Source organism: Globicephala melas, chromosome 7 (genome assembly GCF_963455315.2).
Source record: "Globicephala melas chromosome 7, mGloMel1.2, whole genome shotgun sequence".
In the NCBI taxonomy this organism is placed as follows: domain Eukaryota; kingdom Metazoa; phylum Chordata; class Mammalia; order Artiodactyla; family Delphinidae; genus Globicephala; species Globicephala melas.
The window spans coordinates 77,104,045-77,176,133 of record NC_083320.1 but is presented as its reverse complement, the minus strand read 5'-3'; positions in this window follow the sequence as shown (position 1 = coordinate 77,176,133).

The following is a 72,089-nucleotide window of genomic DNA, read 5'->3' as shown; positions in this document are numbered from 1 at the left end:
GGGCATTTAAGGTTGCTTCTATGACCTGGCTATTATAAGTAGTGCTGCAATGAGCATTGGGGTGCATGTGTCTTTTTGAAGTACGGTTTTCTCTGGGTATATGTCCAGTAGTGGGATTGCTGGGTCGTATGGTAGTTCTATTTTTAGTTTCTTAAGGAATATCCATACTGTTCTCCATAGTGGCTGTATCAATTTACATTCCCACCAGCAGTGCAAGAGGGTTCCCTTTTCTCCACACCCTCTCCAGCATTTGTTGTTTGTAGATTTTCTGATGATGCCCATTCTAACTGGTGTGAGGTGATACCTTATTGTAGTTTTGATTTGCATTTCTCTAATAATTAGTGATGTTGAGCAGCTTTTCATGTGCTTCTTGGCCGTCTGTATGTCTTCTTTGGAGAAATGTCTATTTAGGTCTTCTGCCCATTTTTAGTCGGGTTGTTTCTTTTTTTATATATATATATATATATATATATATATATATATATATATACACACACATATATATTTTCTTGCGATATGCGGGCCTCTCACTGTTGTGGTCTCTCCCGTTGCGGAGCACAGGCTCCGGACGTGCAGGCTCAGCAGCCATGGCTCACGGGCCCAGCCACTCTGCGGCATGTGGGATCCTCCCGGACCAGGACACGAACTCGTGTCCCCTGCGTCGGCAGGCAGACTCTCAACCGCTGCGCCACAAGGGAAGCCCTCTTTTTTTAATATTGAGCTGCATGAGCTGTTTATATATTTTAGAGATTAATCCTTTGTCTTATTATTGATTTGCAAATATTTTCTCCTAAGCGTTGCTTTTTCATCTTGTTTATGGTTTCCTTGGCTGTGCAAAAGCTTTGAAGTTTCATTAGGTCCCAATTGTTTATTTTTGTTTTTATTTCTATTGCTCTAGGAGGTGGATCAAAAAATATCTTGGGGGCTTCCCTTGTGGCGCAGGGAACTCCAATGGGAATTCCCTTGTATGTTATTTGTCGTTTTTCCCTTGCTGCTTTCAATAATTTTTCTTTGTCTTTAATTTTTGTCAATTTGATTACTATGTGTCTTGGCATGTTTCTCCTTGGCTTTATCCTGTCTGGGACTCGCTGGGCTTCCTGGACTTGGGTGGCTATTTCCTTTCCCATGTTAGGGAAGTTTTCGACTATAATCTCCTCAAATATTTTCTCTGGTCCTTTCTCTCTCTCTTCTTCTGGGACCCCTATAATGCGAATGTTGTTGTGTTTAATGTTGTCCCAGAGGTCTCTTAGGCTGTCTTCATTTCTTTTCATTTTTTTTTCTTTATTCTGTTCCACAGCAGTGAATTCCACCATTCTGTCTTCCAGGTCACTTACCTGTTCTCCTGCCTCAGTTATTCTGCTATTGATCCCTTCTAGTGTATTTTTCATTTCAGTTATTGTATTGTTCATCTCTGTTTGTTAGCTCTTTAATTCTTCTATGTCTTTGTTAAACATTTCTTGCATCTTCTCGATCTTTGCCTCCATTCTTTTTCCGAGGTCCTGGATCATCTTGACTATCATTATTCTGAATTCTTTTTCTAGAAGTTTGCCTGTCTCCACTTCATTTAGTTTTTTTTCTGGGGTTTTATCTTGTTCCTTCATCTGGTACATAGTCCTCTGTCTTTTCATCTTGTCTATCTTTCTGTGAATGTGGTTTTTGTTCCACAGGCTGCAGGATTGTAGTTCTTCTTGCTTCTTCTGTCTGCCCTCTGGTGGATGAGGCTGTCTAAGAGGCTTGTTCAAGTTTCCTGATAGGAGGGACTGGTTTTGCATAGAGCTGCCTGTTACTCTAGTAGGCAGAGCTCAGTAAAACTTTAATCTCATTTTCTGATGATGGGTGGGGGCTGAGTTCCCTCCCTGTTGGTTGTTTGGCCTGAGGCAACCCAATACTGGAGCCTATCTGGGCTCTTCCGTGGGCCTAATGGCGGACTCTGGGAGGGCTCACGGCAAGGAGTACTTCCCAGGACTTCTGCTGCTAATGTCCTTGTCCTCACGGTGAAACACAGCCACTCCCTGCCTCTGAAGGAGACCCTCCAACACTAGCAGGTGTGTCTGTTTCAGTCTCCTATGGGGTCACTGCTCCTTCCCCTGGGTCCCATTGCACACACTACTTTGTGTGTGCCCTCCAAGAGTGGAGTCTCTCTTTCCCCCAGTCCTGTCAAAGTCTTACAATCAAATCCTGTTAGCCTTCAAAGTCTGATTCTCTAGGAATTCCTCCTCATGTTGCCAGACCCCCGGGTTGGGAAGCCTGATGTGGGGTCAGAACCTTAACTCCAGTGGGTGGACTTCTGTGGTATAAGTTTTCTGCAGTTTGTGAGTCACCCACCCAGCAGTTATGGGATTTGATTTTATTGTGATTGCGCCCCTCCTACCTTCTTGTTGTGGCTTCTCCTTTGTCTTTGGATGTGGGGTATCTTTTGTTGTGAGTTCTCCTGTCTTCCTGCGATGATTGTTCAGCAGTTAGTTGTGTTCCCAGTGCTCTCGCAAGAGGGAGTGAGAGCATGTCCTTCTACTTGCCGTCTTGAGCCAATGTGACCAATGACATATTGAAAACATAAAAATACCTCGTAGATAGGGATTTTTAAAAGCCTTTTTTTAAAAAATTCTGGAAAGACTGTCTTCTAGGTAGAAATAAATCTCTTTGAAATTCTTTTGATACTTTATACTTTTAGAGGTCCTAAGACCAACTTGAGTAAAAACAAAATCTGGATATAGTGGTTAGCCCACTGACTCAAGAATTGTATATACCCTGAACAATTAACAATGCTCAAAATGCCTGAAGCAATTTAGGAGTAATAGTCCAAATGTTAACACTTTTCCCCTAATTCCTTTTTTTCTCTCAGTTTTATTGGGATATAATTGACATATGGCACTGTATAAGTTTAAGTTACGCAGCATAGTGGCTTGCATTTTATGTGTTGTGAAATGATTACTGCAGTAAGTTTAGTTAACATCCATCATTTCACAGAGATACAAAAAATGTTTTTTTCCTTGTTGTGAGAGCTTTTAGAATTTACTCTCTTGGCAACTTTCAAATCTACCATACAGCAATGTTAACTATAGTCATCATGTTGCACACCACATCCCCAGGACTTATTTATCTTATAACCAGAAGTTTGTACCTTCTGACTACCTTCATCCAACTCCCCCACCCCATACATACCCTACTGCTTGTAACCACAGATGTGATCTCTTTCTATGAGTTTGATTTTTTAAAAAATTCCACATATAAGTGCGAACACAGTATTTGTCTTTTTCTGTCTACCTTATTTCACTCAGCATAATGCCCTCAAGATCCACCCACATTTTCCCAAATGGCAGGATTTCCCTCTTTTTTTTTAAGTAACTGAATGATATATTGTTTTATATATATATATATATATATATATATACACACACATATATATGTATACACATATATATGCCACATTTTCTTTATCCATTCATCTGTTGGTGAACACTTAGATTGTTTCCATGTCTTGGCGATTGTAAATAATACTGCTGTGAACATGGGGGTGCAGATAGCCCTTTCACTTAGTGATTTCATTTCCTTTGGATATATACCCAGAATTGAAGTTGCTGGATCATATGGTAGTTCTACTTTTAATTTTTTTAGGCACGTACATAGTGTTTTTCATAGTGGTTGCACCAGTTTACAATCCCACCACCAGTGCACAAGGGTTCCTTTTTCTCCAAATCCTCAATAGCATTTATGTCTTATCTTTTTGATGATAGTCACTCTAACAGGCATGAGGTGATATCTCATTTTGATTTTGATATGCATTTCTCTAATGATTAGTGATGTTGAGCACTTCTTAATGTACCTGTTGGCCACTTACTGTCTTTTTTGGAAAAATGTGACTTTAGGTCCTTTGCCCATTTTAAAATTGGATTATTTGTTTATTTGCTATTGAGTTGTATGAGTTCTTTGTGTATGTTGGCTATTAACCCCTTATGAGATATATGATTTGCAAATATCTTCTCCTACTTGTAGGTTGCCTTTTCATTTTGTCATTCATTTCTATTGTTGTGCAGAAGCTTTTTAGTTTGATGTAGTCCCTTTTATTCATTTTGATTTTGTTGCTTGTGCTTTTGTTGTCATATCCAAAAAATCATTGCCCAGGGAAATATAGCCATTGTTTTGTAATAACTTTAAGTGGAGTATAATCTATAAAAATATTAAATCACTATGTTGTACATCTGAAACTAATAAAATGTTGTAAATCAATTATACACCAATAAAAAAATCATTGTCAAGACCCATGTCAAGGAGTTTTTCCTGTTCTAGGAGTGTTACGGTTTCAGGTGTTACAAGTCTTTAATCCATTTCAAGTTAATTTTTGTAAGTGGTGTGAGATAAGGGTCTAGTTTCATACTTTTACATGTGAATATCCAATTTTCCCAGCACCATTTATTAAAGGGACAGTCTTTTCTCCACTGAGGATTCTTGGCTGTCTTTTCAAATATTGGTTGATCACATATGCATGGGTTTATTTATAGGCTCTCAAAACTCATGCTTTTTGAATTGCAAGGGCTTTGTAATATAGTTTGAAATCAGGAAGTAGAATGCCTCCAGCTTTACTCTTCTTTCTCAAGATTGCTTTTGCTGTTTGGGGATCTTTTGTGGTTCCATATGAATTTTAGATTTTTTTTTTTCTGTTCTTGTAAAATATGCCACTGGAATCTTGACAGGGATTTCAATAAGTCTATAGATAGCTTTGGGTAGTATAGACATTTAAGAAATATTACTTCTTCCAATTCATGAACATGGGATACTTTTCCATTTATTTGTGTCTTCTTTGATTTTTTTATCAACGTAATTTTCAGTATAAAGATCTTTCATCTAATTGGTTAAATTTATTCCTAAGTACTTTATTGTTTTTGATGCTTTTGTAAATGGGATCCTTTTTAAAATTTATTTTTTATGTAATTTATTGTTAGTGTATAGAAATGCTACTGATTTTTGTATGTTAATTTTGTATCCACCTAGTGTTAACACTTTACCCAGGCAAAAACTCTCAGGTGAGTATTGACCTAAGAAAAAAGACCCTACAGTTTAGTAAAGCTTACTAATTTTGAAAGCTATGAAATCAGAAAAGAAACAAATATTTTTAAAAGGATTTAATATGTATAAAGACCTTTACATACATAATCTCATTTAATCCTTTCTACAGCCTTATATTATTGGTTTTAGTATCCCCATTTTACAGTCAAAGGAACTCAGGTTCAAAGGGGCTAAACATATTGTAAAAAATATCACCCAGCTAATAGATGACAGAGGCAAGGCTCAAAACAAAATTCTTCTTTCTTAAGTGTGCTCCTAATGCTTTCCAGCAACCTGTATTGTACTGGAGTATCAATTCTTCTATTTGTCACAAAAACTATTTCATATCTTCTCTGTTTAAAACTCTAACTGAAGATGTTGCCTCATATTTCTGTGACCCAGTTGTGACAGGGTTTCTCTCAGTCATCCTTTTTTTGACACGACGTCTGTGGCTCTCTCCCTCCTGGTAACCCATGTCCTCTGGCCTAGAGTAATCCACTTGGGTGAACCAGTGCTAGTTACTCCTCTAAATTCTTCCTTTCTCCCCTGTCTACTCCATATCAGACATTCACTGGAAGAATCTCAGAAAAGCCATATCATGTTGGAGGAACAGAAATCATTTTATGTGACTTAGTAAAGGGACTAGCACACTCAGACCTTCTAAGAGAAGCTGTCTCAAGTGAGTGTTCTCTCTCTCTAGGTCTCTAGTTCCCATTAATCCCCATTTTTCTTTCTTTCTTTCCCTTTCTTTCCCTTTCTTCTTTCTCTTTCCTTCTTTCCTTCCTTCCTTCCTTCCTTCCTTCCCTCTTTCCCTTCCTCCCTCCCTCCCTCACTCTCTCAAATCCTACTCAGGTCCACACACTGTGCTTCAGAGAACTCTACTGTAGAGGAGGCCATGTCAGTCCACCTCTTTCCTTCCCCTTTGCCTTATGTAACAAGACTGTTTCAGGCTTTGACTGATGCTACTGATACTCCTAACCTACTCAGTTGTGCTGACTCTGATGATGGAGGGTGCCCCTGAGTGAAGACCAGTGTGGGTATTCCACTTCCAGGTTATTCTTCCCTCTAGCCACAGTGGCTGATTTTCTCATTGTTTATTTAAGAAACAAGTATATACCTTACCAAGGCAAGCTCAGTGAAGATACAGTCTAATTCATATGAACAGAGACATTTCTCTTGTTAGTATGGCTTTAACCTTGATCTCTGTAAGCCATAAACTCTAATATAATTGTGCTCTGGACCTGGTTCACATCACAAGGGCCACCATGATAAAAGCCATTTTCTTTGCCTGCCAAAAATATGGTGCCATTTGTTAAATAGATTTCACAGGATTATTTTGGCTCTTTCTACCTTTGCTATCCATCACACATACCCCCAAAGGAAGTTTCTATTCACCTGATGGGAAGGCTTATACCTTCCCACTGGGGTGCCTGCAAATATTCTCTTTATATGCCTCTTCTTCTGCTATAATGGAGAAATTTCTCTCCTACCAAAGAACAAGGCTTCTACCTATATTCTGGATTCCATCCTTTCATACCATCTTGGTGTCCTTCTTAATTTACCACCTCTCTTTCTCTTGCATTTTAGATTTCTTTCTTTCTGTTTCTTTTTAACTGAACCAGTCTCACTGGCATTCAAATATTATCTAGTGCTCCCTTATTATAATCTGTAATTATATAATTATTTCTTTGTTGTCTTACTCCTCTCTGTTAGACTGTAAGCTGCATATGGGAAATGGCTATTTGTATTTAATTTCCAAGGCACCAAGCACAGTACTAGATACGTAGTAGGTTTTCAATAAATGTTTGTTATCTGAATAGTAGGCCCTAAATCCTATGTTGAAGAGTGATAGGCATAAGGAAATTGTGATATGTACCATTTGTTGACTCTTGGTCATCACCTGTTTCACTGCTTTTACTTAAAAAATAATAGAATTTATTTTTTTAGAGTATTTTTAGCTTCACAGGATAATTGAACAGAAAGTACAAAGAGTTCCTACACAGCTCCTCTCTACCATAGGCAAAGACTCTACACATGCAAAGACTTTCCCACCATTAACATCCCATACCAGTGCACCAGTGTGGCACATTTATTATTAATCGATGAACATCAGTCACACATCATTATCGATCAAAGTCCATGGTTAACATTAGGGTTTACTTTTTATGTTACACATTCTATGAGTTTTGACAAATGTGTGATGACATGTATATCATGATGACCATTATAGTACATTACAGAACAGTTTCACTGCCCTAAATATTTTCTATGCTCCACCTATTTATCCCTCTCTCCCACAAAACCCTTGTCAACCAGTGGTCTTTTTACTGTCTCTATAGTTTTGACTCTTCTAGTGTGTCAAATAATTGGATTTATACAGTATTTAGCTTCTTGAGACTGGTTTCTTTGGCTTAGCAATATGCATTTATGGTTCCTACATGTTTTTTAGTGGCTTTGTAGTTTGTTTCTTTTTAGCACTTAATAATATTTCATTGTCTGGATGTACCACAGTGATTTATCCATTTACGTATTGAAAGACATCTTGGTTGCTTCCAAATTTTGGCAATTATGAATAAGGCTGCTGTAAACATTCATGTGCAGATTTTTGTGTGTACATAAGTTTTCAGCTCATTTGAGTGAATATCAAGGAGAGCAATTGATGGTTTGCATGGTTAAAGTATGCTTGATTTTGTAAGAACTGCCAAACTGTCTTTCAAAGTGCCTGTGCTATTTTGTATTCCCACCAGCAATGAATGAGAGTTCCTCTTGCTCCACATCCTTGCCAGCATTTGGGTGTTGTTGGTGTTTTGGATTTTGGTTATTCTAATAGATGTGGAGTGATATGTCATTTTAATTTGCAAGTCCCGAATGACATATGACATTGAACTTTTCATATGCTTATTTGATGTCTGTATGTCTTCTTTGGTGTGGTGTCTGTTCCAATCTTTTGCCCATATTTTAATCAGGTTGTTTGGTTTTTTTACTGTCAAATTTTTTTTAACATCTTTATTGGAGTATAATTGCTTTACAATGGTGTGTTAGTTTCTGCTTTATAACAAAGCGAATCAGTTATACATATACATATGTTCCCATATCTCTTCCCTCTTGTGTCTCCCTCCCTCCCACCCTCCCTATCCCACCCCTCTAGGTGGTCACAAAGCACGGAGCTGATCTCCCTGTGCTATGCGGCTGCTTCCCACTAGCTATCTATTTTACATTTGGTATTTACTGTTAAATTTTAAGAGTTCTTTGTATATTTTGGATAACAGTCCTTTACCAGATATGTCTTTTGCAAGTATTTTCCTTCTGTGGCTTTTCTTCTCATTCTCTTGATCCTTTTACTTTCTACCTTCTTTTTGAAACTTTTTGGCACCTACTCTTTTCCTGTCATGGAGAAAAATTGTCTGAGTAATTCACACTAAGATGTAAGTGCCTCAATATTATTTATCCCTCATAAGAGGACTGCAGGGAAATGGTGAGGCTTAACATAAGGAAAGAACCTCTGGTGATAGAATTTAAGGTGTGTTTAAGGCCTTATGATAGTGAAATGAGGTAGTTTTTGGAAGAGATTTTTTTTTTCATTATCATTCTCCCCAACTATTGTTGACTATAGATATAGCCATGGGTGTGTGTACTCACAGAATTCCAATTTGCTACTGCTACTGGACATTTGAGATACTTTAAAGACAAATAAAAGGAAATATAACTTTTTACAACCGGTAGTAATCTCAAAGAGCTCACCTTTAAATCCTAGGTTCCTAAATGTAACTATATTCAAGAGGAAATTAAGTAACTCCATGACTGAGAGAATTGTATCTGTCAATTTTTTTGTTTGCAAATGAAACTCAGATCAAACTAGCTTAGGCAAAAAGGAAGTTTGTTGGCTCATGTAACTGTAAAGGGCAAATGAAGAGCTGACTCCACATGTCATTCTATCACTCAGCTCTGCTTCTGTTTATTGATTTCATTATCAGACAAGATGTCCCCAAATGGCAGAAAATACAGCTACTGTAAACCCAAGTTTATATCTGTACAGATCACAATCCAGAGGAGAGACTCCAAAGCTCTCTCTTATTGATTATGTAGTAAACGTCACTGAAAAGTATGATTAGACTTCTTGGATAATGTCTCCAATTGCTGTGGCCAAGGAGATGGAGAACTTTGTTCAATTAGGAGTTTTGTGCCCATCTCTGTGGTCTGGGATATGTTAAGTTCAACTCTGCTTGAAGGACAAGAAATGGTTTCCCCCAGGTAATAGGGGTTTTATTGCTAGAAAAAAGGTGTGAGGAGCTTCAGTCAGCAAAAGCAACAGATGTTCATTTTACATGTTCCTTATCTGGACTGTACGTTACTCATTTCATTTCTTATCCCCATAGTGTTTATCAGAAACAGGTCAGCAACAGAACAGTTTGGATGACTCATTGGTCAGATGCTATAAGGTATTTTTCTCACTGAAATTAAAGATATATTTATTACTTTTATACGTAGGAGTTTAGAAGACTCAACAAAGAATGAAGAAAGCATTAGTTTATATATTAAGTGGCTATTTTTAGGCATATAATATAGCTTTATTTGCTCTATTTTGTAATTCAACACAAGAGTAGAACAGAGAGATAAGAAATTAATTAGTATGGTTGTGATAATTCTTATGTAGTTGGTTTTCTCTGCCTCATGGTAACCAAGCAGCAGGAACTGCCACAGAATGAACCGTGAAGACTAAATTTTTATTAAATCTTTATTTTTTAATTTAACTTTATTTTTAAATAAATTTATTTTTGGCTGCATTGGGTCTTTGTTGCTGCCACCAGCTTTCTCTAGTTGCAGCGCGTGGGGGCTACTCTTAGTTTTGGTGCGCGGGCTTCTCATGGCAGTGGCTTCTCTTGTTGCGGAGCACGGGCTCTAGGCGTGCGGGTTTCAGTAGCTGTAGCACGTGGGCTCAGTAGTTGTGGCTCATGGGCTCTAGAGCACAGGCTCAGTAGTTGTGGTGTACGGGCTTAGTTGCTCCGCGGCATGTGGGATCTTCCCGGACCAGGGCTCGAACCTGTGTCCCCTGCATCGGCAGGGGGATTCTTAACCACTGCGCCACCAGGGAAGCCCTATTAAATCTTTAAAAACTACTTTCCCAGGGCTTCCCTGGTGGCGCAGTGGTTGAGAGTCCACCTGCCGATGCAGGGGACACGGGTTCGTGCCCCGGTCCGGGAGGATCCCACGTGCCGCGGCGTGGGCCATGGCCACTGAGGCTGCGCGTCCGGAGCCTGTGCTCCGCAGGGGGAGAGGCTGCGGCAGTGAGAGGCCCGCGTACCGCACAAAAAAAAAAAAAAAAAAAAAATTACTTTCCCGTAGTAAATATTTTCTCTCTCATCCAAATGATTTTTTATCTAAGTCTTCAAACATGAACTAAACTTCAAATAAAATGATGAAATATATTTTATTTGGCTATTATTTTATTTCGTTGTTATTTAGACATTTTCAGACAAACTTTTCTTTACCTGTTCTGTTTTTGCACTTTTTTTTTTGAAAAGTTGGGGAAATAATTTCTTATGATACTGATTCAATATAGCACTGACTGGAGCCAAAAATTCTGGCTTTGGATATTATTTTGTCAGTTCCTAGTTTTGTGTCCTTGGGTAGATTAACCTCTGTGATCTCCAGTTTTACTTAAAATGAACATAATAAGAGTACCAACCTTATAAGACTATTGGGAGGATTCAGTGATATAATACCTGTGAACCACTTGGCATATGCCTTGGTACTTAATAAGTATTTAGTCAATGTTAGTTTTTATTAGCTATATTAATACCTTTCTCTCAAGAGATGCAGAAAATTTCTGATTTCTGTGATTATTAATGTTCCCTCCCTCCATAAAGGGATCACAGCCTGAGGTCTAGAGCTGTCCTTTAGGGCATCTGATTTCAGAGTGAAGGTGAATATTTGGCACTCAGTTCTTCTTCAAGAACACAGGGTATGGAATGAATGAATAATATTTATTAGATGTTCCAAAAGTCATTGGTGCATATGATTCAGAATCATTTTGTACTTCAAAATATGTATTAAGGTTGGGTAAATGTATGCACTAGAGTAAAATTATGTGAAATTTCGATATGTTGCTATGGAATCCATTATAGTTTTATCTTTTTTCAATAGTTTTAATTTATTCTATTTTCTTTGTGAATTAATTTATATTTTATACCAACTGATCATGACAAGAATATACCAGTTCTTGTTTTAGCTTATAACTTTGATAGTTCAAAGGAGAGTTTCTGCCCATTAATTTGTTGGTGCATATGTAATACAACATGGATCAGAAACATACAAATTTAGAAATTTTTGTAATCCATTTGGAATTTTGTTGAAACTTAACTTTGCATCACACTGTAAGCCAATCAGCAGTATAAACAAGATTGCAACATGTATACTTATTTTAAGAGAATATATTGTTTTCAGATATTTCAGAACATATATATTTTATACAAATGAGTATATAATTTACAAGTGTAACTTTATATTGTCCTAAAAAATGCAAACATTTATTAAGTACTTTCTGTGTGTAATTAATTGCACAGTACCTTGTGATACTAAGGACTAAAGTACAAAACATTTGATGTTGAATAACATAATGGGCAATGGCCTCTGTAATATTTTTAAATTTTAAAGGCAGATTGTACATTCATATAGTTTAATGACCTTTGATAAAAACAAAAATCATAATATTCAGGGACAATTCAATGATGATGAGACTAGGAGACTAGGAGCCACCAGACTTCTGTTTTTAAGAAGATGGTCTTCCAAAGGTCTATCTTGATTCTAAACTTTTAAGCAGTTTTCCCACCATATGATTTATTTTGTCTGGGATTTGTTTTCCGATTGAATTTTGCTGAAAACAAACTGAATTTATAATCTAACAAATTTCAAGAACACTGACATTTTCTATTTTGAATTTCTTTCAAATTTGAATATATTATAAATTTACTCTTCTAATCTTTAGCTGGTTTGGACCAGTCTTATGCATGATTAGTCTGAATTCATGAAGGTTTATGATACAGCTTAAGTTTTTTCAGGTAGCTTTGTGGAAAGTTATTATCTTCTGTTTGAAAACATAAGCTGTGATATCAAGACATGAAATCTGACATTTACACATAACTGCTTCTGACATGGTTTTCATCATTTTCTTTCTTCTCTTCCACTTGCTCTAGTTGTACTTTCTTCATTACAGATGCACAGAAGATAAATATTCTGTTTATCTTTTATGACACATTGTAAACAATGGTGCTGCCAAGAGTGAACTTAGAATGTAGGTACAAGGATGCTTCAGATGATAACCAATTCTTGATTTGAAATTAGAAATCCTACCTCAAGTAAAGCAAGGATTGAGATTTCGATTTGATATTATGTAGGGCAATTTTCTCTCTCTTTTTTTCCCTGGGAAAATTAATTAATATTCTTATTGAGATATAATTGATAGATAACTGTGAAAGTTTAAGGTGCACAATGTGTTGATTTAATACGTTTATATATTGCAATATGATTAACACTGTAGCATTAGTTAACACCTCTGTCATGTTACATAATTATAATTCCTTTTTTGTGATGGAAAAATTAAGATTTAGTCTCAGCAACTTTGAAATTTATAATACAGTACTGTTGTCTATAATTACTATGCAGTGCATTAGATCCCCAGGACTTATTTATCTACTAGTTGTAAGTTTGTACCCTTAAACAATACCTCCCCAATTCCCCCACCCCTCAACCCCTAGAATGTGGTATATATACACATACACAATAGAATATTATTTAGCAATAAGAAAGAAGGAAATATGGCCATTTGTGACAAAATGGATGAACTCTGGATGTTATGCTGAGTGAGATAAGTCACACGGAGAAAGACAAATACTGTATAATACCACTTACATGTGGAATCTAAAAAAAGCCCTGCTCGTAAACACAGAGACTAGAATGATAGCAATTCTATTCTTTTTGTTCTTCTCCACAAAGGTTTCTTGATGTCAGAGGTTTCAAATTTACTGAAAAGCTGACCTTGGCTGATTTTTGTTTGTATTCTGTCCCCCAATACTCTTAGTATGCTGTCTTGAACATAACAGTGGTCAAAATTATTTCAAAGTGGACCAATATGGAATCACTATTTCAAACTACCAACCTAGTTACTTTGACTACCTGATAACCGTAAGAGGGTACCAAGAATATTTCTGACTATACCACATGGCAAAGGAAAACATCCTATGGGCCTGGGGATAGTAGAAACTGTATATAAATTTGACAGTCATATGTCTAAGTACTAAATGATTGCCAGTGCATGAAATTTCTAAGAGTTTTAAGACTATAGGTACTATAGAATTTTATTTCTGCCAAAAGTTTTGAAAGAAGATAGAGTTTGTTTCAAGCAATTGCTTATGTTTTTTGTTTTGTTTTTTGCGGTACGCGGGCCTCTCACTGCTGTGGCCTCTCCCATTGCGGAGCACGGGCTCCGGACACGCAGGCTCAGCGGCCATGGCTCACGGGCCTAGCCGCTCCGCGGCATGTGGGATCTTCCCCACCCGGGGCACGAACCCGTGTCCCCTGCATCGGCAGGCGGACTCTCAACCACTGCACCACCAGGGAAGCCCTGCTTATGTTTTTAATGGAGGGAGGGTATGTGTGTGTAGTTTATAAAAGACAAATTGGGTTCTGTGTTTCTGTAGGGATACATTTCATAGATTAATGCTAAACTGGCAGTGTATTCTTTAGTGCCGACGGGCATTTTCAGTGTGAGAATTCAGTTCTTTGTGTTTTGAAGTTTGTGTAAGAATTCATTTTCTTCAGGCTTGCCTTCCTAGTGAATATTCATTTTTGTTAGCAAAAATTCATTTCGTATGCAATGTCTCTCTTAGTTGTAATTTCCAGTAAGCAATTACCTGTTTGGATTTTGTTATTCTCGCTATTTAGAAGGATATACATATTCTTGAGGGAAATTAAGATGTTTTTCATTAAAATTGGAAGTAATTCTGCATACAGAAAAGTAGTTATGTTCTCAGTGAAGGTTTAAAGTTTTTATACAAATCCTCAAATCCCTCTAGAACTATGTGACATATGCAGCAGGGGTGCATGTACAGGGGAATATCTTCTATATCTCTGGATAGATTGCCACATAAGGGCCATAGTATGTCTTGTGAGTGCTTGTTTTTCTAGAAACATGTTAAACACTTTAATCATCTTGTAGTGGAAAGACAGCAAGTCTTGGACTTGGAAAGAAGAGGTCCACCCTCCAACACTGGACTGTCTGGGTGATCCTTTATAATTGTATCTATTTTCCACTAAATTCTTGTAGTATTATGGTATTATCAACATTTGAAATATGATGCTATGCCATTATTATTATTGAAATACAGACTTCTTGCACAGATTTAAGTTTTTTCCCTCAAGATACTTCTTTTTAAATAAAGTAACCTCAATCTTTCAACATTTTGTTAACCATCACCTAACTATCAAAGTTAAAAAAGAGATACTCATTAATTACCCATCCATAGTTGAGCCCCTTGGGCTACCTGATTCTCCTTTCTTTAAGGATCTTTTTTACTTTTGCTTAAAAAAATTTTAAGTATATATAAATACACAATTTCTGCCACAAACCCAGAAAGTTTCACTAAGTTAGTTTTTCTACAATGAGCTATAGATATCCTAGGGAAGCTGAAACATCCCATTATTCAGTCAGTATGTTAGAATGCCCCGAGAAACTGTTGCTTCAACCCTCCTCTCTCTCCTAGAGTCTGGGAAACTCATTCTGTTGTGTAGCCAAACTGATAAGAGGTCACATGACCTTGACCTCAGAGAACTGAGTGGTGGGGGGTGGTGGTTTATCAGTTATGGAAGATCGCCCACTGTCACTTCCTTCTGTTTAGTGTCTTGGGCTACAGTTAAGATGGAGCCCAGGAACTACTCACTGTGGGGAGAAGCCAGCCCTGGAGTAATTCTCTGTAGGTGTGTGTGCATATCTTCGTGTATGTAGAGAGAGATGTCTTGGAAGAATGAATCTTGAGCTGTGCAAGTTAGAAAACTGCCATTTTGGAGGGTTGTAAGCAGTTCCCCTCAACTGTGGTCAAAACTACACTTTGTATCTATGGAAAACTTCCTTTTTATGAATTGGGCCTATTTTATACATGTAGATATTAGATAAATTTTCAGATAAGGCTAGAGAGTGGTCCAAGTGCTGATGCTTGAATCTGAGATGGTAAATAACCTAGTAATATTAATACAGATTATTATTAACAGAATTGGGGTGCTATAGAATTAGATAATTTGTTTTTTCTACATATGCTGCCCTATGGCTGAAAATGCCGTTTGTTCTCAGGAGATCTTTTTGAAGGAGATCATGAGGCTTTACCAACCCTGTGGGGGAAGATTGTGCAATGAGTTGAGTCTGGACTAGTGGTATTTCATCTAGAATAGTACTTAAGCCTGAACAATCTATGCTTTGAGAAAATACTATAAAATATTGTCATGGCTCCTCTGGACCTTGGAGTTCAGGCCACTCCTTATAGATAGAGGTAAGAGGATTCTCCAAATAATTGACATCTCTGCCCAGCATACCTGATCTGGAATGGGTGGAGACATTTTCTTTTCTCAGGGTGAAAGGAGAGTTAGGGTCCTGTGTCGAGGTGTGGGGATGAGTGAGGATTCTCAATAGTGTGGGTTATTCTGATCCTTCACCTCCACCAGAAGGAGTCCTGAGATAGACTAGTTAGTCATTCAAAAAATATATACCAGACATTATGCTAGGTGTAGATGAAATGTAGAGGCAGAAAAAGCAGAAGTAGAAGCAGAAGAAAAAGAAGACGGGGAAGGGAGAGAAGAAGGAGGAGGAGAGTGACAACAGAGGAAAAGGAGCACAAAACAGACACAGCGCCTCTTTATTGATCAAGTCATATGATTAAAATGTAACTTTGTAACTGTGGTCAAGTGCTATAATGGAAAGATATATGAAGCTATTAGAATGTATACTGTTAGTAATTTACCAAGTCCATTAGCCTTGAGGAGCTTTCTCTGAGAAAATGACAATTAAACTGAGAACTAAAGCATGAAAAAGAATTAACTAGATGAAACAGTGGGGCAAAAACATTGTAGGAAGAGAATTAAATAGTAAATGAAAAGGCCCTGTGGCAGGAAGGAGCATGAAGAATATGAAAGACTGAGCGAAGACCCAGGTGGCTGAAATGGAAAGAGAGGCTGGTATGTGTTGAGGCTGGGGAGGCACACAGGAGAGTTTTTGGGCTTCTTAAGGAATTTTATCCTTGCCCTTAGAGTAATGGTAAGTCATAAGTTTTAAGAGAGATGAGGATGATCAGGTTTGGGTTTTGAAAAAATTATAGATTTCTATAGATTTTGCACTTGAGCTGACTGTATTAGAAGAGAGGAGGAGCCCGAATGTTAGTTATATTGGGGCATAGACCCACCTTTAGCACTCTGGACCAGCAGTTCATTTGTGGAGGAAGAAAGGGTTCCTTCAGGAGTCCTAGACCTTTCTGATGGGGCACCTGACAGAAGCATGGACATCTGCAGAATAAGGGCTCACATAAGTTGTCACCTGGCTCTTAAAAACAATGTGACTTCATATATGGAATCTAGAAAAACGGTACTGATGAACCTAGTGGTAGGGCAGGAATAAAGACGCACATATAGAGAACGGACTTGAGGACACGGCAGTGGGGGGGCGGGGGCGGGAAGGGGAAGCTGGGATGAAGTGAGAGAGTAGCACTGACATATATACACTACCAAATGTAAAATAGATAGCTAGTGGGAAGCAGCCGCATAGCACAGGGAGATCAGCTCAGTGCTTTGTGACCACCTAGAGGGGTGGGATAGGGAGGGTGGGAGAGAGGCCCAAGAGGGAGAGGATATGGGGATATATGTATACCTATAGCTGATTCACTTTGTTGTACAGCAGAAACTACCACAACATTGTAAAGCAATTATACTCCAATAAAGATATTGAAAAACAAAAAAAAGAAAAAAGCAATGTGACTATTTAGCAATCATGGGCAGGTCAGAACTGGGGAATTATAGATATCTATCCATATATAAAAAACTAAATTGAGATCATACTGAAATAACGGTGAAATATTAAGTAGATCACGCCCTTTTATTATTTAATATAGAGAACTTTTCAATTTTATTAAATGTTGCTCTACATTTTAGGTTGTTTTATGTTGTACTATTGCATGGATTTACTATAATTTCTTTAATCATGGCTTGCCAGTGGATATTTGTATTATTTCTTTTTATTATATAAACTTAAAAAAATTGTTGTGTTGTACATCAGTACAGTTATATCATTGCATATATGCTGGATATGTCCTTGAAATAAATTATTCTGGGAGTGGGAGAGGGAGATTCCTGAGAGTATGTGTTTTTCTATATAATGGCACAGGTTCACCTTGTTTTTCTTACGAATTTGATCTCTCATCTGTGTGTAAGAGGCCTTGCCAACAGTGAATAGTAGTGTTCTTTTCTTTTTTGCCAATTTGATAAGTAAAATTTGGATCTCATTTTAATTAGCATGTCATAAAATAAAAAAAATTAAATCTGGAAGAAACCCTAGAGAGCATCTAATTTAACCAACTCATTTTACAAAGCTCACAGAGGCTGTATCTTGGGTTGTGCCCAAGATCTCACAGCTAGTGAGCTGCAGAACAGGGATTATGATTCGGTTCTCTTGGATTTCAGCCCAGGGCTCTTCCCACTAAAACAAGCTCAGCAGGGGTCCTTGCTGCAGTTCTCTTTCTGGAGGCATTGGAGTACAAGACTCTTGGGGAAGAGAGTCGGGTTTTGTCCAAAGAAAGGCTATTAGCTGCTGATTGCAGCTTACAGAAGCAATTAGTGGACCCAGAATTCTGGACATGCTTCTGCCCAAGGGAAAAAATGTGAGGATGCTATAGCCTCCAGGAGGATCTGGTTTTTCCCAATACCGGAAACTCCTCGCGAGAGGACCTTGAACTAAGGAAGACTTACTTGGATGATATTGTGCTCTGGCCAACCCTAGTATGAGTCTTACTGAGGCCAGCCTTCTTGCCAGTGGGTCTTCAGATGGGGATAGAGGTGTTTAACCATTTTCTGGGTAGAAAGAATAACAATGGCTTATCGGGATATTGACAGGCTGGAGTCCTAAAAGTATGGGCGGAAATTTGAATCATAGCCAAAGACTCCCAAGTTGTAGTCTAACCTCCAGTTTTAGTTTGTGAGGAATGCTGCTGGGAGAAATGGTTATGTCTTCAGTTTCCTCTTGCCCCTTTCAATCCCTTTTGTGCACTGGCAGCAGGGTCCTCATCTTAAAGTCGTGTTTATATTTCATGCCCCATTTGCCTTACACCAAGTTCAAAGACAATTCTTTTTCTATACAATATAATGTTTCGTTACAACCAAAAGATGATGTAAATACAGGGATAGAGAATCACAGAATAGAACAGAGAGAAATAAAGATGGAAACCAGGTTAAAAATAAAAAACAACTAATAGCAGTGAATCTGATAAATAATGAGGATTTCTTCTCTGACTGCAGAATAAAGCTAGAAACAGTTCTGGCATTGGATACTGTGGTCTGTTTTCAGCCTTCCTTTTTAGACTCATTCACCCAATCCTCCCTTCACAGACCTTTTGCTCTGGTTAGATTGATCTGCCATTGTCTTCGAATGCCTGGTTATTCCTGACTCTGGGACTTTGCCATTTTCCCTCACTGGAGCACTGCATCATCATCATCATCTTGAAATCTATCCATCATGCCAATCCCATTAACCACTGCCTGCACTTCTCTTTACTTTTTCTGAAATCACTCATTTAATATTTATATATTGAATTTCTGTTACTTATCTTTTTTTTGTTTGTTTTTTTTTTTGCGGTACGCGGGCCTCTCACTGTTGTGGCCTCTCCTGCTGTGGAGCACAGGCTCCGGACGCGCAGGCTCAGCAGCCATGGCTCACAGGCCTAGCTGCTCCACGGCACATGGGATCTTCCCGGACCGGGGCACGAACCTGTGTCCCTTGCATCGGCAGGCGGACTCTCAACCACTGCGCCACCAGGGAAGCCCCTGATACTTATCTTTTAATGAACAAATGTTTTGCCTGTAACTATAACATAAGCTACTTTGGTAAAGAAACTGTGTTGTGCTTGTGGTGGCTTCATAATGTGCCAACTTGGCTCTTATGAACTACATTTCCCAGAATTCCCTTTCCTTCATGTGTCCAGTTAGAGTCAGACACAGAAAGATACTGGTATGAGATTTGGAGGGCAGAAATGAAGCAGCAGCTGTTTTGTAGCTCACACAGGCTGTTGGTGATCTGCTGCCTCACTTGGTGGCTGTGAGGTGCTGACTGGGCCTACAAGTGCTCTACCATCTCTTGGTTCTCCTTCAGGTGTGTGTATTTGTGTTAACCCCATGATGAAGGACTCAGCTTTTGCAGGACACCCATACCGCTAAGGTCAGAGGCTGACACAGGTTTAAGTTCAGCATGTGCTGTAAGTTCTCCCCTACCATCCATCCATCTTTGCTTCCTGCCTGCCTGCCTATAAACGTCAAACTCCAGCATCAGATGTGAAAGTGACAGTCTTACAGATATTGTCCAGTCAGCCTCCACAGCTGTGTGAGGTCAAATCATTATAGCACCTTCCTTTTAGAGGATAACTGGGGCACACGATTGGCTTTTCACACATACACCTAAACCAAACATATAAAACGTATTTCTAGGTGTGCACATAGAGCTTCCTAAAGCCAATTTTCTTTTCTTTACAATATAATATTTCAGTGCAGTAAATACACAGTGATCATGGTGGATTTTAGAAATCAATACAGAGAAGAGGAAAGAGAAATTATTATAGAAATCAGGAAAAAAGAATCAGAATCGATGGTAATGGATATATCATGATGAACAAAAAGAACAAACTAAAGGAAATCATAATAAGCAACAACTGGAGTGGGAATACGATTAAAAATAAAACAGGAAGGCAGGTCAGTCCACATAAAGAAAATTAACAATTGGCAAGGACAGTTTCATGAACTCTCTCAGTTCCTGTTGTGTCTCCGTAATTTTTTCACACAGCTTGTAGGCTCCAGGAAATACTTAGTAGTTCTTATTAAGTGATTAGGTAACCAACTTAAAGAGTACTTATGTCCTAAAAACTTAGTGCTATTGGGACACTGCACATCTTCTCGAAATGTGAGTCAAATTGGACACCTGTACTTAATTTTGTACCATGTGATACTTCTTTTTTATCACAGCTACTGTAAAGAGCTAGCTTCACGAAGATAAGACATTTTGGAAAGAAATGTAGTTATCTGATGTTGAAACTCTGAACTTCCTTGAGCTAGTAGATTTCGTGGTATATGATAGATGTTGCTATGCTTCCCTTGACAACTGAAAATATCTCATGGTGGCCCTGTGAGTTTTCTAAGACATTCTGAGGCACCTTGGCACACAGATTGGGAGACACAGGGCTAGGACTTTAAAAGAGTAATGGAAAGACTTATGGGGAAAAAAGGACATTTAATAGAAAGAATATTTTAAAAAATGAAAATGAAGACCCAAAACAAAATGTATTGATATTTTGACATTCATTCATTATTTATTCATTCAACAGATATTTATCGAGCACCCATCTTATGCCAGACATGTTATGCTAGGTACAGAGTATACAGTGGAAAGAGGTGAACACAGTCCCTGCCCTCAAGTAGCTGTTAGTCTAGCACAGACAACATGCATTAGAAAAAGGTGGAAATTATGACAGGAGATAAAGACAGAGCTAAGAAAGCATCTAGGAGTAAACTTCAATCTAGTCTGAAGACCACACCAGGCCTCATCCCTGAAATGTGTTCTGACTTGAGACATAAAAGACAACTAGACTTAGACAGTAGGAAGAAACAGTAGGAAGAGTGTTCCAAGATGAGGAGTCAACATCCATGAAGGACCAGAGACTAGGAAAGATATGGCATGAAAGGCACAGAAAGAATTTCAGGATGCCTGAAGTATTAAAATTTAAGAAGATGTTTTGTACAGGCTGAAGGTGGGGAGACTGACACCAGAACTTGAAAGACCTGTAAGAAAGTTGAAAGGTTGGATAGTATGTGAATGGTGAAGGGAAGACTTGACAGGTTTTCAGAAATAGAATGACATTAACAAATATATGACCCAAGAGGATCACTTCGGCTACAGGGTGGAGAATGGATAGCAGGAGAACAAGACTGAAGTAGGGAGATGAGTTAGGAGGCTGTTGAAATAACCAGGTGTTAGATGAGGTGGTTGCAGGTGGGCAAAGTTTGGTGCCATTGCTCCAACCTTCTGAGAATGTGATATTGGGAGGGATCAAGAACACAGACAGAAGGACTAGTCTAAGATAGTTGTTCTTAAACAAGCAAGCATCAGAGTCATCTGGAGGACTTGTTAAACCACAGATCATTGGATCCAGAGTTTCTAATTCAGTAGGTCTGAAGTGGGGTCAGAAAATTTGCATTTCTAGCAGCTTCCCTGATGTTGCTTATTTGGGAACTAAACTTTGAGAACCACTGCTCTAAAACATGTAATAACAAGAGGAAGGAAGGCAGAAGGGAAGGAGAAAAGATAAAGAGGACTACAGGCTGGACACTGAAGGATCTTCATTCTATTTGGCTTTTCTTACTTCAATGAAATTGAAAGAGGTCATCTGTTGAGAGCACACAGAGAGACAACAAAGCAACCTTTCTGCAGACAGTTATGGTTAGTGCTAAACAGGGCAGAGCCTTGATTAAGAGTGCATGATGGTATTTTGGGATAATGCTGAGCTTCCAGATGAGATTGATCATCTTAAATTTGTATGACACAAATCTACCAGTTTTTGTGATTTTATACAACAAAGCTCAATTGCCTATGTGCATCTACAGAGAAGGTAGACATTTGGGTTTCCCAAGGTTGGTGTTTTCCTGGCTTAGAATTTCAGAAGGATGGCAAAGTAAGGGAGATGATAGAGCCATTGAAATTTTGAGCCTTGACTCTAAGGAGTGGAAGGAAGGAGAAGAGAAAGATGCTGGCAAAGAAAATGTTGAGAAGCAGAGATCCTAACAAATTGAGCACACTGGTGTATTGGGGCTAAATAAACCAGCAAGCTAGAAGAGCAAGATATTTTAGTTAGAGAATAAAAGGTCTAAAATTATGATGTGAGGACCTTCATGATGGCAGAGGAGTAAGATGTGGAGATCAACTTCCTCCCCACAAATACATCAAAAATACATCTGCACGTGGAACAGCTCCTACAGAACACCTACTGAACACTGGCAGAAGACGTCAGACTTCCCAAAAGGCAAGAAACTCCCCACATACCTGAGTAGGGCAAAAGAAAAAAGAAAAAACAGAGACAAAAGAATAGGGATGGGACCTGTACCTCTGGGAGGGAGTTGTGAAGGAGGAAAGGTTTCCACACACTAGAAGCCCCTTCACGGGGGCAGACTGCAGGTGGCAGAGGAGGAAGCTTCAGAGCCACGGAGGAGAGCACAGCAACAGGGGTGCGGAGGGCAAAGCGGAGAGATTCCCTCACAGAGGATTGGTGCCGACCAGCACTCACCAGCCTGAGAGGCTTGTCTGCTCACCTGCCGGGGCGGGTGGGGGTTGGGAGCTGAGGCTCAGGCTTTGGAGGTCACACCCCAGGGAGAGGACTGGGGTTGGCTGTGTGAAGACAGCCTGAAGGGGACTAGTGCACCACAGGTAGCCTGCAGGGAGTCTGGGAAAAAGTCTGGAACTGCCTGAAAGTCAAGAGACCATTGTTTCGGGGTGTGTGAGGAGAGGGGATCCCTTCCCTGTCTGCCCACAGAAGGCAGAGCACCACCTAAATGAGCTCCAGAGACAGGCGTGAGCCGCGGCTATCAGCACAGACACCAGAGACAGGCATGAAATGCTACGGCTGCTACTGCAGCCACCAAGAAGCCTGTGTGCAAGCACAGGTCACTGCCCACACTTTCCCTCCCGGGAACCTCTGCAGCCCGCCACTGCCAGGGTTCTGTGATCCAGGGACAACTTCCTGGAAGAACAAACAGTGCACCTCAGGCTGGCGCAATGACATGGTGGCTTCTGCTGCCGCAGGCTCGCCCTGAATTCCATACCCCTCTCTCCCCCTGGCCTGAGTGAGCCAGAGCCCCCAGATCAGCTGCTCCTTTAACCCCCCAGCCATCTGCGCGAAGAGGAGATGCCAGAGGGCGAGCTACATGCAGAGGTGGGGCCAGATCCAAAGCTGAATCCCAGGAGCTGTGCGAACAAAGAAGAGAAAGGGTAATTTCTCCCAGCAGCCTCAGGAGCAGCGGATTAAATCTCCATAATCAACTTGAGATACCCTGCATCTGTGGAATACCTGAATAGACAACTAATCATCCCAAAATTGAGGCAGTGGACTTTGGGAGCAACTGTAGTCTTGGGGTTTGCTTTCTGCATCTAATTTGTTTCTGGTTTTATGTTTACCTTAGTTTAGTATTTAGAGTTTATTATCATTGATAGATTTGTTTATTGACTTGGTTGCTCTCTTCCTCCTTTTTTTATATATATAGATATGTGTTTTTTCCTTTTTCTCTTTTTGTGAGTATGTGTATGCTTCTTTGTGTGATTTTGTCTGTATAGCTTTGCTTTTAACATTTGTCTTAGGGTTCTGTCTTTCTAGTTTTAGTATAGTTTTTAGTGCTTGTTATAATTGGTGGATTTGTTTATTGGTTTGGTTGCCTCTTTTTTTTCTAATTACTTTTTAATTTTAATAATTTTTTAAAATTTCTTATTTTAATAACTTTATTTTATTATTTCTTTTTTTGTTGTTTTTTTTCCTTCCTTTTCTTCTGAGCTGTGTGGCTGACAGGGTCTCAATGCTCCGGCTGGGTGTCAGGCCTGAGCCTCTGAGATGGGAGAGCTAAATGCAGGACATTTGTCCAGCACAGACTTCCCGGTCTCACGTAATATCAGTTGGCGAGAGCTCTCCTAGAGATCTCCGTCTCCATGCTAAGACCCAACTCCACTCAACAACCAGCAAGCTCCAGTGCTGGACACCCCATGCCAAACAACTAGGAAGACAGGAACACAACCCCACCTATTAGTAGAGAGGCTGCCTAAAATCATAAAAAGTTCACAGACACCCCAAAACACACCACAGGATGTGGTCCTGCCCACCAGAAAGAAGAGATCCAGCCTCATCCACGAGAACACAGGCACCAGTCCCCTCCACCAGGAAGCCTACACAACCCACTGAACCAACCTTACCCACTGAGAGCAGACACCAAAAACAACAGGAACTATGAAACTGCAGCCTGATAAAAGGAGACCCCAAGCATAGTAAGTTAAGCAAAATGAGAACACAGAGAAATACACAGCAGATGAAGGAGCAAGGTAAAAAGCCACCAGACCAAACAAATGAAGAGGAAATAGGTAGTCTACCTGAAAAATAATTCAGAGTAATGATAGTAAAAATGATCCAAAATCTTGGAAATAGAATGGAGAAAATATAAGAAACGTTTCACAAGGACCTAGAAGAACTAAAGAGCAAACAAACAATGATGAACAACACAATAAATGAAATTAAAAATTCTCTAGATGGAATCAATAGCAGAATAACTGAGGCATAAGAACGGATAAGTGACCTGTCAGATAAAATAGTGGAAATAACTACCGCAGAGCAGAATAAAGAATGAAAAGAATTTAGAACAATCTCAGAGACGTCTGGGACAATATTGAATGCACCAGCATTGGAATTATAGGGGTGCCAGAAGAAGAAGAGAAAAAGAAAGGGACTGAGAAGATATTTGAAGAGATTATAGTTGAAAACTTCCCTAACATGGGAAAGGAAACAGTCAAGTCCAGGAAGCAGAGAGAATCCCATACAGGATAAAATCAAGGAGAAACATTCCAAGACATATCAATCAAACTACAAAAAATTAAATACAAAGAAAAAAAATTAAAAGCAGCAAGGGAAAAGCAACAAATAACATACAAGGGAATCCCCATAAGGTTAACAGCTGATCTTTCAGCAGAAATTCTGCAAGCCAGAAGGGTGTGGCAGGACATATTTAAAGTGATGAAAGGGGAAAATCTACAACCAAGATTACTCTACACAGCAAGGGTCTCATTCAGATTCAATGGAGAAATTAAAACCTTTACAGACAAGAAAATGCTAAGAGAATTCAGCACCACCAAACCAGCTTTACAGCAAATGTTAAAACAACTTCTCTAGACAGGAAATACAAAAGAAGGAAAAAACCTACAATAACAAACTCAAAACAATTTTAAAAAATGGTATTAGGGACATACATATCAATAATTACCTTAAATGTAAATGGATTAAATGTTCCAACCAAAAGACATAGACTGGCTGAATGGATACAAAAACAAGACCCATATATATGCTGTCTACAAGAGACCCACTTCAGACCTAGAGACACATACAGACTGAAAGTGAGGGTATGGAAAAAGATATTCCTTGCAAATCGAAATCAAAAGAAAGCTGGAGTAGCAATTCTCATATCAGACAAAATAGACTTTAAAATAAAGACTATTACAAGAGACAAAGAAGTACACTACATAATGATCAAGGGATCAATCCAAGAAGAAGAAGTAACAATTGTAAATATTTATGCACCCAACATAGGAGCACCTCAATACATAAGGCAAATGCTAACAGCCATAAAAGGGAAAATTGACAGTAACACAGTAATAGTGGGGGACTTTAACAGCCCACTTTCACCCATGGACAGATCATCCAAAATGAAAATAAATAAGGAAACACAAGCTTTAAATGATACATTAAACAAGATGGATTTAATTGATACTTACAGGACATTCCATCCAAAAACAACAGAATACACTTCTCAAGTGCTCATGGAACATTCTGCAGGATAGATCATATCTTGAATCACAAATCAAGCGTTGGTAAATTTAAGAAATTTGAAATAATACCAACTATGTTTTCCAAAAACAACGCTATGAGACTAGATATCAATTACAGGAAAAGTACTGTAAAAAATACAAACACACGGAGGTTAAACAATGTACTACGAAATAACCAAGAGATCACTGAAGAAATCAAAAAGGAAATCAAAAAATACCTAGAAACAAATGACAGTGAAAACGTGACAATGCAAAACCTGTGGGATGCAGCAAAAGCAGTTCTAAGAGGGAAGTTTAGAGCAATACAATCCTACCTCAAGAAACAGGAAACATCTCAAACAACGTAACCTTACACCTAAAGCAATTAGGGAAAGAAGAACAAAAATTCTCCGAAGTTAGCAGAAGGAAAGAAATCATAAAGATCAGATACAAATGAAAAAGAAATGAAAGAAACAATAGCAAAGATTAATAAATCTAAAAGCTGGTTCTTTGAGAAGATAAATAAAACTGATAAACCATTAGCCAGACTCATCAAGAAAAGAAGGGAGAAGACTCATATCAATAGGATTAGAAATGAAAAAGGAGAAGTAACAACTGACACTGCAGAAATACAAATGATCATGAGAGATTACTATAAGCAACTCTATGCTATTAAAATGGACAACCTGGAAGAAATGGACAAATTCTTAGAAAACCACAACCTTACGAGACTGAACCAAGAAGAAATAGAAAATATAAACATGCCAGTCACAAGCACTGAAATTGAGACTGTGATTAAAAATCTTCCAGCAAACAAAAGCCTGACCAGAAGCCTTCACAGGCGAATTGTATCAAACATTTAGAGAAGAGCTAACACCTGTCCTTCTCAAACTCTTCCAAAATATAGCAGAGGGAGGAACACTCCCAAACTCATTCTGTGAGGCCACCATCACCCTGATACCAAAACCTGACAAAGATGTCCCAAAAAAAGAAAACTACAGGCCAATATCTGTGATGAATATAGATGCAAAACTCCTCCACAAAACACCAGCAAACAGAATCCAACAGCACATTAAAAGGATCATACACCGTGATAAAGTGGGGTTTATCCCAGGAATGCAAGGATTCTTCAATATACATAAATCAATTAATGTGATACACCATATTAACAAGTTGAAGGATAAAAACCATCTGAAAATCTCAATAGATGCAGAAGAATCTTTCCACAAAATTCAACACCCATTTATGATAAAAACCCTCCAGAAAGTAGGCATAGAGGGAACTTACCTCAACATAATAAAGGCCATATATGACAAATCCACAGCCAACATCATTCTCAATGGTGAAAAACTGAAAACATTTCCACTAAGATCAGGAACAAGACAAGGTTACCCACTCTTAACCACTGTTGTTCAACATAGTTTGGAAGTTTTAGCCACAGCAATCAGAGAAGAAAAAGAAATAAAAGGAATCCAAATCGGAATAGAAGTAAAGCTGTCACTGTTTGCAGATGACATGATACTATACATAGAGAATCCTAAAGATGCTACCAGAAAACTACTATCGCTAATCAATGAATTTGGTAAAGTAGCAGGATACAAAATTAATGCACAGAAATCTCTTGCATTCCTATAGACTAATGATGAAAAATCTGAAAGAGAAATTTAGGAAACACTCCCATTTTCCACTGCAACAAAAAGAATAAAATACCTAGGAATAAAGTTACCTAAAGAGACAAAAGACCTGTATGCAGAAAACTATGACACTGATGAAAGAAATTAAAGATGATACAAAGAGATGGAGAGATATACCATGTTCTTGGATTGGATGAATCAACATTATGAAAATGACTATACTACTGAAAGCAATCTACTGATTCAGTGTAATCCCTATCAATCTGCCAATGGAATTTTTCACAGAAGTAGAACAAAAAATTTCACGATGTGTATGGATACACAAAAGACCCCATATAGCCAAAGCAATCTTGAGAAAGAAAAACGGAGCTGAAGGATTCAGGCTCCCTGACTTCAGACTATACTGCAAAGCTACAGTAATGAAGACAGTATGATACTGGCACAAAAAGAGAAATATAGATCGATGGAACAGGATAGATAGCCCAGAGGTAAACTCTAACACCTGTGGTCTACTAAACCATGACAAAGGAGGCAAGGATATACAATGGAGAAATGACAGTCTCTTCAATAAGTGATGCTGGGGAAACTGGACAGCTACATGTAAAAGAATGTAATTAGAACACTCCCTAACACCATACACAAAAATAAGCTCAAAATGGATTAAAGAACTAAATGTAAGACCAGACATTATAAAACTCTTGTAGGAAAACATAGGCAGAACATTCTGTGACATAAATCACAGCAAGATCCTTTTTGACCCACCTCCTAGAGAAAGGGAAATAAAAATAAACAAATGGGACCTAATGAAACTTAAAATCTTTTGCACAGCAAAGGAAACCATAAACAAGATGAAAAGACAACCCTCAGAATGGGAGAAAATATTTGCAAGCAAAGCCACTGACAAAGGATTAATCTCCAAAATACACAAGCAGCTCATGCAGCTCAATATCAAAAAAAAAAACCCAATCCAAAAATGCGCAGAAGACCTAAATAGACATTTCTCCAAAGAAGATATACAGATTGCCTACAAATTCATGAAAGGATGCTCAGCATTACTAATCATTAGAGAAATGCAAATCAAAAGTACAATGAGGTATCACCTCACAGTGGTCAGAATGGCCATCATCAAAAAGTCTACAAACGATAAATGATGGAGAGGGTGTGGAGAAAAGGGAACACTCTTGCAGTGTTGGTGGGAATGTAAATTGATACAGCTACTATGGAGAACAGTATGGAGGTTCCTTAAAAAACTAAAAACAGGTGTACTATATGACCCAACAATCCCACTACTGGGTATATATCCTGAGAAAACCATAATTCAAAGAGTCATGTACCACAGTGTTCATTGCAGCACTATTTATCATAGCCAGGACATGGAGGTAATCTAAGTGTCCATTGACAGATGAATTGATAAAGAAGATGTGGCACATATATACAATGGAATATTTGTCAGACATAAAAGGAAATGAAATTGAGTTATTTGTAGTGAGGTGGATGGACCTAGAGTCTCTCATACAGAGTGACGTCAGTCAGAAAGAGAAAAAACAATATTGTATGCTAACACATATATATAGAATCTAAAAAAAAAAAAAAAAGTGTTCTGAAAAACCTAAGGGCAGGACAGGAATAAAGATCCAGACGTGGAGAGTGGACTTGAGGACACGGGGATTGGAAGAGGTTGGCTGCGACAAAGTGAGACAGTGTCATGGACATATATACACTAGCAAATCTATAATAGATAGCTAGTGGGAAGCAGCCATATAGCACAGGGAGATCAGCTCTGTGCTTTGTGACCACCTATAGGGGTGGGATAGGGAGGGTGGGAGGGAGACACAAGAGTAAGGGGATTTGGGGATATGTGTATGCATACAGTTGATTCACTTCGTTAAACAGCAGAAGGTATTTTATCATTGTAGAGCAATTATACTCTAATAAAGATGTTGAAAAAAAATAAAATTATGATGTGAAGGATAGAACAACTCATCAAGGATGATGAATGCCAATATTGCCATGGGAGTAGATGACTGAAGTGAGTGAAAGAGAAGGTCATTGGAGAAGTGGAGTTAGAGTACTGAGATTTCAGAGAATTGTTCTCTCTGTGGACATGGAATAAAACTAGGATGGTAGAAGAAATTAAGATGATGTGTCAAAGTCTTCAGTAAATGAGGGAGACTAGCCAGGCACTTGTCCTCATTGATAAACAGGAGTGTAGGATAATACAGCCCAAGACATGAGTGAGCCTCAAAGGAGAAAAGGCTTACAGAAGAGAGTTAGGAGTTATATGGTGCTGGAGTAGCAGTGAGGAGCAGGGAGTGCCCTGATTCAGACCCCAAAATGAGTGGGGTGTTGGAAAATGAATAGCCTTCCCTTGAAAGACCTACAGGGAGAGTTGAGGTCTTCAGGGGAGAGCTGATTTTGTCTTAAGCAAACAAGGCAACATGTAGTAAAAAAGTTGAGGTTGTGGGGAAGTTTGTTAATAATTAAATATGAGTTTTAGAGGACACAGTGGAAACAATTTATGGAATAGAAGCAGCATATTAGAGAAGATTGTTGGCATGGAATCAATAAGCTTGTTATTGCCTCACTTCTTAATTTATAGTTTGCTGAAGATTAGTGAAATTAATTCATTTGCTGAGATTGTCAATTAAGTAAGGAAAGTCATTCACATGCTCCTTGAATTCCAGCAGGCTTGGTCACGTTAATGGCACAGAGAAAAGTCAGAAAATATATATGTAATTAAAATATTGATAATATAAAAGCAGGAACTGAGTTTGTACTATGTTATGCACTTTAAGAATTACATTTATAAACCATATAAAAATCAATTCAGAAATTTGGAGATCAAAGTCACCTACATATGACTAACTAAGGTTAATGTGATTAAAATTGATTATGCTCGTTGTTCTTGCTGCCATTTAATACCAAATGGTAGATGGCTTTTATTCAAAAGGAAGCGATTATACTGAATTTATTATATTGCTAGACTAGGTATTTTAAACTACGTTTTAGAATATTTTAGGTCTGAGTCTTACAGGATAAAATAACCTTATGTGTATGTAAAGAAAGATTTAAAATCCTGCTCACATTTGTAAGATTATATTATAGTGTATATGAGATTTGCAGCTCCAGCTCTTCCAGAAAACGGTCTTCTGAGATTATATGGAATGATTCCTCATGGAAGGGACTGAATGCAAATTTTATTTCATATACAAATAGCTCAGCTATGGACTGGAGATGGATTGGTTTCCCTGTCTAAAGAGAAAGGGGAGGTAATGTGCTGGTTTTGAAGATTTCTTCCTTCTTGTCCCTTCCTTCCCCAGCTTGGCTCTCTCTCTTCATTTGATAGGGAAGATTCCTTCCCTCCCCGCAGCCCCACCCCAGACCCCTCCACCCATGCTTTTCCTGTGCTTCCATCCTGGGGTAAAACAATGGGAAGCACTGGCAGGAGATTGGGGCCCTGGAGGAAGAGAGATGCCTGAGTATTTCCCTCCCTCTTTGTCTACCTTGGTGGCATTTCTGGTACTGCTTGTTTCTTCTCGGACTCCACAACTCCTGGGCAGCCCCACCATGAGTCTACCTTCTGCCAGGACAGCTCAGACCCTTACTGGTTTCAGTAATCCATACCTCTGCCTATTTTCTCTAGCTCTTGGGTAGTCACAGTTTCTGCTGTTTGTGGTTACAGCCTCTGGTTGCCTCTCTGATCCCTCTTGCCATCCTCATTCCTGTATTAAATTACCTTTGTTTTAAATACTTAGAAAGGTTTCTGTTTTCCTGATTGGACTTTGACTGACATAAATTTCTAACTGATAAAGTTGTGGTAAGACTCTATAAGTATAAATCAAGAAAATAGGGCAATGACTGATAGGTTCTTAAATTTTTGAGTGGGAAAAGCAACTTTACAAAGCAGTTATGCGTCATTTTTCTGAATTGTACAAAAAGGCACAGGTACCTCACAAACAATGCATAATCACATTAAATAACTGCGATCACTTTCCCAACTCCTGATAAGTCATGTTGTTAGGAAAGAATTTTGAAAAGAATGGAGCCAAAGATATGGTGATTCGAATCATTTTGATACTAGTTTGAGGAAAATACCAATCATCAGAATAATTTCCAACTCTGCCACAGTTATAAGGAGCTGAAGTACTAGGCATTTGCATTTTATGCAAAGGATGCTTTTCTGACCACCACCTTTAATTCAAAACGCATATAATTAAGGCTAAGTTTTCCATAAGCCTGAATAAATCTACAACTTGTTTTACTAGTACATGGTGTCATGGCATTTGATTGTCCTCCTTCGTGGTCTTTTATCACGTCTTCTTTTCACAGTTATTGATTTGGGCTTTTTCCTGAACTATAACTAGCGCTACCACTTGATCAATAATATACAGCATATTTTACATATAAGGAAAAAATTAAAGTATGATAATAGTGAATGAAAATTTCTTGTGCAATACTGATGAAGTAAACAAAAACAAGACTGTGGTATGGAAGAGATTGGGTGGGTATTTATAGTTTATATGAAAAGGTCATCTATTTGGCAAGAGCATACACATAATTTATAATAAAGTTGGCCTGCCAGCTCTGAAATCATAAAATTCTTCGTGAGCTTTTACAAATTGGGGAGGTCTAAACAATTTTCTTTTTCAAATTTTATACCTGAGGTGAGACTTTAGTAGCATGTTATTTTACATCATATCAAATTTGTGTAGTTCAACATGAATGAGAACCCAAGTCACAGCAAAAAGTTTCAGTGCTTTACTAATCTGAAGTCAAGGGGCATATATGTTCTCAAAGGGTTTTTTTTAAATTACTATGTAATATTTCAGGGAAAGTTTAAAAAAATTCTTCCATTCAAGTTTTGAATAAAAATAGGATTTAATTAAACAGTATTTGGTGACTGTGATACCAGTGTGAGTATCATAAAAATACACACACCTGGGCTTCCCTGGTGGCGCAGTGGTTGAGAGTCCGCCTGCCGATGCAGGGGACACGGGTTCGTGTCCCGGGCCGGGAAGATCCCACATGCCGCGGAACGGCTAGGTTCGTGAGCCATGGCCGCTGAGCCTGTGCATCTGGAGCCTGTGCTCCACAACGGGAGAGGCCACAACAGTGAGAGGCCCGCGTACCGCAAAAAAACCAAACAAACAAACAAACAAAAAAATACACACACCTTTGAATTTTGCATTAACTTACTATCCTTTTAAGTTTAATAATTAAGAATAGTGTTGAAATATTAATTGAAATGTTCTTCGTGTCTGGTAATTCCTCCTTACCCTGCAGCCTGTTTCCTATTAAAGCTTAAACATAAGACTCAGGTACCATTGCCTGAGGGAAAGAGGAATAGAAAAGTCAGTTAATTTTTGGCTTTTAGTTTTAAGAATAGGCTTATAAATGCAGGGGAGAAGCAGCAATTTTGAAAGAAAAAATGTTTTTGAGTTTGAAGAATCTGGGCATTTGTATTGGCTTAAAAAGCCAAGACATTGACGAGCTTGAGCATGCAGTTATGCCATGAGCAACAGATATGAAAAATACTGGCGAAGACAGTTTTTCTTCTCCCTGACTAGGTAAAATCTCAGGAGCTAAGAGGAGAGGGGAGTCTAAAGGAAGGAAGAAAGTGAGTTCTAAGTATGTCTCCGATAAGTGGGCTGTACTCTGGTCCCTGAGGTTGGAAGAGAGGGAGTAGAAATTAAATCCCCTAGAGAGGTTTTGGTATTCAAGACCAGTGGCAATTGAAGCCTTACTTCAGGGTTGAAGCCCAGGGAGACAGCCAGATATGAAGAGAAGCACTCCTGATTTCCTAAGAACTCAGGGCATGTGGAATAGAATATCTACGTGGGGACTTCCCTGGTGGCGCAGTGGTTAAGAATCTGCCTGTCAATTCAGGGGACACGGGTTCGAGCCCTGGTCCGGGAAGATCCCACATGCCGCGGAGCAACAAAGCCCATGCGCCACAACTTCTGAGCCTGCACTCTAGAGCCCGCAAGCCACAACTACTGAGCCAGCGTGCCACAACTACTGAAGCCCGCACGCCTAGAGCCCATGCTTCACAATAAGAGAAGCCACCACAATAAGAAGCCCGCGCACTGCAACAAAGAGTAGACCCCGCTCACCACAGCTAGAGAAAGCCTGCGCGCAGCAACAAAGACCCAATGCAGCCCAAAATAAATAAATTTATATATATATTAAAAAAAGAATATGTGGCATGTCTAGGCAGAGAGGACTTCAGACAGCCTTAGAAAGCTCTCTGCTGTTCTCAAGTGGCATGGAGGAGTGGCCACATCTTACTGTGCAACCCAGAATGAGGCCTGGGAGTAACTGAGAAAAATCTGGCACTGTAGAGATCTTGTGGATATTTTAAGGAAGATGTAGGCCATGTTTGGACCTCATGTCTGGACATGCAGTAGTCACCTCAGTGTCTTATGTGATTTTCAAAAATTTTGGCCCATGACCTACAATAGGAAAGACATTTTACATTATGGGCCAGGACCACAAAACATTCATAAAACAATATTTTTATTTGTAGTGCTGGCTTATGTCTTCTTTTCTTTCCTATTTTATTCTTTCTCGTAAGAGCGTTGGTGTGATCTACTGAAGTGATGTCATAGATTGGAACCCATAGTTGGAAAAACATTCTTTAGTGGATGCCAGTGGCTAGTCTTCCTGGCAGTCTAACTCCTCCCCACCCATGAGTTGTAAACAAAGGGGAGGGAGACCTCCAAATTGACTGAGATTGGGGCCAAATGTGATTAGGTAACATTATAAAAATGTAATCATATTTCATGTACTCTTGGGTACATTGAAAAAAATTTGCACTCATTACAATACTCAGTGCTTACACTTAGTAAAGAAGTACATTTGAAAATCAAAATTGAGTGGAGAAGAATGTAATATCTTGCTTTTTATAAATTGCTCACAATATTTTGAACTATTTGGTATAATTAGTGCAATACAACCCACCTAATGGTAGCTTCCTGATTCGTGGGGGAAGTACATGGTTGGAAATAACCTCTTGGAGTATCAACACTGCCAACTCAAAGCTATCATAGAATGATGAGCATTTCTCCAGGAAAGAGTTGGTAATTTTCTAAAATTCTTTCAAATCAGAGGGAAATATTTTTTCTTATGCATGTTGAAGGTAAGAGTAGAGAGAGGACACTTTGCCAGTATTGGAGTAAGGACCTGGAATAGATTCACCTGTACTGTAGACCTTAGAGTTCTATATCATGTTAATTGTGCTTTCCTCTTAATGTATTTGCACTCTTCCCTTATATTTATGGCATTCTTATCTGTCACTCTCAGTGATAATAATCCCTTGGGAGAAACTGAGTCAAATTCTGCCAACAAAATTAGGTTGTTGGCATTCTATAACATTAAATCACTTCATCTTGTTGGCCTATAACCTAAAAAAATTGTGGTAGGCCCAGAAACAAGTTTCTTGAGGACCCAGAAATACTGATCTAGGACAATAATGCAAATGGGGAGAGAATTCTTGATTTCTGTCTTAGTCCATTCAGGCTGCTATACAAAAATACCATAGACTGGGTGGCATATAAGCAACAGAAGTTTATTTCTTACACTTCTGGAGTCTGGGAAGTCCAAGATCATGGTGCCAGCAGATTCAGTGTCTGCTTCTGGATTTATAGAAGACCATCTTTTTGCTGTGTTCTCACAAGGCAGAAGGGGGAAGGGAGCTCTGAAGTTTCTTTTATAAGGGCTCCACCCTCATGACCTTATCTGCATCTAATGACCATCATATTGAGTGTTAGGATTTTATGTATAAATCTGTGGACAACACACACATTCAGTCTATAGCAATTTGCTAGTCAACGAAGGTTATCATGTTGACACATCATTGGGAACTGTATGACCTAACCTGTAATGGCAAGGAAGTGACAGAGACACAGACTGATGGCAAGGTTGCATTTGAGCGCAAACCTCAGGCAGCCCATGAGGTCTAGGACAAAGGCCTTTAGTTTGACTCAGACTCACTCTACAGCTCTTGAGTCTTACTGTAGACCTGAAAGGAGCAAGATCTTTGATGAAAAGACAATGAAATAGAAAAATTACATGTTTCCTGAGAAAACTTTTACTCTGTCCCTGTATTCCTTGTCATGTATATTTGGTTAGAAAGCCTTTACTTTTTAAAGTAAAGTATGTTACAGCTTTATAGAGTATCTTGTTCTAACCAGGAAGTCACAAGCTAAATCCCTCTAGGGACCAAATAGAAAACAAATAAATGGAGAACCCTGGTGTAAGAGAGAATAGTGGTGATTATGGAAAATTGGAAAAATCTATGCTCTATTTGAAAACAACCAAACACCTTTAAAAATATCAATGTGTAGGCCTAAAAGGATGGTCTGTCACTGGATTCAGCTCTGTTCTACCAGTTTGCCTTCAATCAAGAAACAAAGAATTCAGTTCATCTCAGAGGAGTACAATGAGATTACAAATATAGGTCAGAGTGAATACAGATCTGACCACTCCAGCTTCTGGTGGACCAGACTTAAAGCAGACATTGACTCAGGGCAAGGAAGGGAGAAATTACTTACGGTAGCGGTGGAGGCGAGTAACATGGGTGGGGGTGGAGGCAAGTTATATCAGCTTCACCTGGAAGCTTTTTCAGAATACACACATCCATTCATTTCTACTCCCACCCCTAGATTTTGATATGAACCACCCCAACCAAAGCCAGGTCCTGCAAATAAGAATTATTACTTTAATGGGCTATTGTTACTGCTGATAATAGTACTTGGTATTACTCTGATGTGAGGGGAGTGCAAACAAGATTGAAAATCATTCCTTTCGAAGGTCATCTACTCCAATAAGACTTTGACTGTTTTACATTATTTCTTTTTCTCTCTAACTCCAATATCTAGTTTCAGTGAAGAATCAGAAGGAAGTCTGATCTCTTCTTGTAAAGACAGTATTTCCTTCCCCTTGAGTCAGTGTTTTCTCATTAGTTCAGATATAGTTCTTGAGAAAAGTCTTCAAAACATAAATCTGAAAAATTTCTCTACAGTGAGATCCCCCTGTGTGCCTCCCTGCCCTCACCAGGCACAGAAAAGCACTTTTATTATTTTGTCAGGGTGCTACAGATGTACATCATATACATGCAAATGAGGTATGTATTTTTTTTTAAATGTGTACTATTTTAAGGCAATAAAATTTGTCAGAAACTAAAGGTTCAAAATAGGCTTTTACTAGTTATACCCAGAGAGTAGAAATACAGGTGTATATGTAATAAGATGGAGAAAATGTTATTCTCCAGAATTCCAGGGACTGGAAAGGGCAGACTGGCTTGACTGGGCTGCTTACCAAGAAATAAATTCTTGAAATGGGGGAGCATCTACATCCTGCAGAGGTGTGTGTGGTGCAGGGAGAAGTTTCTAGAGGAGTATGAGGTGGGGGGGCAGTGACATAGAGACCCATAACTCTTTAAATTATTTTTTAATTATTTTTTATCGAAGTACAATTGATTTACAATGTTCTGTTAATTTCTGCTATACAGCAAAGTGAGTTAGTTATACATATATATACATTCTTTTTAATATTCTTTTCTATTATGGTTTATCACAGGATATTGATTATAGTTTCCTGTGCTATATAGTAGGACCTTGCTATTTATCCATTCTATGTAAAATAGTTTGCCATCTACTAATCCCAAATTCCCATTGCATCCCTCCCTCACCCCCCCTTCCCCTTGGCAACCACAAGTCTGTTCTCTATGTCTGTGAGTCAGTTTCTGTTTTGTAGATAAGTTCATTTGTGTCATATTTTATATTCCACATACAAGTGATATCATATAGTATTTATCTTTCTCTTTCTGACTTACTTCACTTAGTATGATAATCTCTAGGTCCATCCATGTTGCTGCAAATGGCAGCATCCATTTGCATCCATTCATCTGTTGATGGACATTTAGGTTGTTTCCATGTCTTGGCTATTGTGAATGGTGCTGCTATGAACATAAGGGTGCATGTATCCTTTTGAATTAAAATTTTGTCCAGATATATGCCCAGGAGTGGGATTGCTGGATCATATGGCAACTCTATTTTTAGCTTTTTGAGGAACCTCCGTACTTTCTGCATAGTGACTGCACCAACTTACATTCCTGCAGAGTGTAAGAGGGTTCCTTTTTCTCCACATCTTCTCCAGCATTTGTTATATGTAGATTTTTTAATAATGGCCATTCTGACTGGTGTGAGGTGATACCTCATTGTAGTTTTGATTTGCATTTCTCTAATAATTAGTGATGTTGAGCAGCTTTTCATGTGCTTCTTGGCCATCTGTATGTCTTCTTTGGAGAAATGTCTATTAGGTCTTCTGCCCATTTTTCTATTGGAGACCCATACCTCGTTAAGCCTTGGTAAAACTACAAAGCTCTTATATTATCATCACAAGTATGACTGGACTTTTAAAATGGAAAACAGTAGTGTTTATGTTATGATTCTTGAAGTCCACTTCACAGTGCAAGCTCTTTCTGTCTCTCACTTAAATTACTGCAGTTCAGTTGTGTCTTCAGAAGTTGGTATCCTTGATTCAGGCAAACTTTTCTCTCTAAAACATTTTTGCTCAGCTGCCAAACTGATGCTTCTATAGCATTAAAAAAAATTGTGCTATATTTAAAGAATAATATTGGTGACTCTTGTTTGCCTTACAAAGGAATGCCAAACTTCTTACCACAACATACTCATGACCCTTCATGACGTTGTCCCAGAAACAAAGGCTTGCTGACATTTCTTGAAGGGGTCATGCTCAGTCACTCTTTTATTTTCTTTTGTTCACACTGACAAACCCAGTGTTTAATAACTCTAGGCTCAGAAATCATCCGTAGTGAAAACTTGAACTACATTAAGGAGGAAAAAGCAACATTGTTAGAGAATGAAGAAGACAGAGTCAAATGCAGGTGACATTGATATCTCTATAATTTTTTAACAGTTTAGTTATAAATGTTCACATGCTCTTTATTAAAAAAATTATGAAAAGGAGTATTTGCCCTTGGTTCTTTGGATAAGAGTTGGATGATGCCTTGGCTCCATTAATTTTATGATCAAAAATCTTGTCTCATCAGTCCAGGTTGGAAATCAGACTTTTCAACATTCCTATTAGCAACTGTGTCTTACCTTTTCTGTATAGCCATGGCAACCAGTTCTTTGCAAGTTATTTGGGTATGGTTCACATAGGGTCTCTTTTGTAGAAAAGCTGCAGACAATTTGTTTCTCTCTTAAAAAGTGAACTGAGGAAATAAGATTATACAATATGAGAGTATCAAACTGTATTATGTAAATGCAAATAAAATAAAATATATTCTTTCTAACCTACCATAGGGTATTAAGAAGAGGTTAATGGGATTTACATGAATTCTCATAAATAAACCTCGTTAGGTTACCCGAGTCCTCAGAGAGGAGGAGGCAAAGGACAGTGAACTGCAGTCTTTGACATTTAATAAGATCATTTTTTAAACTATTTTATACAGAAATCACTTAATGTCACTCTTCATGAAATGATAGAAAATTTTAAAAGTTGGTTGCTTCAGCCATCGGTGTTCAGCATACAAATTTTATTTGACCCAGTTGGATTTCACTGGTTTGTAGATAAGTGGGGTCATTCTGAGGGCAACACTAAACAGTCAAATTCATGCCAGGTTATTGTCATTGCAAAATGAGAGTAATATTGTCTCTCATTTATTGGGGAACTATGGGTAAATTGTAATCCCACTCAAATTAGAGGTTCCGTATGGTAAAAAATTACAATATGTAGCATTCTGCATTTTATTAAGCAGTCAAAGTAAGAAGGTCATTCAGGTGTTTGAATATTGAAATTTAAACACTGAAAACTAAAATAACCTTTTTTTCCCCTGAATAATTCTGATAATACAAATCATATTATCACATATAATCAATATATATATGTATCTGAAAGCTTTTCAATTTGTTTTAAGGTCAATGTTTAGATTTTTGATCATTCTCTTTAGATTCCTTGTCTCTTATTCTTTCTATGATCCACTGCTTTCATTTAAAAAAAATTTTATATTGGAGTACAGTTGATTTACAATGTTCTGTTAGTTTTAGGTGTACAGAAAAGTGATTTAGTTATACATATACATATATCTATTCTTTTTCAGATTCTTTTTCCCATGTAAGTTATTACAGAGCACTGAGTAGAGTTTCCTGTGCTATACAGTAGGTCCTTGTTGATTATTTTATATATAGTAGTGTGTATATGTTAATCCCAACCTCCTAATTTATCCCTCCCCCCCCATCTTTCCCCTTTGGTAACAATAAGTTTGTTTTCTAAGTCTGTGACTCTGTTTCTGTTTTATAAATAAGTTCATTTGTATCACTTTTTTAGATTCCACATACAAGTGATATATGATATTTGTCTTTGTCTGACTTACTTCACTTAGTGTGATAATCTCCAGGTCCATCCATGTTGCTGCAAATGACATTATTTCATTCTTTTTGATGGCTGAGTAATATTCCATTGTATATATGTATCACACCTTTTTTATCCATTCCTCTGTTGATGGACATTTAGGTTATTTCTAGGTCTTGGCTATTGTAAATAGTGCTGCAGTAAACACTGGGGTGCTTGTATCTTTTCAAAGTATGGTTTTCTCCAGATATATGCCCAGGATTGGGATTGCTGGATCATATGGTAGCTCTATTTTTAGTTTTTCAAGGAACCTCCATACTGTTCTCCATAGTGGCTGTACCAGTTTACATTCCCACCAACAGTGTAGGGGGGTTCCCTTTTCTCCACACCCTCTTCAGCATTTATTGTTTGTAGACATTGTGATGATGGCCATTCTGACTGGTATGATGTGATACCTCATTGTAGGTTTGCTTTTCACTTCTCTGATAATTAGTGATGTTAAGCATCTTTTCATGTGCTTTTTAACCATCTGTATGTCTTCTCTGGAGAAATGTCTAGATCTTCTGCCCATTTTTTGATTGGGTTGTTTTTTTGATATAGAGCTGCATGAGCACTGATTTCATTTGTATACATATAAATCTATGTGTAATATGTAGCTAGTGTATCCATTTTAGAGCCTAACGTTTTATTATTTTTGTTATTGTAGGCAGTGGTGTGTTAGTAAATGTTTAATAGTGGACTTTCTGGGGTGTGGGGAATGCCTGATTTGTAATATTTGCCGATTTCCATGGTGCAGATACTCCCACCTGGCTGATTTCAAGCTATCAAGGACCCCACTGAATGCAGAATTGGAAAGAGATGTGCAGTGGCTCACCATTATTTAGTATTTCTGCTGTACAGATACATTGGACATAAATAATCTTTAGGGCACAGATATAGTAAAATATAGTAAAATAATTAGGTGATACGTTCTGAGTGTTTATTACCTTGGTTTTTAATATCTATTTAATTTCAAGTTAATACAATTTAACTTTTTAATAGTTGGCTTTAACTGCTGGCTCACAAGAGTCTTGACAATTTAACAACCTGCTTAATTATCCTGGTCTGAGCCTGGCTCTAGCACATCACTAATTGTAGGCAATATACCATGGTAGGGACTTTAAATCTCACTTTCTACAGGTAGTTTTTCAATAGTTAAGCTTTGAATATGTTTACAAAATTGTCAGTTCCTTTCAGAAATCAGAATACAGAAAATAAACCAAATGAATGAGCCCTGCCCCCAGGCTGTAGCTGAAACACCAGAACCCTGCTTAGGTTGATTCTCAAATGCACTCACCTCCCCACAACTTTGAACACCTCTGAAATTGGTATGCATCTTATAATTGAGATATGTACTTTCTCATCATTTACTTGGCAGTGTTTTTCTATGGTACCTAGAATAATGGTGCATCTTAACAAGTTATGGCATCTTAGAGTTGCTGGAATATGGCACTTTTAAAGTATGAGAAATTGCTGATTTGGCTAAGACATTGTTAGATTATTTTTTCTTATTGGAAAATGCAAGAAAGTCCCTTCATGTTCCAGGGGTTGAGTATCTTAACATTAATTCAAAATATCTAAGTACTGTGTTAGTAAGAACAAAAAAGGCCCAATCTATCAAATGAAGGGAGTTGACATTAAAATGTTCTAGCTCATAAAGTCAAAACTATCATGCTCTGAGAAGAAAACTTCATTATTTTTCTCCTCATCATAGTTTCAATGTTAACATTTATTGTGTGAAGAATGAAGCATGTGCTAATCTATTTCTTGTAGTAATTGGCTATATCCATTATAAGTTTTAGTGATGGTAAATAAGCAGTTGTTAATGCAGAAAGAGCCTGTAGGTGACATCTGAAATGTAACTGAGCATTGTGACCCAGAGAGAGAGAAAATTGCCTTCAGTTCATCTGCTGCCAAGTCATTCCATCTTCTGATTTTAGAAAAAAGCCATGTTAATTTCATGTCAGGGCACAGAAACAAATAGGAAGTTATATTTTCTCTCTGCCCACGGCCTATCGTGGCAAATTAGTTCACTCGTATGTATCATCCTTGTACACATTAGTGGAATGAAAGTAGGAAAAGCAAAAGGGTGGTGCTTTTTCTGTGGAGTTTAATGGTTGGTTCATATCTTATCTTTTAAAATAGAAAATAAATTTACTTTGTTTTTATACTTATAATGGCTGTACATTTCAGTGAAAATATTTGAAAACTATAGAAAACGTTAAAAATGAAAATAAAAATCATGCATAATAATCCCATCACTTACAAATAACACTTTTGTGCAGAACTTTTTGTGAGTATCTCTGATTTTTTCAGAGGAAAATTCTTTTTCATGGTATCACCATGTTAAGAGAACGGACATTTGTAAGGTTTTGTAAAATGCCTCCAGGAATTTGGATCTGTTTATACTCTTAACGGTAGTATATGAGAGTGCTTATTCCACTGCACCCATGCTAACATAAGATATGATCATTTAATTTGCCAATTTAATAGCAAACAGTCACATCTCATTATTAATTTTTGTCTAATTGATTAATGATACTCTGATTAAGGTTGAACTTCCATGCACATGTTCATTAGCATTTATATTTCTTTGGTGATTAGCTTGTTCATGTCCTTTGTCAACTTTTTTTTGTCTCTCTTTTTTATTTTTAGCATCTTTATTGGAGTATAATTGCTTTACAGTGGTGTGTTAGTTTCTGCTTTATAACAAAGTGAATCACCTATACATTTACATATATCCCCATATCTCTTTCCTCTTGCGTCTCCCTCCCTCCCCCCTTCCCTATCCCACCCCTCTAGGTGGTCACAAAGCACCAAGCTGATCTCCCTGTGCTGTGCGGCTGCTTCCCACTAGATATTGATTATACATTTGGTAGCGTATATATGTACATGCCACTCTCTCACTTTGTCCCAGCTTACCCTTCCTCCTTCCCATGTCTTCAAGTCCATTCTCTAGTAGGTCTGTGTCTTTATTCCCGTCCGGCCCCTAGGTTCTTCATGACCATTTTTTTTTAATCCTAAACTCCCTAACTATCCCTCCCCTCTCCGAATTCTCTTTTTTTAAAAAATAATTATTTATTTATTTATTTATTATTAGTCATCCATTTTATACATATCAGTATATACATGTCAATCCCAACCTCCTAATTCATCACACCACCATCCCCACCCCCTGCCATTTTCCCCCCTTGGTGTCCATATGTTTGTTCTCTACATCTGTGGCTCAGTTTCTGCTCTGCAAACTGGTTCATCTGTACCATTTTCTAGGTTCCACATATATGTGTTAATATACGATAATTGTTTTTCTTTTTCTGACTTCACACTGTATGACAGTCTCTAGATCCACCCACGTCTCTACAAATGACCCAATTTCGTTCCTTTTTATGGCTGAGTAATATTCCATTGTATATATGTACCACATCTTCTTTATCTATTCGTCTGTCGATGGGCATTTAGGTTGCTTCCATAACCTGGCTATTGTAAATAGTGCTGCAATGAACATTGGGGTGCATGTGTCTTTTTGAAGTATGGTTTTCTCTGGGTATATGCCCAGTAGTGGGATTGCTGGGTCATATGGTAATTCTATTTTTAGTTGTTTAAGGAACTTCCATACTGTTTTCCACAATGGCTGTATCAATTTACATTCCTACCAGCAGTCCAAGAGGATTCCCTTTTCTCCACACCCTCTCCAGCATTTGTTGTTTGTAGATTTTCTGAGGATGCCCATTCTAACTGGTGTGGGGTGATACCTCATTGTAGTTTTGATTTGCATTTCTCTAATAATTGGTGATGTTGAGCAGCTTTTCATGTGCTTCTTGGCCATCTGTATGTCTTCTTTGGAGAAATGTCTATTTAGGTCTTCTGCCCATTTTTGGATTGGGTTGTTTGTTTTTTTCATATTGAGCTGCATGAGCTGTTTATATATTTTGGAGATTAATCCTTTGTCCAATGATTCATTTGAAAATATTTCCTCCCATTCTGAGGGATGTCTTTTCATCTTGTTTATGGTTTCCTTTGCTGTGCAAAAGCTTTGAAATTTCATTATGTCCCAATTGTTTATTTTTGTTTCCATTGCTCTAGGAGGTGGATCAAAAAATACCTTTCTGTGATTTATGTCAAAGAGTGTTCTTCCTGTGTTTTCCTCTAAGAGTTTTAGAGTGTCTGGTCTTACATTTAGGTCTCTAATCCATTTTGAGTTTATTGTTGTGTAGGGTGTTAGGGAGTGTTCTAATTTCATTCTTTTACATGTAGCTGTCCAGTTTTCCCAGCACCACTTATTGAGGAGAATGTCTTTTCTCCATTGTGTATCCTTGCCTCCTTTGTCATAGATTAGTTGACCATAGGTGTGTGGGTTTTTCTCTGGGCTTTCTATCTTGTTCCATTGATCTGTGTTTCTGTTTTTGTGCCAGTACAATATTGTCTTGATTACTGTAGCTTTGTAGTATAGTCTGAAGTCAGGGAGTCTGATTCCTCCAGCACTGTTTTTTTCCCTCGAGACTGCTTTGGCTATTTGGGGTCTTTTGTGTCTCCAAACAAATTTTAAGAGTTTTTGTTCCAGTTCCGTAAAAAATGCCATTGGTAATTTGATAGGGATTGCATTGAATCTGTAGATTGCTTTGGGTACTATGGTCATTTTCACAATATTGATTCTTCCAATCCAAGAACATGGTATATCTCTCCATCTGTTGGTATCATCTTTAATTTCTTTCTTCAGTGTCTTATAGTTTGCTGCATACAGGGCTTTTGTCTCCCTAGGTAGGTTTATTCCTAGGTATTTTATTCTTTTTGTTGCAGTGGTAAATGGGAGTGTTTCCTTAATTTCTCTTTCAGATTTTTCATCATTAGTGTATAGGAATGCAAGAGATTTCTGTGCATTAATTTTGTATCCTGTAACTTTATTACCTTCATTGATTAGCTCTAGTAGTTTTCTGGTGGCATCTTTAGGATGCTCTATGTATAGTATCATGTCATCTGCAAACAGTGACAGTTTTACTTCTTTTTTTCCAATTTGTATTCCTTTTATTTCTTTTTCTTCTCTGATTGCCGTGGCTAGGACTTCCAAAACTATGTTGAATAATAGTGGCGCGAGTGGACATCCTTGTCTTGTTCCTGATCTTAGAGGAAATGTTTTCAGTTTTTCACCATTGAGAATGATGTTTGCTGTGCGTTTGTCATATATGGCCTTTATTATGTTGAAGTAGGTTCCCTCTATGCCCACTTTCTGGAGAATTTTTATCAAAAATGGGTGTTGAATTTTGTCAAAAGCTTTTTCGCATCTATTGAGATAATCATATTGTTTTTATTCTTCAATTTGTTAATATGGTTTTTCACATTAGTTGATTTGCATATATTGAAGAATCCTTGCATCTCTGGGATAAATCCACTTGATCCTGGTGTATGATCCTTTTAATGTGTTGCTTAATTCTGTTTGCTAGTATTTTGTTGAGGATTTTTGCATCTATATTCATCCATGATATTGGTCTGTGATTTTCTTTTTTTGTAGTATCTTTGTCTGGTTTTGGTATCAGGGTGATGGTGGCCTCAGAATGAGTTTGGGAGTTTTCCTTCCCCTACAATTTTTTGGGAAGAGTTTGAGAAGAATGGATGTTAGCTCTTCTCTAAATGTTTGGTAGAATTCACCTGTGAAGCCATCTGGTCCTGGACCTTTGTTTGTTGGAAGATTTTTAATCACAGTTTCAATTTCATTACTTCTGATTGGTCTTTTCATATTTTCTATTTCTTCCTGGTTCAGTCTTGGAAGGTTCTACCTTTCTAAGAATTTGTCCATTTTTTCCAGTTGTGCATTTTATTAGCATAGAGTTGCTTGTAGTAGTCTCTTAGGATGCTTTGTATTTCTGCGGTGTCTGTTGTAACTTCTCCTTTTTCATTTCTAATTTTATTAATTTGAGTCCTCTCTTCCTTTTTCTTGATGAGTCTGGCTAATGGTTTGTCAATTTTGTTTATCTTCTCAAAGAACCAGCTTTTAATTTTATTGACCTTTGCTATTGTTTTTTTTTTGTTTCTATTTATTTCTGTTCTGATCTTTATGATTTCTTTCCTTCTTCTAACTTTGGGTTTTGTTAGTTCTTCTTTCTCTAGTTCCTTTAGGTGTAATGTTAGATTTTTTATTTGAGATTTTTCTTGTTTCTTGAGGTAGGCTTGTATAGTATAAACTCCCCTCTTAGAACTGGTTTTGCTGTATCCCATAGGTTTTGGATCGTTGTGTTTTCATTATTATTTGTGTCTAGGTATTTTTCAGTTTCCTGTGTGATTTCTTCAGTGATCTCTTGGTTATTTAGTAATGTATTGTTTCCCCTCCATGTGTTTGTGTTTTTTACGTTTTTTTCCATGTAATTGATTTCTAATCTCATAGCGTTGTAGTCAGAAAAGATGTTTGGTATGATTTCAGTTTTCTTAAATTTACTGAGGCTTGATTTGTGACCCAAGATGTGATCTATCCTAGAGAATGTTCCATGCACACTTGAGAAGAAAATGTAATCTGCTGTTTCTGAATGGAATGTCCTATAAATATCAATTAAATCTGTCTGGTCTATTGTGTCACTTAAAGCTTGTGTTTCCTTATTTATTTTCTTTTTGGATGGTCTTTCCATTGGTGTAAGTGAAGTGTTAATGTCCCCCACTATTATTGTGTCACTGTTGATTTCCTCTTTTAGAGCTCTTAGCAGTTGCCTGATGTATTGAGGTGCTCCTGTGTTGGGTGCACGTATATTTATAATTGTTATATCTTCTTCTTGGATTGATCCCTTGATCTTTACGTAGTGTCCTTCCTCTCTCTTGTAACATTCTTTATTTTAAAGTCTATTTTATCTGCTATGAGTATTGCTACTCCAGCTTTCTTTTGATTTCCATTTGCATGGAATATCTTTTTCCAACCCCTCACTTTCAGTCTGTATGTGTCCCTAGGTCTGAAGTGGGTCTCTTGTAGACAGCATATATATGGGTCTTGTTTTTGTATCCATTCAGCAGTGCCTGTGTCTTTTGGTTGGAGCATTTAATCCATTCACGTTTAAGGTAATTATCAGTATGTATGTTCCTATTACCATTTTCTTAATTGTTTTGGGTTTGTTTTTGTAGGTCCTTTTTTTCTCTTGTGTCTCCCACTTAGAGAAGTTTCTTTACCATTTCTTGTTGAGCTGGTTGGTGGTGCTGAATTTTCTTAGTTTTTGCTTGTCTGTAAAGCTTTTGATTTCTCCATCGAATCTGAATGAAATCCTTGCTGGGTAGAGTATTCTTGGTTGTAGTTTCTTCCCTTTCATCACTTTAAGGATATCATGCCACTCCCTTCTGGCTTGTAGAGTTTCTGCTGAGAAATCAGCTGTTAACCTTATGTAAGTTCCCTTGTATGTTATTTGTGGTTTTTCCCTTGCTGCTTTCAATAATTTTTCTTTGTCTTTCATTTTTGCCAGTTTGATTACTGTGTGTTTCGGCATGTTTCTCTTTGGGTTTATCCTGTATGGGATTCTCTGCGCTTCCTGGACTTGGGTGGTTATTTCCTTTCCCATATTAGGGAAGTTTTCGACTATAATCTTTTCAAATATTTTCTCGGGTCCTTTCTCTTCTCCTTCTGGGACCCCTATAATGCGAATGTTGTTGCATTTAATGTTGTCCCAGAGGTCTCTTAGTCTGTCTTCATTTCTTTTCATTCTTTTTTCTTCATTGTGTTCCACAGCAGTGAATTCCACCATTCTGTCTTCCAGGTCATTTATCCATTCTTCTGCCTCAGTTATTCTGCTATTGATTCCTTCTAGTGTAGTTTTCATTTCAGTTATTGTATTGTTCACCTCTGTTTGTTCTTTAATTCTTCTAGATCTTTGTTAAACATTTCTTGCATCTTCTATATCTTTGCCTCCATTCTTTTTTCTAGGCCCTGGATCATCTTCACTATCATTATTCTGAATTCTTTTTTTGCAAGATTGCCTGTCTCCATTTTATTTAGTTGTTTTTCAGGGGTTTTATCTTGTTCCTTCATCAGGGATGTAGCCCTTTGCCTTTTCGTCTTGTGTATCTTTCTGTGATTGTTCATTGTTTTTTTTTGGATTCCATATATATGTGTTATGTACGGTATTTGTTTTTCTCTTTCTGACTTACTTCATTCTGTATCACAGACTCTAGGTCCATCCACCTCACTATGAATAACTCAATTTCGTTTCTTTTTATGGCTGAGTAATATTCCATTGTATATATGTGCCACATCTTATTTATCAGTTCATCTGTCGATGGACATTTAGGTTGCTTCCATGTCCTGGCTTGTAAGTAGTGCTGCAATAAACATTGTGGTACATGACTCTTTTTGAATTATGGTTTTCTCAGGGTATATGCCCAGTAGTGGGATTGCTGGGTCGTATGGTAGTTCTATTTTTAGTTTTTTAAGGAACCTCCATGCTGTTCTCCCTAGTGGCTGTATCTATTCACATTCCCACCAACAGTGCAAGAGGGTCTTTGTCCACTTGTATTTTAGAATAGTTACATTTTATATGGTGACATAGAAAACATCTATATGTTTTCATATAAACACTCTTACCTTGTATATTTCAGATATTCTTCTCAATTTTTTAAAGAAAGTTTTTTGTTTCAATTATAAAAGCAATAATGTTCATGATGCAAAGTTTAGAAAGTATGAAATGTAGATAGACAAAATAAAATTCATAATAATCCTTCTGCCTAGATAGAATTATTTGTTTACATTTTGGGGATTTTCTTCCTTTTGGCTTTGCTTTCACACATTCACATACACTCTCTTTACAAATTCAAATCTGTATGTTATGTTTTTATTCAGATTTTTAAAGACCGTATCACGACCAATTATAAAAGTGCTATTTCCTTATCTTGATTTTAGTTCCTCCAAATGCAGACACTGAGACAAGGACTTGGGTGTGGGTGTTCCGCTTACACATAGAACAGATGGCAGAGCTGAAGCCTGATGAGCCAAATGGTAGAGATACAATGAGCCACTTTTAGATCAGAGAGTTGATTACTTACCTACACAGCAAAAGGAAGAATAAGCCAGAGGAGTCAACCCCCCTTGATTCTTGTCCCATACACTGAAGCAAAAGGACCCAGGAGACTGTAACACGAGTTGTGGTCCAAGCCTAGACTGCTACTGGCAGTTTTATATTCTGCAGCTCTAGTGTGATGGGGCCAGAGCAGAAGGTCCCATGCCTCCTCAGAATGCAGAAAGTGGTGGGAAATCATCTTACCGTAGTCAATTGGAAGATGAGTTCAAGATAGCCTCATATCAGCTCCTTATAAGACCTCCCATCCTCTAGTGTGCTAGATAGAATACAAAGTTCTCCACTTAAATGGCTGTGTTGCAGTTCAAGCATTTACCTATAGGGATACCTGCGAGATTGCCAGGTGCCACAGCTGAGCTGTTTTCCTACAACTATAGAAAGTGATCCCAGTTAACAAAAGAAACAAAATGGGGAAAGGGAAACTTGGAAGAATGAAAAACCAATAAAATGTGCATGAACGAATTGGTTACCACTGTGGGCAACTGTGGCTCACTCCCTGGGGAGGGCTTCTGGGGAGCTGTATAGGCTGTGCCTCAGACGTGCTATGGGACAGAGAAGCTGAGGTCTTTATCCCCCACCCTTATCCCTCATTGGTTCTGGGTTGCCCATCACTGACGCCCTGGTCTTTGTAGAAGGTTTTGCATGTCGGTTAAGCAAGTTGCAAAGGAGCCAGAGAAAACCCTTGGGCAGAGAAGTTGGAGGCCTTGAGGTTGGGATGTCAGCAATTTGGGAATTATCTACTGTAGCTACATGTGAACTCAGAGGTGGGCAGCAAGGATATGAGCCTCATCTGACACAGTGCAGAACGTTGAGAAAACTAAGTATTATAAAAAAGAGATACACTTCCATTTCTATGAGCTAATTTTGTTAATGTCCCAATCATATTTCTCTGAGCTTTCTTCAATGATTATGTGATACTGCATATTCAATTTTGCTTTCAATTTTTTAAAAAATCTTATACCATTTTATAATAATTTACTCATATTACCACAGGCATACCTCGAAGATATTTCAGTTTCAGTTCTAGACTGCAACAATAATGCAACTATGGCAGCAAAGCAAGTCACATGAATTTTATTTTTCCTAGTGCATATAAAGTTTATCTTTATACTATATTGTAGTCTATTAAGTGTGCAATAGAGCATTATGTCTAAAAAACAATGTGCATACCTTAAATAAAAAATACTTTATTGCTAAAATTGCTAACATCATCTGAGCCTTCAGTGAGTGGTAATCTTTTTGCTGGTGGAGGGTCTTGATGGCTGCTGACTGATCAGGTTGTTGATGGGTGGGGTGGCTGTGACAATTTCTTAAAATAAGACAATGAAATTTGCTGTATTGATTGACTCCTCCCTTCACGATGATTTGTCTGTAGTGTGCAATGCTGTTGGATAGCATTTTACCCACAGTAGGATATCTTTAAAAATTAGATCAATCCTCTCAAACCTTGTTGCTGCTTTATGAACTAAGTTTATGTAATATTCTAAATCCTTTGTTGTCATTGCAACAATCTTCACAGCATCTTCACCTGGAGTAGATTCCAACTCAACAAACTACTTTCTTCGCTAATCTGTGAGAAGAAACTCCTCATTAAGTTTTATCATGAGATTGTAGCAATTCAGTCACATCTTCAGGCTCCACTTCTCATTCTAGTTTTCTTGCTGCTTCCACCACATCTGCAGTTACCTCCTCCACTGAAGTCTTGAATCCCTCCATATCATTCCTGAAGGTTGGAATCAACTTCTTCCAAACTCCTGTTAATGTTAATATTTTGACTTCTTCCCATGAATCAAAATATGTTCATAAGGGCATGTAGAGTGGTAAATAGTTTGCAGAAGGTTTGCAATGTGGTTTGCCCAGATCCATCAGAGGAACCATTATTTATGTCAGCCATAGCCTTACAAAATATGTTTCTTAAGAATAAGACTTGAAAGTTGAAATTAACTCTTTAGTCCATGGGCTACAGCATGGATGCGATGTTAGCAGGCATGAAAATAAGAAGAATCTCATTGTCCATCTCCCTCAGAGCTCCTGGGTGACCAGGTGCATCGTCAGTGAGCAGTAATATTCTGAAAGGAATCTTTTTTTTTTCTGAGCAGTAGGTGTCAACAGTGAGCTGAAAATATTCAGTAAACCATGTTATAAATGGATGTGCTGTTATCCAGGCTTTGTTGTTCCATGTGTAGAGCACAGGCAGAGCAGATTTAGCATAATTCTTAAGGACCCTAGGATTTTAAGAACGGTAAATGATCATTGGCTTCAACTTAAAGTCACTAGCTGCATTGGCTTCTAAGAGAGTCAGCTATTCCTTTAAAGCTTTGAAGCCAGGCATTGACTTCACCTCTTTGGCTATGAAAATCCTAGATGACATCTTCTTCCAATAAGACTGTCTACATTGAAAATCTGTTGTTTAGTGTGGCCACGTTCATAAATTATCTTACCTAGATTTTCTGGAAAACTTGCTGCTGCCTGTACATCAGCACTTTATGCTTCACCTTGCTTCTTTGAAGTTATGGAGATGGTGTCTATCCTTAAACCTCATGAACCAACTTCTGCGAGCTTCAAACTTTTCTGTGCCTTCCTCATTTCTCCCAGCCTTCATAGAATTGAAGAAAGTTAGGACCTTATTGTGGATTAGGCTTTGGTTCAAGGGAATGTTGTGGCTGGTTTTATCTTCCATCTAGACCACTAAAACTTTCTCCATATCAGCAATAAGGTTGTTTTGCTTTCTCATCATCCATGTGTTCACTGGAGTAGCACTTTTACTTTCCTTCAAGAACTTATTCTTTGCATTCACAGCTTAGCTAACTGTTTGGTACAAGAGGCCTAGTTTTCAGCTTATCTTGGCCATTAACATAACTCCTCACTAAACTTAATCATTTCTAGCTTTTGATTGAAAGTGAGAAGTGTGCGACTCTTCTTTTCACTTGAACACTTAGAGGCCATTGTAGGATTATTAACTGGCCTAATTTCAATATTGTAGTATCTCAGGGAATGGGGAGGGCAGAGGAGAGGGAGAGAGACAGGGAACAGCCCGACAGAGCAGTCAGAACACACATAACACTTCCATTAAGTTTGATGTCTTATATGCGTGTTGTGGTGCCCCAAAACAATTACAACAGTCAAGTCAAATATGAGTGATCACAGATCATCATGACAAATATAATAATAATGAAAAAGTTTGAAATAGTATGAGAATTACCAAACTGTGATGCAGAGACAAGAAGTGAGAAAATGCTGTTGGAAAAATTGTGCAGGTGGTCTTGCTCTAGCAGGGTTACCACAATAAAATGAGGTATGCTTTTAGAAATGCTTTGTGAACATATTTTTCTCCATGGAGATTAAAGTTTATTTGGAGATCAGTATACACAAAACAAAATTATTAAAGTAACACAGTAAATTATAGAATTATTGTTCAAAAATTATGTGAATATTTGGTTGAGGTCATAAGTTTAAAAGGGAGATAGGATTGTGGAAGTGCCAAGAAAGGTTTCAATGTGAGGAAGAATTATAAGGTAAATGTTGAAAGACTAAACAGAAGATAGCTCAGATGTTTAGGAGAGTATCAGCTAAATTAAATCAGGTATAGCATGAGTACAGATTCTCAAACACAGTGAAGCAAACTCTATTAGGAGGCTGTGCTAGGCAGAATAATTCCCCCCCGCCAAAAAAAGATGTCCACTTCCTAATCCTCAGAACCTGTGAATACATTACCCTGTATGGCAAAGTGCAGTTTAAGTCACAGATAGAAGTAAGGTTGCTAATTAGCTGACCTTAAAATAGGGAGATAGTTTGGATGGTCAAGATGGGGCCAATATCACCACAAGCATTCTTAAAAGTGGAAGACAGAGGCAGAAGAGTAGTTAGAGTGATGTGCTGAGGTGGGAGAAGGATTTAGACTGCCATTGCTGGCTTGAAGATAGAGGAAAGGTGTGGGGGAAAGGGGAAGCACAAGCCAAGGAACATGGGTGAATTCTAGAAGTTGAAAACGGCAAGGAAACATTTTCCTGTAGAGCCTCCAAAAAGGAACACAGCCTGTGGACATATTGATTGTAGCCCAGTGAGAGTCCAAATTGATTTTGACTGGAAAGTAATGAGTCCTTTAATTTACATATTTGATTTTTTTTTCAACCAAGAAAGTTTTCCTTGCCTTTTCCTCTATTCCCATCATTAGTGTCCCTTCACAAAGTTGTTATGTTACATATCTGTTGCCTGGGTGTTATCTTTCCATTTTTACTTATAAAAATCTTTTCTCGCACATTCTAAGAGAGGTTCTCAATTTTGGCTTCCACATCTCTAATTTTATTTTCCATGGAGTCAACTACATTTAGTTGTTACATTTTTATATTTCCTTGTAAAACTTTATCACACCCTTTCCTCCATCCTGTCTCTTTAAAACCCATATTCTGTCATCTTCTCCCCCAGGTTATTCTCCTTTCTTCTGGATCTTTAGTAAGTTATTTTTAGAGGCTTGCATTTCCTTTCCCCTGTTAGGATGATATTCCCTGTCATTTGTTATGAGTGACTTTTCACTGACTGCTTACCCTCCACCTACCTCCACTCTCCCCTTATTTTTCCTTTCTACCCAGTGGAATTTATATAATGAGAGAACTATTCAGTTGTAAAATTTTCCAATAAGATGAATTCATGAAATATGCTTAACCAACTCTCTAAGCGGTAATACAGAAAAGTACAGAATGAGTGACAAGTATGTGATTATGGGGTTTGGACAAATAGCTTAAAAGAGAGACAGATGACATGGGTGGGGAAGAAAGGCTTCATAGTGGAGAAGAAATTTAAGTTGTTCATTGAAGGGCTAAGTTGAAAATGGCTCAGAGGTTCTCAGGTGAATCAGATAATACAGACCTCTGGTTCTCTATGAATAAAAGTACTGAATGTCCTTCTGAAATTCAGTCAGAACTTGTCATTCTGTCCTGCTCATTTCTTAACATTTTTACCACTATTTAACTAAAAAACACAACGAATGGTTTAAACAGCAGAATTCATGAATTAGATAAGAAATTTGAAGAAATTACCCACATGTGGTTTCATAAAATTGTGTAGTGAGGTACCGCTCCTGTGTTTTGATGTTGCGTGTGGTTTTGTTTTGTTCTAACCCTTGTGGCAAATTTTTTTCTACCCCTTCTCACTTTCTCTTATTCCCTGGATTGTTAGCCTAGAATTCTGTTTTTATTGTCATTTCAGGGCTCCTTGTCCCATGTGATAGGATGTTTCAGATCTAGTCACAGAGTCAGCGTGTGGCTTGATTCATTTCCCTGATCTTTAGATTCTGCCTGTGACCTCTTACCTTCCTCATCTCACAGCTTGCTCAAAATCAAAGCCATAGGTGGTAGCTGGTAACCATTTTCGTTTAGCTCCCTTGCTGAAGACTGTATTTAGACGGCACCTCCAGCACCTGTCCTCAAACAATGAGACAGGTTCTTAAATAAGGGCTGAACTTCGAGAGCAGTCGCTGTGACCAGAACTCAGCAGGGCCAGGGCCTCCGTTGTTTTTATTGCTTTTTGATTTTGTTTTATTTCCACTAAAAAGAGGTGTTTATCTAGGTTTTGTGTCTATCTCTTTTCATTTCTTTATTTTAATACTCTGTTTCTCTGTGTTTGGAGTATAGATGGCTTATTCAAGTATAAATTTCTACTATTTTGACTAGAACCCTTACCTTTGTTTTAGAAGGTGTTTGTAGACTATCTGTATTTACCTTCAGTATTTGGTTATACATGCATTTGAGAGTAAAGTTATATCTTTTTGGCACAGACATACACCAGATACCATGTTGACCTGGTGTGCTTGGCGCCTGTTGGGCTCTCTCCTAGATTTGTTAAGGCTATGATTTTTCGCTTCATTTCTAAGCATCATAGACCAAAACAGCAAAGATAAATCTTCCTTCTGACTAACAGTGACTTTCTGTTTTAGAGGGGTGGGGGTGTTCTAAACAGTTTGCTATTCCTCTGTTGTCATTTTGTTAGGAACACTTCCTACCCCTCCCCTACCAAGGAAACCAAAGGGAAGGAATTAATTTGTTTTAGTTACTGTGACCATCTTGGATTATCTGAGTCAATCTCACTTAAGGACAGTTGTGCTTTCAACAGTTGGCTCTCTGGTGGGCCAGTTAGAGCAGTGCAATTCTGCAGCTAGAGTGAAGAGGAAACCAAGTTTAACCACATTTCAGCATTCAGCCAGGATGCCCCCCTTTTCTTGCTGCTGTGAAGTGTCCTGCAGAAGACATTTAGGTTGTGATACTTCTTTGCCCTTCAGCCCCCAGGAGGTGTGTTCTGCCTTTCCTACCAGTCTGCTCTCTTGTAAGCCTAGTGGTTCATGTCGGGTCTACACATTGCAACCATGGACAGTTTTCCTTTTAGAAAGGTTTTGACACTTTCTTTTCTGATGCATAACTTATTGTCCTTTCCTATGATGCTGATTTACTTTCTAGTTTAGAGGGTCTTTTGTTTCCCTGCTTAAGCAGGTTCCTTTATGATGATCTCCCTGACAACATCTTATCTGGGCTGAGTGCCAGGGAATAGAAGAGGGGTTAGGATGGGGAGTCAAATAACAACACCATTAACATTACTATTACAACAGCAACAGAGTAAACCTTTTAGAGGTTTGTCAGTGTTGCCCCAGGCATCACCTTTATCTCCTCTATTCATCTCAGGCTCCTTTGATCCTCACAATAGCTCGGAGTCAGAAGGGGAACACTGTTTTCTCCACACTACAGATGAAGGTCCTGAAGCTCACAGAGGAAAGGTGACTTGTTGAAATCAGAACTAGTAAGTATCAGAATAGGAACTAGTATCCTTTGCTTGTTCCACCAATATTTGTTGAGATACAAGCTGCACAACATGGAGCTCCTTTACATGATGGTGAGGATTCTACAATAGCACAGACATAATTAAAAATGGGTTGTTTTTCCACTTCCAGAGCCTATTTGTACCTATTTGCAAATGGACACATCTCTGAAAATAGGCACATGTATCTCCTTTATGTCTCTCTGCTGTGGTGATGCTTGACTTTGATCATAACCTGGAATGAGAGACAATGTGTATTAACTATATTTCTGCCATTTTTCATTATTTTGGGGATACTGTTATATTTGGAAATTCTAACAAAATTGTGTATCAACTACTTGTATGAAGAAAAAGAAGTTTTGGCAGGTAACGGTGTACCCTGCTTGTAAGCTCCACCTATTCACCTAGAATTATTGTATATCCGTCAATCAATGACTTTTTGGTAAGACCTTAAATTCTTTGGGAATTACTTTTTCTGTCTTAACAAGAGCTAGTAATAAAAAGAAATGACCTATCAAACCATGAAAAGACATGGAGAAAACTTCAATGCAATATTGATAAGTGAAGGATGCCAGTATGAAAGGGCTACAGACTGTGTGATTCCAACTATACAGCATTCAGGAAAAGGCAAAACTATGGAGATAGTAAAAAGGTCAGTGGTCGCCAGAGATTCATGGGGAGGAGGAGGCGGAGGAGGGGAATAGGTGAAGCCCAGGGCATTTTTAGGGCAGTGAAACTATTCTGTATGATATAATAATGGTGGATGTATGACACTGCATTTCTCAGAACCTATAGAACTATACAACACAAAGAGTGGGCCCTAATGTAAACTATGGATTTTAGTTAATAACTATATATCAGTATTGTTTATCAGTTGTAACAAATGTTCCACACTAATGCAATATATTAATAATAGGGGAAACTGTGTGTTTTGGGGGAAGGAGAGAAGGTATATGGGAATTCTCTATGCTTAATTTTCCCATAAACTTAAAGCTGCTCAAAAAAGCCTATTAATTAAAACAAAGGTGATGGGGCTTCCCTGGTGGTGCAGTGGTTGAGAGTCCGCCTGCCGATGCAGGGGACGTGGGTTCGTGCCCTGGTCTGGGAAGATCCCACATGCCGTGGAGCGGCTGCTCCCGTGAGCCATGGCCGCTGAGCCTGCGTGTCCGGAGCCTGTGCTCCGCAACAGGAGAGGCCACGACAGTGAGAGGCCCGCGTACCGCAAAAAAAAAAGAAAAAAAGGTGATATTCCTTGCGCCCTATAATACATATAGAGACACTAGAAGTTCTAAGGGGCTCTTCTCAGCAAAAGGTGTCCAACCCTTAGGGAAGGTACACACATGAGTCTCTATATATTTATTAAGGTTACAAAAGCTTTGTGTTAGGACCCTCCTTTGTTCATTTCTCTAAACCTTCTGAAGAGTTTCTTTTTCTTCAGTCTGAAATTTCTCTAATCTTGGTCTTGGCTGAAGGGTAAATTCTAAAGGGAATGTGAGATTCAGTTTCTTCAAATATGAGTTATGAGACTGAGAGAATAATAAAAACCACTGAAGTTATTTTCTTGTATTTAGCCCATAGGCATTTTAACACTGATAAATCATAAATAACTGCAGTTAAACATCCAGTTTTGCAGGGTGCAAATCCCTTAGAAAGACTGTGGTTTAAAAAAAAACAACCCCTCTGGGACATGTTTGTCTTGGTTCTTTGGTATCAAAACTTCTTTTACATGCAATGACTATAGTTGTGCAAGAAGAGAGACTACTTTTAAAATTTATGTGAATGAAAGTATAAGAAATTGCATGTTTTATATCCAGCTTGATATAAAAGTTTCATCTATACTAAAGACATTGTTGGCAGAAGAAAATAATACTATAAAATTTATGCCTTTCTGCATCTTCATTTCTTTTTCTTTCTTTTTTTTTTTAAACATCTTTATTGGGGTATAATTGCTTTACAATGGTGTGTTAGTTTCTGCTTTATAACAAAGTGAATCAGTTATACATATACATATGTTCCCATATCTCTTCCCTCTTGTGTCTCCCTCCCTCCGACCCTCCCTATCCCACCCCTCCAGGCGGTCACAAAGCACCGAGCCGATATCCCTGTGCCATGCGGCTGCTTCCCACTAGCTATCTACCTTACGTTTGTTAGTGTATATATGTCCATGACTCTCTCTCGCCCTGTCACAGCTCACCCTTCACCCTCCCCATATCCACAAGTCTGTTCTCCAGTAGGTCTGTGTCTTTATCCCTGTCTTACCCCTAGGTTCTTCATGACATTTTTTTTTCTTAAATTCCATATATATGTGTTAGCATACGGTATTTGTCTTTTTCTTTCTGACTTACTTCACTCTGTATGACAGACTCTAGGTCTATCCACCTCATTACAAATAGCTCAATTTCGTTTCTTTTTATGGCTGAGTAATATTCCATTGTATATATGTGCCACATCTTCTTTATCCATTCACCCAATGATGGGCACTTAGGTTGTTTCCATCTCCGGGCTATTGTGAATAGAGCTGCAATGAACATTTTGGTACATGACTCTTTTTGAATTTTGGTTTTCTCAGGGTATATGCCCAGTAGTGGGATTGCTGGGTCATATGGTAGTTCTATTTTTAGTTTTTTTAAGGAACCTCCATACTGTTCTCCATAGTGGCTGAATCAGTTCACATTCCCACCAGCAGTGCAAGAGGGTTCCCTTTTCTCCACACCCTCTCCAGCATTTATTGTTTCTAGATTTTTTGATGATGGCCATTCTGACTGGTGTGAGATGATATCTCATTGTAGTTTTGATTTGCATTTCTCTAATGATTAATGATGTTGAGCATTCTTTCATGTGTTTGTTGGCAGTCTGTATATCTTCTTTGGAGAAATGTCTATTTAGGTCTTCTGCCCATTTTTGGATTGGGTTGTGTTTTTAATATTGAGCTGCATGAGCTGCTTGTAAATTTTGGAGATTAATCCTTTGTCAGTTGCTTCATTTGCAAATATTTTCTCCCATTCTGAGAGTTGTCTTTTGGTCTTGTTTATGGTTTCCTTTGCTGTGCAAAAGCATTGAAGTTTCATTAGGTACAACTTGTTTATTTTTGTTTTTATTTCCATTTCTCTAGGAGGTAGGTCAGAAAGGATCTTGCTGTGATTTATGTCAGAGTGTTCTGCCTATGTTTTCCTCTAAGAGTTTGATAGTTTCTGGCCTTACATTTAGGTCTTTAATCCATTTTGAGCTTATTTTTGTGTATGGTGTTAGGGAGTGATCTAATCTCATACTTTTACATGTGTCTGTCCAGTTTTCCCAGCACCACTTATTGAAGAGGCTGTCCTTTCTCCACTGTACATTCCTGCCACCTTTATCAAAGATAAGGTGTCCATATGTGCATGGGTTTATCTCTGGGCTTTATATCCTGTTCCATTGATCTATATTTCTGTTTTTATGCCAGTACGATACTGTCTTGATTACTGTAGCTTTGTAGTATAGTCTGAAGTCAGGGAGCCTGATTCCTCCAGCTCTGTTTTTCGTTCTCAAGATTGCTTTGGCTATTTGGGGTCTTTTGTGTTTCCATACAAATTGCAAAATGTTTTGTTCTAATTCTGTGAAATATGCCAGTGGTAGTTTGATAGGGATTGCATTGAATCTGGAGAGTCATTTTCACAATGTTGATTCTTCGAATCCAAGAACATGGTATATCTCTCCATCTGTTTGTATCATCTTTAATTTCTTTTATCAGTGTCTTATAATTTTCTGCATACAGGTCTTTTGTCTCCTTAGGTAGGTTTATTCCTAGGTATTTTATTCTTTTTGTTGCAATGGTAAATGGGAGTGTTTTCTTGATTTCACTGTCAGATTTTTCATCATTAGTATATAAGAATGCCAGAGATTTCTGTGCATGCATTTTGTATCCTGCTACTTTACCAAATTCATTGATTAGCTCTAGTAGTTTTCTGGTAGCATCTTTAGGATTCTCTATGTATAGTATCATGTCATCTGCAAACAGTGACAGCTTTACTTCTTGTTTTCCGATTTGGATTCCTTTTATTTCCTTTTCTTCTCTGATTGCTGTGGCTGAAACTTCTAAAACTATGGTGAATAAGAGTGGTGAGAGTGAGCAACCTTGTCTTGTTCCTGATCTTAGTGGAAATGCTTTCAGTTTTTCACCATTGAGGATGATGTTGGCTGTGGGCTTGTCATATATGGCCTTTATTATGTTGAGGAAAGTTCCCTCTATGCCTACTTTCTGCAGGGATTTTATCATAAATGGGTGTTGAATTTTGTCACAAACTTTCTCTGCATCTATTGAGATGATCATATGGTTTTTCTCCTTCAGTTTGTTAATATGGTGTATCACATTGATAGATTTGCGTATATTGAAGAATCCTTGCATTCCTGGAATAAACCCCACTTGATCATGGTGTATGATCCTTTTAATGTGCTGTTGGATTCTGTTTCCTAGTATTTTGTTGAGGATTTTTGCATCTATGTTCATCACAGATATTGGCCTGCAGTTTTCTTTCTTTGTGACATCCTTGTCTGGTTTTGGTATCAAGGTGATGGTGGCCTTGTAGAAGGAATTTGGGAATGTTCCTCCCTCTTCTATATTTTGGAAGAGTTTGAGAAGGATAGGTGTTAGCTCTTCTCTAAATGTTTGATAGAATTCGCCTGTGAAGCCATCTGGTCCTGGGCCTTTGTTTGTTGGAAGATTTTTAATCACAGTTTCAATTTCAGTACTTGTGATTGGTCTGTTCATATTTTCTATTTCTTTCTGATTCAGTCTTGGCAGGTTGTGCATTTCTAAGAATTTGTCCATTTCTTCCAGATTGTCCATTTTATTGGCATAGAGTTACTTGTAGTAATCTCTCATGATCTTTTTTATTTCTGCTGTTTCAGTTGTTACTTCTCCTTTTTCATTTCTAATTCTATTGATTTGAGTCTTCTCCCTTTTTTTCTTGATGAGTCTGGCTAGTGGTTTATCTATTTTGTTTATCTTCTCAAAGAACCAGCTTTTAGTTTTATTGATCTTTGCTTGTTTCCTTCATTTCTTTTTCATTTATTTCTGATCTGATTTTTATGATTTCTTTCCTTCTGCTAGCTTTGGGGTTTTTTTGTTCTTCTTTCTCTAATTGCTTGAGGTGCAAGGTTAGGTTGTCTTTCGAGATGTTTCCTGCTTCTTAAGGTGGGCTTGTATTGCTATAAACTTCCCCCTTAGAACTGCTTTTGCTGCATCCCATAGGTTTTGGGTCGTTGTGTCTCCATTGTCATTTGTTTCTAGGTATTTTTAAATTTCCTCTTTGATTTCTTCAGTGATCACTTCATTATTAAGTAGTGTATTGTTTAGCCTCCATGTGTTTGTATTTTTTACAGATCTTTTCCTGTAATTGATGTCTAGTCTCATGGTGTTATGGTCGGAAAAGATACTTGATACAATTTCAGTTTTCTTAAATTTACCAAGGCTTGATTTGTGACCCAAGATATGATCTATCCTGGAGAATGTTCCATGAGCACTTGAGAAAAATGTGTATTCTGTTGTTTTTGGATCGAGTGTCCTGTAAATGTCAATTAAGTCCATCTTGTTTAATGTATCATTTAAAGCTTGTGTTTCCTTATTTATTTTCATTTTGGATGATCTGTCCATGGGTGAAAGTGGGCTGTTAAAGTCCCCTACTATGAATGTGTTACTGTCGATTTCCCCTTTTATGGCTGTTACTGTTTGCCTTATGTATCGAGGTGCTCCTATGTTGGGTGCATAAATATTTACAATTGTTATATCTTCTTCTTGGATCGATCCCTTGATCATTATGTACTGTCCTTCTGTGTCTCTTGTAATAGTCTTTATTTTAAAGTCTATTTTGTCTGATATGAGAATTGCTACTCCAGCTTTCTTTTGGTTTCCATTTGCATGGAATATCTTTTTCCATCATCTTACTTTCAGTCTGTATGTGTCTCTAGGTCTGAAGTGGGTCTCTTGTAGACAGCATATATAAGGGTGTTGTTTTTGTATCCATTCAGCCAATCTGTGTCTTTTGGTGGGAGCATTTAATCCATTTACATTTAAGGTAATTATCGATATGTATGTTCCTATTCCCATTTTCTAAATTGTTTTGGGTTCATTATTATAGGTCTTTTCCTTCTCTTGTGTTTCTTGCCTAGAGAAGTTCTTTTAGCATTTGTTGTAAAGCTGGTTTGGTGGTGCTGAACTCTCTCAGCTTTTGCTTGTCTGTAAAGGTTTTAATTTCTCCATCAAATCTGAGTGAGATCCTTGCTGGGTAGAGTAATCTTGGTTGCAGGTTTTTCTCCTTCATCACTTTCAGTATGTCCTGCCACTCCCTTCTGGCTTGTAGGGTTTCTGCTGAGAGATCAGCTGTTAACCTTATGGGGATTCCCTTGTGTGTTATTTGTTGTTTTTCCCTTGCTGCTTTTAATATGCTTTCTTTGTATTTAATTTTTGACAGTTTGATTAATATGTGTCTTGTCATATTTCTCCTTGGATTTATTCTGTATGGGACTCTGTGCTTCCTGGACTTGATTAACTATTTCCTTTCCCATATTAGGGAAGTTTTCAACTATAATCTCTTCAAATATTTTCTCAGTCCCTTTCTTTTTCTCTTTTTCTTCTGGAACCCCTATAATTCGAATGTTGGTGCGTTTGATGTTGTCCCAGAGGTCTCTGAGACTGTCCTCAGTTCTTTTCATTTTCTTTTCTTTTTTCTTTATTCTGCTCTGCAGTAGTTATTTCCACTATTTTATCTTCCAGGTCACTTATTTGTTCTTCTGCCTCAGTTATTCTGCTATTGATACTATCTAGAGTACTTTTGATTTCATTTATTGTGTTGTTCATCATTGCTTGTTTCATCTTTATTTCTTCTAAGTCCTTGTTAACTGTTTCTTGCATTGTGTCCATTCTATTTCCAAGATTTTGGATCATCCTTACTATCATTGTTCTGAATTCTTTTTCAGGTAGATTGCCTATTTCCTCTTCATTTGTTAGGTCTGATGCATTTTTATCTTGCTCCTTTATCTGCTGTGTGTTTTTCTGTCTTCTCATTTTGCTTATCTTACTGTGTTTGGGGTCTCCTTTTTGCAGGCTGCAGGTTTGTAGTTTCCGCTGTTTTTGATGTCTGTCTCCAGTGGCTAAGGTTGGTTCAGTGGGTTGTGTAGGCTTCCTGGTGGAGGGGACTAGTGCCTGTGTTGTGGTGGATGAGGCTGGATCTTTTCTCTCTAGTGGGCAGGTTCACGTCTGGTGGTGTGTTTTGGGGTGTCTGTGGACTTACTATGATTTTAGGCAGCCTCTCTGCTAATGGGTGGGGTTGTGTTCCTGTCTTGCTAGTTGTTTGGCATAGGTTGTCCAGCACTGTAGCTTGCTGGTCGTTGAGTGAAGCTGGGTGCTGGTGTTAAGATGGAGGTCTCTGGGAGATTTTCGCCGTTTGATATTATGTGGAGCTGGGAGGTCTCTTGTTGACCAGCGTACTGAAGTTGGCTCTCCCACCTCAGAGGCAGAGCCCTGACTCCTGGCTGGAGCACCAAGAGCCTTTCATCCACACGGCTCAGAATAAAAGGGAGAAAAAGTAGAGAGAATTAGTAGACATATGAAGAAAGAAAGAAAGAAAGGAGGGAAGCAAGGAAGGAAGCAAGGAAGAAAGAAAGAAAGAAGCAAAGAAGGCAAGAAGAAAGGAGGGAGGGAGGGAGGAAGGAAGGAGGGAAGGAAGGAGAAAAGACAAAGAAAGAAGATACAGTAAAATAAAATAAAGTATAATAAAGTTATTGAATTAAAAAATAATTATTTAGAAAAAAAAAAGGAACGGATAGAACCTTAGGACAAATGTTGGAAGCAAAGCTGTACAGACAAAATCTTACACAGAAGCATACACATACACCCTCACAAAAAGAGGTAAAGGGGAAAAAATCATAAATGTTTCTCTCAGGGACCACCTCCTCAATTTGGGATGATTCGTTGTGTAAAGGAGGGAAGGAAGGAAAGAAAGAAAGAAGGTAAAGTATAATAAAGTTATTAAAATTAATTAAGAAAAAAATTAAAAAAAAAAAAAAAAAACCATGGACGGATAGAACCCTAGGACAAATGGTGGAAGCAAAGCTATACAGACAAGATCTCACACAGAAGTATACAGATACACATTCACAAAAAGAGGAAAAGGGGAAAGAATCGTAGATCTTGCTCTCGAAGCCCACCTCCTCAATTTGGGATGATTCGTTGTCTATTCATGTATTCCACAGATGCAGGGTACATCAAGTTGATTGTGGAGCTTTAATCCGCTGCTTCTGAGGCTGCTGGGAGAGATTTCCCTTTCTCTTCTTTGTTCTCACAGCTCCCAGGGCTCAGCTTTGGATTTGGCCCTGCCTCTGCGTGTAGGTCGCTGGAGGGCGTCTGTTTTTTGCTCAGACAGGACGGGGTTAAAGGAGCCGCTGATTCGGGGGCTCTAGCGCACTCAGGCCGGGGGGAGGGAGGGGCACTGCATGCGGGGCGGGCCTGCGGTGGCAGAGGCCGACGTGACGTTGCACCAGCCTGGGGCCCGCCATGCGTTCTCCCGGGGAAGTTGTCCCTGGATCCCGGGAACCTGGCAGTGGCGGGCTGCACAGGCTCCCCGGAAGCGGGGTGTGGACAGTGACCTGTGCCCGCACACAGGCTTCTTGGGGGCGGCAGCAGCAGCCTTAGCGTCTCCTGCCCGTCTCTGGGGTCCGCGCTTTTAGCCGCGGCTCGCGCCCGTCTCTGGAGTTCCTTTAATCAGCACTCTTAAACCCCTTTCTTCGCGCACTAGGAAACAAAGAGGGAAGAAAAAGTCTCTTGCCTCTTCGGCAGGTGCAGACTTTTCCCCGGACTCCCTCCCGGCTAGCCGTGGCGCACTAACCCCCTGCAGGCTATGTTCAAGCCGCCAACCCCAGTCCTCTCCCTGTGCTCCGACCGAGAGCCTCAGCTCGCAGCCCCTCCCGCCTCGGCGGGTGAGCAGACAAGCCTCTCGGGCTGGTGAGTGCCGGTCGGCACCGATCCTCTGTGCGGGAATCTCCCCGCTTTGCCCTCCGCACCCCGGTTGCTGTGCACTTCTCCGCGGCTTCGAAGCTCCCCCTCCGCAGTCTCTGCCCGCGAAGGGGCTTCCTAGTGTGTGGAAACCTTCCCTCCTTCACAGCTCCCTCCCACTGGTGCAGATCCCGTCCCTATCCTTTTGTCTCTGTTTATTCTTTTTTCTTTTGTCCTACCCAGGTACGTGGGGGGTTTCTTGCCTTTTGGGAGGCCTGAGGTCTTCTGCCAGCGTTCAGTAGGTGTTCTGTAGGAGTTGTTCCACGTGTAGATGTATTTCTGGTGTATCTGTGCGGAGGAAGGTGATCTCTGTGTCTTACTCTTCCGCCATCTTCAAGGTCCCCCCTGCATCTTCATTTCTTATGTGGTATTTAGTCTCTTTTACTTTGCATTTGAACCAGCAGGTACATTAAAATTATCTAGCAGCACAATGCTACGTAACGTGATGGTCAGCATTAGTCAACAATGAGAAGAGTGAAGCTTTCCTAGCAGAGCATTGCACATATGCAAGCCTCCAAAATTGTTGTTTTGTTGAGCAATAACCTATGTGATTGTAAGAATGTGTATGTGTGTGTATATTATGTACAGGGGCTTTAACAGCAACATCTGAGAGACTGACTCTATTACTAAGCAAGGGCCAGAGCCCCAGAGTGGGTTTGTTTTTTTTTAAATAAATAAATAAATTTATTTATTTATTGGCTGTGTTGGGTCTTCATTGCTGTGCATGGGCTTTCTCTAGTTACGGCGAGCGGGGGCTACTCTTTGTTGCAGTGTGCGGGCTTCTCATTGCAGTGGCTCCTCTTGTTGCGGAGCACGGGCTCTAGGCACGCAGCCTGCTGTAGTTGCAGCGCGTGGGCTCAGTAGTTGTGGATTGTGGGCTCTAGAGCGCAGGCTCAGTAGTTGTGGTGCATGGGCTTAGTTGCTCTGTGGCATGTGGCATCTTCCCGGACCAGGGCTCGAGCCTGTGCCCCCTGCATTGGCAGGCAGATTCTTAACCACTGTGCAACCAGGGAAGTCCCCTCAGAGTGATTTTTAACTAAGCGAGTTCATTGACGGAAATTGGCTAATCTTTGCTTACTGGAATTTGTTTTATAGTTTTTGCAAGGACATAATCCCTTGTTCAAAAGAATTGCCCCTTGACAGAAGTTGGACTAACTATGGCTCATGGGCTAAATATGTCTCACAGTCTCTTTTGTGTATAACCCATGGCCTTTTTTTGTACATCCCATAAGCTAAGAATAGTTTTTACTTTTTTAAAGGGTTAAAAAATTACACAAAAACCGTTATGTGGTCCAGAAAACCTAAAATATTTTTATCTGGCCCTTTACCTGAAAAAGTTTGCCCGCCTCTGTCTTAGAAAATAGAAACTTGTAGGCCCAGTCCTTGTTTCCTATAACTAGTTTAATTTAATTAGCTCTTATCTCTGCTCCTTTCCACAAAAATAGCTGGGATAAGTTACTTGAAGCTTTTTAAAATCTCCTCTATTGAAGGACTTTTAGTGTGTTCCTATTGCTCATATTATTAATGAAGTCTTTGAGTTGGCCTACTAATTAGCATCCTCTTCTCAGCCCATGTCCTGAATAAAGTCTTAACTAAAACAGAGGAGTGGTAGATGAAGGCCAAGTATCACCTTCATCACTGCTGAAGGCTACCTTTGGGGCTGTATGAGGAAGCAGTGTGGAACCAGTGCCAGACTCTCCGTATGAAGAGTACAAGATGGTATGGACCCCTATAGGCAGTTTCATGAGCGGAGGGGGATAAAAAAGGGCAGAACTGCACTGAGCAATCCCAATTAATTCTTAAATTTACCGACCACAGAGGGCAGTATTCCTCCAAAAAGAAGAAATGAGTAATTGAGTAAAGAGAAACCAGGGGTCAAATACTATACATGCTTTAGTTTCACACTGAAGAAAATCTTACGGGTAGGGAAGAAGTATTGATACTTCTCCCTGAAATAGTAATCTTCAAATCCTGAACAGAGTCTGCAAGGCATGTCATCTTTCTCTTTTTTGCCCCCCTCCCCCAGTCCACCTCTCCAATTTTACCTCTTATTACTTTCCTTTACTTCAGTATACATAAGTACATTAAATTATTTGCTATAGCTGGTCTCTGTATCTTGACTCTTGTAATATTCCAGTTAGTGATGTCCTTCTCCTGCAATCTACGTCCATCCTTTGTAGAAAACGTCAGTTCAGAATTCACTTTTTCCAGGGACTACCTGCAGTTTAAACAGCACAACAGTTTGCTCTATTCTCTGTCTTCTGTTGTGCATCCTTCCATTTCCTAAATTTTCATGTTAATATGGTACCATGTTTTAGTAACAAGACCCATGGATTAAGGATTGGTGGTGTTTTAGCCACCATTTCTTATGTGCTAGGTACAATGCTGAGTGCTTTTAACACATTCTCATTTAACTTTCACAATAGTCCTAATGGGGTAGATTATAAGTAGGTCACACATTTTGTAATACAATGTACTGTGCAAAAATGAGGACTGTGATTAATAAGGTTATAGATCTGTCTCCTAAAAATTTATATACTTTTCTTTTTTAAAAAAATTTTATTTTGTATTGGAGTTCATTTGATTTACAATGTTGTGTTAGTTTCAGGTATACAGCAAAGTGATTCAGTTATACATATAACTATTCTTCTTAAAATTCTTCTCCCATTTAGATTATTACATACATACTTATTTTTCTTAGTAGATTTCAAAGTTCTCAAGGAAAGAGGTAGTGGCTGCTCCTGTTTTATGGTTTCCATCACATTTAGTGCATTGTTCTGAAGAAAAATGGGTGTTCAATATATTTCTGTCTCCAGTACAGTAAAATTAATAATAAAAGGAATAAAAATAGGAATTATTTTTAATAAGTTCTACAAACCAGCTGGGAGTTAATGCTGTGGCAGAGGAAAGGAATAAATCTTGAAAATAAAATCAGCAAAAGCTGTGTAGATTTTTCTTCTTCCTTAGCTTGTTAAAATGCAAAATGTCAAATTAAAACAGATATATAGAAAGAGTAATAAAATGATCCCTCATAACCTGCCGTTAAGCTTCAACTCTTATCAACCCATGGTCAATTTTATTTCAGCTATACGTCACCCACCCTAGATCAATTTGAAGAAACTTTCAGGCATCATAATCAGTTTCTGTGAATATTTCAGTGTGTCTTTGTAAAAGATGAGAGCCCTTCTTTTTTAATTGAAGCATAATTGATTTACAATATTCTGTTAGTTTCAGGTGTACAGCAAAGTGTTTCAGTTGTATATTTTTAGATTATATTCTGTTATAGATTATTACAAGATATTGAATATAATTCCCTATGCTATACAGTAAATCCTTGTTGCTTATCTCTTTATGTATAATAGTTTGTATCTGATAATCCCATTTTCCTAATGTGTCCATCCCTTCCTCCCTCTCCCCCTGTGGTAACCATAAGTTTGTTTTCTATATTTGTGACTGTGTTTCTGTTTTGTAAATAAGTTCATTTGTATTATGTTTAGATTCCACAAACTATAGGATTTGTCTATCTCTGTCTGACTTACTTCACTAAGTATAATATTCTCTACGTCCATGTATGTTGCTGCAAATGGCAATATTTCATTCTTTTTTATGGCTGAGTAATATTCCATTGTGTATATATATCTTCTTAAGTCAGTCATCTATTGATGGGCACTTGTGTTGTTTCCGTATCTTGACTGTTGTAAATAGTGCTGCTATGAACATTGGGGTGCATGTATATTTTTGCATTAAAGTTTTTGTTTTTTTCTGGATATATATACCCAGGAGTGGAATTGCTGGATCATACAGTAGTTCTATTTTTAGTTTTTTAACGAACCACTATACTGTTTTCCATAGTGGCTGCACTAATTTACATTCCCATCAATAGTGTGCAGTGGTTCCCTTTTCTCCACACTCAGATGAGGGCTCATTTTTAGAACAAAATGACAATTGCATTATTGTCCAAAAATTTAACAGTTCTTTAATATCATCAATTATCCAGTTAATGATTGAGTTTCTCTAGCTGTACACAATTTATTTCAAGGTTAGTTTGCTTCAGGATCTGAGTAAGATCAGTAGAGTGTAATTGGCTTACATATTGCTTAAATATCTTTTAATTCATAAATTATGCTCTCTCTCTCTCCCACTCCCTCCCTCCTTGCAATTATTTTTTTTTTCAAAAGAAGCTGGGTCATATGACTTTGGATTCTCATACTGTGGACTTTGCTGATTTCATCCCATAATGTCCTTTACCATGTTTCTTTGTTCCTTGTATTTTTGTAAATTGATGGTTATATCTAGAGGCTTGATCAGATTCAGGTTCAAACATTTTATCAGTAGTGTTTAAGTGGTATTAAGTACTTCTGTCAGGATTTTTTCTTCTGTTATGTTAGCAGCCATTGGTAATCATTACTGAAATCCATTAACTCATTAGGGATTATAAGATGGTGGTATTCTAATATACCATTCCTTCTTTATTTGCTGGAATATTTCTATAAAGAGAAACAGCACTGCATTAACTGTAAGGCTACTCTGAAATATGTTTATCTACTCAGGTAAACACTTAATGCACTCTTTTGACTTAGTATTTTTCAAAATAATGAATCACTTCCCTAACCTTCTTTGAAGGTGACCAACAAGATTTTTTTTTTTTTGAGATTCATTATGAACTTGTGGATTTAAACATATTTTTGTTTCAGTTGGTTTCAGTATTCTTACTGATGTTCAAATTTTCCTATCTTTGGCTAATGGGAGCTTCATCAAGTTGGTTCCTGAATCTTTTTAGTAATTTTGATAACTTTTTTGCTTTCTAATATGACACAATTTCCCAGATTAATCTTTCATATTTTCTTGTAAGATCTGAAATCATTCTTCTCTCCAAAGAGCCCTGGATTCTTCAGGTGAAAAATATTAAGAGACTGTGATTTGGGTAATGGGGTGTTAATTATGACAGGGTTGGTCATTGGGCATTGTGTAAAGGCTTATTCAGATAGTCAAGTGAGGAAATATATAGTTTTGAAAATAAGCAGTAACTCTCTTTTCCCGTGTCAAAAACCTCATTATATAAAACAGTAGCATACTCATTTTCTTTACAATTCAGACAACAGTCTTAGAATAATATCACCGCTAATATCTATACTGTGATTACTAGAAATAGTTTAAGGTTTTCAAAATTTCTTTTACAGTTCTTTCTGCCCTTAAAGCAAATATGTCTAGGGTATGTATAACTAAATAATTCCTTTCTGTATAGTTACACCGTCAATTTGAGTTAGGTTTATTTATTTCAAATTTTAAGCTACTGTCTTTTATTATAAAATTGACTTAGTTTTATAATTATGTATAATATTTACATGGTTCCAAAGTCAACTGTATAAAAACAAGATTTAACCAGGGAGATCTAGCTTCTATCCTCATGTCCTTCACCCTATTTTCGTCTTCCCTTTTAAGTAACCACCAAACGTTTGTGGTCTATCCTTCCATTTTTTAAATCCTTCCACTTTTAAGTATATGTGTGTGTATATGTATGTATGTGTATTTGTACTGACCCTTTACTTAGATAAATAGATTAATTTACGTAACTTTCTCTACCTTGCTTTTTCTACTGTACAGTATAAACTGGGAATCACTGCATAGAAATATGAAGAGAGATTACTTATTCCTTTTCACAGCTGCATAATGGTCCACTAGAGAATATTCGAAAGCATATTCAATCAGTCTGTTACTGATGTATGTTTCTGCTTTTTTCGCTATTACAAACAATACTTCCATAGATAGCCTTGTTAAAAGTTCTGTTTTTACCGGGGCATCTTTGGGGTAGATTCCTGAAAAAGGGTGCTGAGTCAGAGGCTAAATGTAAATTTTTTTTTGGATTACTAGTGTTAAATTCCTCTCCAGAGGGCTTATTTATATTTTGCATTCGTATCAGCAATATGTGAAAATGCCTGTTTCTTCAGAACCTTGCAGCTTTTGGATTTTTGCTGAAATTATATCTCATTTAGCTTTAAATTCCTATTACCTTGTTATGAGAGAGATTGATCATCTTTTCAAATGAGTAAGGGTTATGTGAATTTCTTTTTGGGTAAACTGTTTTTCCATATCTCTGGTCCATATTTTTTTTTTTTTTTCCTTTTCGGGTTGACTTTTTTCTTTCTATATTTAGAAGCTTTCTCTACATTTAGAAAACTAAACTTTTAGGATATAATTTGCAAACATATTTTCCCAGTATATCTGTCTTTTTACCTGGCTTAAGTTGTTGAATGTTTTACCCCACAAAAATATTATCATGAAATTTATCAATCTTTTAATTACGTTACTGGATTTTGTGTTATAGTTAGAGAACTTTTTCCAATTCAGATAATAAAGCTATTCACCCATGCTTCCTTGAGTACTTATATAATTTTTTACATTTCAAGTTTCTGATGGAATTTTTGCTGTTTTATAGTTGAGGAATGTATCAAATTTTATACTTGTAGCTCTATGACAACAGCCTTCATTTAAAAGTCCATTTCCTTACTGATTTCTTAGCCACTTCCTCTTATACTAAAAATTCCATAAGCAGTTAAATCTGTGTCTGGATTTTCTGTTTTACGTTATTGGTTTGTATGTCTGTTCAAACATGAAGAACACATCAACTTAAGTATTGAGGCTTTATGATATCTTTTAGTATCTGGTTGTGCTAGATCTCCTTCATTCTTTTTCACAGTTATTCTGACAACTCGCTTGTTTTTATGCCTTCTAATGCACTTTAAAAACAACTTTTAATGCTCTAGGAAAAAATGGTACTTTTACTGGAATTGTATTCTGTTTAGAAGTTAACTTAGGAAGAACTTTAACCTTTATGATGTGGGTCTTCCTATCCAAGAATGTCCTGTATATTTTCATTTGTTCAAGTCTAATTTTGTGTTTTTCAGATATTTTTCATAGTTTTCTTAAGTTTTAGACATCTCTTGTTAAATTTGTGCCTAAGTCTGGTCTCTTTCTCCTTCTCTCCAACCCCACTTTTGTAAACAAAGCCTTTTTTTTTGTTGTCTTTTCCAAGTTGCAAGAGTGGAAATGAATGGTATTAATTTTTGTATGTTGGTTTTTATCACTCACTATTTTCCAAATTCTCTTATGTTTGCAGTAATGTTCCATCAATTTGGGGGTTGTGCTAGATATCATCTGCAAGTAAAGAGGTGTTACTTCTTCCTTTTCAGTTCTCATGCCTCTAATTGCTTTCTGCTGTTGCTCTGTATTAATTTATACCTTCAATAAAATATTAAATAATTATGAAGCCAGTGTTATTAGGATTAGGATTG